Here is a 72,089-nt window from a genome sequence, read left to right as displayed (position 1 = left end):
ATATGTTTTAATATACTGTTTTACTATTCTGCTCACTGGGCTCTAGTAGCTCACCCCTTTCCCTTAACCCCCAGACTTGCAGGTTCGGGATAGACCAAAATGTCAGCAAGAGTAAAGGTTCTTTGGATGTAATAGTTAGATGTGGACATGAGAAAATAATGAAAGACGATGTAATGTAAAGTATTGTATTTAAATGTTATGAGGTTTAGTATTGTGCTTGGCCCTAATGTTATGCTAATCCCCTTTTGTACATGATCGTTATAAAATTTTTAATGTTAAGAAATGTTAGACCAAGCTTGATGTATGATATGATGTCCCATTAGAGCATTTGATGAGGGCTCTTGTGTGGGGTTTATGTTATGGTTATGATGCATGCAGGTCAAGCTTGGTGAATGGAAAAGTTTAAAATTTTCATGTAAATGTATGATCATGTACGGGTCCCGGCGACCTTAAGTCGATCTAGATCCTAGCGCCGGTAGCGGTTTGATTTCAGGTCGTTATAGCCGCTCTTTTTCCCGTAGCTTCCAGATTTCTCAAGGCCAGATCTCCTACCTTCAGGCTTCTTTCTCTGACCCTTTGATTGTAGTAACGAGCTGCTCTTTGTTGATAAGTGGCTGTATGAACTTGAGCTTCCTCCCTGATTTCCTCTAAGGCATCCAGGTTACTTCTCAGTTCATCATTGTTAATATTTTCGTCATTAAACTGGACCCGATGGGTAGGGACCTGTAGCTCGATTGGGACCACAGCTTCAGTGCTAAACGCGAGTGCAAAAGGCATTTTTTTAGTGGACATTCTGGGGGTAGTTCGGAGTGCCCACATGATGCTATTGAGCTCTTCTGCCCAATTCGCCTTTGCCCCATCCAGCCGCTTCTTCAATCCCTGGAGGATGGCTCTGTTAGTGACCTCTGTTTGACCGTTGGTCTGGGGATGGGCCACCGAGGAGAATTTGTGCCAGATGCCCATATTAGCTGTGAATGCTCTGAAGGCATTGCAGTCAAATTGTCTGCCATTGTCTGAGATGAGTACCCTCGGTATCCCGAACCTGCAGATGATGTTGCCCCATACGAAGTCTATTATCTTACGGGCTGTGATCGTGGGGATTGCCTCTGCTTCTGGCCATTTCGAGAAGTACTCCACAGCCACCACTACAAATTTCTTCTGCCCCGTGGTCTTGGGAAAGGGTCCCAGGATATCTATTCCCCACTGTGAGAACGGCCACGGGCTGGATATGCTGGACTGAGGAGTGGCCGGAACATTGATGGCATTAGCAAACCTCTAGCATACATCGCATCTTCGGATAAACTCTTCTGCTTCCTTTTTAACAGTAGGCCAGTAGTACCCCTGCCTGAATATTTTATTAACCAGCGTTCCTGCTCCTTCGTGAGCTCCACACATTCCCCTGTGTATTTCTTCCATCACCTTTATTGCCTTCTCCGGGCTCACACATCGGAGCCACGGGCTGGATTTCCCCCTTCTGTATAAAGTCCCCCTTACTGCTTGGTAATTAGCGGCACGAGCTGCTATCTTCTTTGCTTCATCCTTGTCTTCAGGAAGCTTTCCCTTCTCCAGGTATTCCAGGTATGGGATCATCCAGCTCTGGCTTTGCTCCACCTGCAATACAGTGGCCGTTTTGTCTAAGGCAGGTGTGCTAATGTGTTGTATGTATACCTCGTCAGGGAGTTGTTCTAACTCCTGTTTAGATAATCGGCTGAGCAGGTCTGCCTCTTCATTCTCTTCTCGAGGTATTCTCTGATACCTAACTGTGATTCCCCGACTTTTGAGCTCGGTTTCTATAGCCTTCGTCTTCACTAGGTAGTTCTGCATGGTAGAGTCTCTGGCCTGATATGCCCATGTTATTTGATTGATCACTAGCTGGAAGTCACTATTCACTTCGAGGTCGGTTGTCCCTACTTCCATTGCTACCAGCATTCCGTTTATTAGGGCTTCATATTCCGCCACATTATTAGAGGCCTTGAATTCCAGGCATAAGGCGTAGCAAACCTTAAATTCTTCAGGTCCCTTCAACATCATTCCAGCGCCACTGCCCCCAGCGCCTGTTGCTCCGTCCACATACAGCTTCCAACTGAATTCTTGAGAGAATTGCCCATCTCTCTCATTTCCCAATGCTTCCAAAGATGACTGACCCGATTCCCTTCGTTCTTCATTGAATGAGCATTCTGCTATGAAATCAGCCAAGGCTTGAGATTTTATGGTGGTCCGAGGTCGGTACTCTAAATAGTAGGGACTAATCTCGATGGACCAGGCAAACATCCGACCTGATGTTTCCGGCCTGTGGCGAATCTTCTTCAGCGGTTGGTCTGTCATCACTACCCCCTGGTGGCTTTCTAGATAGACTCTGAATTTCCTGACTGCCAGCAACAGAGTAGGCTATCTTCTCGATGTTCAGGTATCTGATCTCGGCGTCTTTAAGCACCTTGCTGACGTAAAACACTGGTTTCTGTTCTCCCTCTTCTACTCTTACCAACACTGCACTGACTGCTTGCTCAGAGGCTGCCAAATAAATCAGGAGCTCTTCTCCTTCCAGTGGAATGCTAAGTACATGGGGCGAGCTGAGATAGCTTTTGAGCTCTTTGAAAACTTCTCGGCAATCCTCGGTCCATTCGAAGTTCGGCACTTTCCTCAACTTCTTAAATAATGGCAGGCATCTTTCTGCCGACCTCGACATGAAGCGATTGAGGGCCACCACTCTTCCAGTAAGTCTTTGGACATCCCTCACGCAGGTCGGCTCGGGCATATTCAGGATAGCTTCCACTTTCTCCGGATTGGGCTCAATGCCTTTTCCACTTACTATGTGTAATACCCGGATAGACTCCGATATCGGAATTCCTACCGTCCGGTGGAATCTCGGATGTCGGAAACCTCTAGAAGGGTAAAATCATGTTTTTATAAAATGTGTTAATGTATTTTATGATTTTAAGTAAGAAGGAAATTGAGTTTTGAATAAAAAAGACCAAAGAGGCATTTCTAGGTTCGGCCGCCGAACGTGGGATAGTTTAGGGGGCAAGTTAGGCTTCCGAAAGTGGCTCAGGTTCGGCCGCCGAACCCCATGTTCGGCCGCTGAACTTGCATGAGTTTTGGAGGCACCTTAGGCTGCCAAAGGTGGTCTGGCCAGCCCCTATATAAGGGCTCCATGGCCGAAACGGGCGAGTTTTCTCCCCATTTTCGGCCAACGGTGAGTCCATGCTCTCCCACGGTTGATTTTTGATGTTTTCCTCCAATCTTTAGAGTTTTAACAAGTTTTATCTTGGTTTGAAGATATTTGAGCAAAAAGAGCAAGTTTTGGAGCTTGGAGACCAAAGGAGTGAGATTTCTCCCATCTCCGAGTTAGATCGCCTCTCCTCTCGATCTTCAAGAGGTAAGAGTAGATCTTTAGCTCATTTTATGTTTTAAGCAAGTTTTATAAAGGTTTATGGGGTAGAAATGCATGTTTAGGTTTTTATTGAATTTATGGGTTTATGTTGAGTTTTTGAGCAATGCGAGTTGTATATGCTTGTTTGATGTGCTTTGGTTGGGGTTTAGGTTAGTTTGAGACCCCTATATGCTTGTTGGTTTGAGTTTGCATGTTGTAGAATAGGTAAATGCATGATTGAATGGTTTGGGAGGCAAATGTGCTTGTTGGAGGCTGAGTTCTGCCCTTTGGAAGAACTTAGGTTCGGCAGCCGAAAGGACTTTCGGCTGCCGAACCTGCCTGTGGAGGCAAGCTTTGGCTACCGAACCCTGCCCCTGAAAGTGGACTTTCGGCTCTAGAAGGGAGTTTCGGCCGCCGAAGGTGCCGCCGAACATGCATGAGTTTCGTCTCTGCAAGGAACCTTCGGCCGCCGAAGGTGCATGACTTTCGTCTCTGGAGGGACTTTCGGCCGCCGAACCTGCCGCCGAAAGTGCCCTATTCAGCCTTCCTTTGCATGATTTCTATGATTGCTTTAAGGTGTTTTAGGGGGTTTTTGGGGAGTATTTTAGAGCCATGTTCATGTATGTTTGGTCCCTCATTTGAGTCCACCTGTGTAGGTTCGGACCCGAGGAACCCAGCAGTGAGCTAGCTGCTTCAAAGTTAGCCAGAGGTGAGTAGGATAAACCTTTATGTTTTAAATTAATGAAAGATTTAGCATGACTCATGCATCACGAATGCCATGTGATATTCTAGGTTGTTTACATTAGAATCCACGAATATGTTGCATTGCATTATTTGATGTTGATGTGGATGGATGTTGGATGATCCTTTAGTCCTCGTATGATATGATATGACGATGATACGGTATGGAAGACCAGTGAGGCCCATTCTACGCCCCTGGCACAATGTAAGAGAAAGACCAGTGAGGCCCATTCTACGCCCCTGGCACAGTTGGAATGTTATGTTATGTTATGTTATGTAAGAGAAAGACCAGTGAGGCCCATTCTACGCCTCTGGCACAGTTGTACTAGCATATGTTTTAAATGTTTTATTATTCTGCTCACTAGGCTCTAGTAGCTCACCCCACTCCCTTAATCTCCCAGGGTTGCAGGTACGGGATAGGCCAGGAGGTCAAGAAGAGTAAAGTTATGGTTATGTAATAATTAGATGTGGACATGATGAATTGTAAAGTATTGAATAGTCATGTAATAATGATATTGAGGATTAGAATTGTGCTTGATCCTATATGTATGGTTATCCCCTTTGATACATGATCTATAAAAATGTTTTTTTATGATGTTTATGTTTAACCAAGCTTAATGTATGTTATGATACCCCATTGGAGCATTTGATGAGGACTCCAGTGTGAGGTTCATGTTTATGGTTATGTGCATGCACAGGTTAAGCTTGGTAAAGGAAAGAGAAAGATCAAAATTTTTATGTATATGTTGATCATGTATGGGATTCAATAGGTTTATAGGATGAATGTTAGGCTTGCTACGGGTCCCGGTGGCCTTAAGCCGATTTGGATCCTAGCACCGGTAGCGGTCCGATTTTCGGATCGTTACAGATTGGTATCAGAGCCCTAGGTTCATATGGTCGAACCTATAGTGTGTTGGGCTTATAGAGGTTTTAGAAGGGTAAGCACAATAGGAAAATCATGTCCACTAGAATAGGATGTAGAGTCCTGTCTTAAATAATGATGTGAAATGCCATGATTCTATGCGTGTGCATTGATGATATGCTATGTATGTGATGTATGTGATGCGGGTTCATGTGCTTCCACATGAACCATATGATGCTAATGTTTTATGTGATGGGTGTTGTTTTCCTGTAAGCAAGATGAGAGGAACTCGTCGATCTGCACGATTGACTGGAGTACCATCTCAGGATGAGGGCACGGATGCCCGTCCTCCTGCATTGCCTAAGGCAATGTCCTGCAAGTCTAGCAGAGAGAACATCAAGGGACCCTAGAAGATCTTTTGATGTGAGCAGAAGAGGAACAGTTCAAGGTGGAATGTCAGAAGATGTGGGGAATGATATGGATGTGGATCAGAGGAGGGATGGCAGTCTTGGAGTGAGTATGTCGGAAGAGGGCATGGGAGAGTCTCAAGGAGGCACTCAGGCTTCGGGATTTGTTCATCCACCCCAGTATCCACCCTTTTCACAGAATCTCGGGTATTCGATGGGAGGTACATCGGATTACCCCAGCCTTAACCCTTATCACTCTCATATGCCATACCCACCTTTCTATCCACCATACCCACAGTACCCTATGTACCCACCCCCATCTTTCTACCCAGGTACAGCAAACCCTAACCCAGGGGATGCTGCACCTCCTCCACCACCAGCAAAATCTACTGTCCCAGAAACCCAAGTACCTAAGCCTAGCTCATCTGGAGGGAGCAAGGTCAAGATGACCGATTACATGAAGCTGGGTGCTCCCCAGTATGAAACAGGTGATGACCCATTTGAGTACCTTGGGAGGGTCAAGATGATTACAGATGAGATAGGAGCTGATGATTGTAGAGTCATTCAAATGGCTGGGTTCACATTGAAGTGCAAGAAGGCCCGAGAGTGGTTTAAAAACTATGTGAGCCCGAGATTGGATAGCCTATCATGGGAAGAGTTTGCCAATGAGTTTGCAGGATGGGCTTTCTCTGACAGTTCAAGGGAGCTGAAAATGATCGAGTTTGAGCAGTTAAGGCAGACGGAGGAAATGAGTGTAAATGAGTACACAGACAGGTTCTTGGAGCTGTTGCCGTTTGCTGGGCAGAATCTGGATACAGATCAGAAAAAGTCAAGGAGGTATATCATGAGGCTTCATTCCAGGTATTCCTCCTTGATCCAGTCAGTAGAGAGGGAGAGTTTCCATGCCATAGTGGATATGGCTCGGAGGATGGAGGCTAGTGCAATAATCGAAGGGAAAGTCAAGCAGTCAGTGGCACAGCCTTCTGGTTCCAAGACCCCAGGTGGGGGAAGGGTAGACCCTTCTTCTTTGAGTTCAGGAAGAAAGAGGTGGAGCAGCACCACCAAGAAGCCAAAGAAGAACAAGTTCTGGAATAAGATCAAGTTAGGTCTGGGGTTAGGAAGTGGCTCGAGCTCAAGTGCAGATAATGCAGTATGTATGAAGTGTGGGAAGCCGCACAAAGGAGTATGTTGGTTTGGGACGACAGCCTACTTCAGATGTGAGCAGGAGGGACACATGGCACGGGAGTGTCCAAGAGCAGATTTTGTAGCACAGTCTCAGCAGACAGCTTCTGGTAGTGTGGCTCAACCAGTAGCTCCAACCGAGACTCAGGCCAGTGGCAGAGGCAGAGGGAGAGGGGCAGCCTCTTCTTCAACGGGTTTCAGGGGTGAAGATCCATCAGCTCTAGCACGGATCTTCACGATGACTCAGCAGGAGGCGAACACATGTAATACCGTGGTGTCAGGTAATCTCATCATTGGCTGTTCAGATGTTTATGCCTTAATGGACCCTGGTGCATCTCATTCTTTCATTGCTTCGAGGGGGTTGATGGTCTCTGGGTTAGAGTGTCCTCTATGGGTCAGTGGACCCAAGTGTGACCCGTCAGTGGCAGAGTCAGTCTGCCAGTGTAGTCCAGTTTTTGTTGAGGGAAGATGCCTTTCAGCCGACCTTGTGGTTCTAGATTTGACAGATTTTAACGTCATTCTAGGGATGGATTGGCTATCTACCCATTATGCTACATTGGACTGCAGAGACAAGGTAGTCAGGTTCAAATGTCAGGATGGGTCAGAGGTTGTCTTTAGAGAAGACAGGAGGGGTACACCTAGAGGTTTGATATCAGCCCTACAGGCTCGTAGGCTACTCAGGAGGGGTTGTCAGGATTTTCTAGCTCATGTGAGAGAGCTGGATAGTCATGTGAGAGAGCTGGATAGTCATGTCAGAGAGCCCGTCTCAGTGCCCGTGGTCAGAGAGTTTTTAGATGTTTTCCCAGACGAGCTGTCAGGTTTACCACCTGCTAGGGAGATAGAGTTCGAAATAGAGTTGATGTCTGGAACCACACCGATCTCTATCCCTCCCTACAGGATGGCACCAGCGGAATTGAAGGAGCTTAAGGAACAGTTACAAGAGTTGGTAGATAAGGGATTCATCCGACCGAGTACCTCACCTTGGGGTGCTCCAGTGCTGTTTGTGAAAAAGAAGGATGGATCCCTTAGACTTTGTATCGACTACAGGCAGTTGAACAAAGTCACTACCAAGAATAAGTACCCGTTGCCAAGGATCGACGATCTATTCGACCAGCTAGCAGGAGCAGGTTGTTTCTCCAAGATAGATCTGAGATCCGGGTACCATCAACTAAGGATAAGAGAAGAGGATGGGTCGAAGACAGCATTCAGGACTAGATATGGGCACTATGAGTTCCTTGTGATGCCGTTCGGGTTAACCAATGCCCCTACAGCATTCATGGACCTCATGAACAGAATTTTTAGTCAGTATCTGGATCACTTTGTTATTGTCTTCATAGATGATATCTTAGTGTATTCCAGGAATGCAGAGGAGCATGCCCATCATCTGAGGATAGTTCTGCAGACCTTGAGGGAACACGGCTTGTACGCCAAGTTCTCCAAGTGTGAGTTCTGGTTGAGGAGCATTTCATTCTTGGGGCATGTTGTGTCAAAAAATGGAATAGAAGTGGATCCCAAGAAGGTGGAAGCTATAGCTAACTGGCCTAGACCCACTACAGTGACAGAGATCAAGAGCTTTTTGGGTTTGGCAGGTTACTACAGGAGGTTCGTTCAGGACTTCTCTAAGATTGCAGCTCCCATGACCAGATTGACGAAGAAGAACCAGAGGTTTGTGTGGACTGACTAGTGTGAAGCGAGCTTTGAAGAGCTAAAGAAGAGGTTGACATCGGCACCGATGTTAGCTCTGCCAACTAGTAATCAAGACTTCACAGTGTATTGTGATGCGTCCCGTGTGCGACTGGGCTGTGTGCTGATGCAGAATGAAAGGGTGATTGCTTATGCTTCTAGGCAGCTGAAGAAGCACGAGTTGAATTACCGTACACACGACCTAGAAATGGCAGCTGTAATCTTTGCACTCAAGATGTGGAGACATTACCTTTATGGGGTTAAATGTGAGATCTTCACAGATCATAAGAGCCTGCAGTAAATCTTGAGTCAGAGAGGATTAAATCTGAGGCAGAGAAGATGGGTAGAACTGCTTAGTGACTATGATTGCAAGATCCAGTACCATCCGGGTAAGGCGAATATTGTGGCAGACGCCTTGAGCCGGAAATCAATTGGCAATTTGTCCCATATTTCAGTAGAGAGAAGACCAGTGGTGAGGCAGATCTTCGAGCTCATTAATGAAGGTTTGCAGTTGGAGTTGTCTGGTACAGGTGCTTTGATAGCCCAGATGAGAGTAACACCTCTATTTCTGGAGCAGATGGCTCAGAAACAGCATGAGGACCCAGAGTTGGTGAAGATTGCCAGGACTGTTCAGTCAGGCAAGAATGAAGAGTTCAGATTTGACAGCAAGGGGATTCTCCCTATGGGAATAGATTGTGTGTACCAGATGACGTGGGTCTAAAGGGAGACATTATGAGGGAAGCTCATAATGCCAGGTACAGTGTTCACCCTGGAGCCACCAAGATGTATCAGGATCTGAAGAGAGTTTATTGGTGGCCAGCTATGAAAAGAGAAGTGGCACAGTTCGTGTCAGCCTGCGAAATAGTTTAGAGGGTGAAGCTGGAATATCAGAAGCCGACTGGAATGCTTAACCCACTACCGATTCCAGAGTGGAAATGGGAGAATATAGCTATGGACTTCGTGGTGGGGTTACCGGCAACGTCCAACAGATTGGACTCCATATGGATGATTGTGGACAGACTGACCAAATCTGCTCACTTCATCCCTGTTAGGAGTGGCTATTCTGTGGATAAATTGGCGCAGGTGTTTGTTGATGAAGTTGTCAGGTTGCATGGGGCTCCTGTTTCAATAGTGTCTGATAGAGGACCACAGTTCACCTCCAGGTTTTGGCGGAGTCTGCAGAACGCTATGGGTACCAGGTTGGATTTTAGCACTGCTTTACATTCTCAGACGGACGGACAATCAGAGAGGACCATCCAGACAATAGAGGATATGCTTAGAATGTGTGTGCTAGATTTTGGCAGTTCTTGGAGGCAGCATCTACCTTTGGTGGAGTTTGCCTACAATAACAGCTATCATGCTAGCATAGGGATGGCCCCATATGAAGCTTTGTATGGAAGGAAGTGCAAGTCACCTGTTTGCTGGGAGGAAGTTGGAGAAAGGGCCTTGGCAGGCCCATAGCTAGTGGAGATCACTAGCAGAGTGGTGCCCATAATCAGAGAAAGGATCAAGACTGCTGCAAGCAGGCAAAAGAGTTATGCAGATGTCCACAGAAGGCAAGTAGAGTTTCAGGAGGGGGATTTGGTATTGCTCAAAGTGTCTCCAATGAAAGGGGTGATTCGATTCGGGAAGAAAGGTAAGCTAGCTCCACGGTACATCGGACCCTTTGAAATCTTGCAAAAGATTGGGAATGTATCGTACAAGTTGGACTTACCTGCTTCTATGGAGAGAATCCATCCGATTTTTCATGTTTCCATGTTAAGAAAGTTTGTGTCAGATCCGGACAAGGTTCTTAGTGAGCCTGATGTGGAGATCCAAGAAGATCTCACCTATGTTGAACAGCCAGTACGGATCCTAGACACCCAGATCAGAAAGCTAAGAAACAAGGAAATCCCGATGGTGAAAGTCCTTTGGAATCACCACAACATTGAGAAGTGTACCTGGGAGACACAGGAGTCCATGCTCCAGCAATATCCTCATCTCTTCTAAGGTTAGTGTTGCGTGTTTTTCATGAGTATGTTTACGTTTATATTATGCATGTGTTGTTTGGTGAACATTCGGGGACAAATGTTCTTAAGGGGGAAAGAATGTAATACCCGGCTAGACTCCGGTATCGGAATTCCTACCGTTCGGTAGAATCTCGGATGTCGAAAACCTCTAGAAGGCTAAAATCATATTTTTATAAAATATTTTAATGTATTTTATGATTTTAAGTAAGAAGGAAATTGAGTTTTGAATGAAAAAGACCAAGGAGGCATTTTCAGTTTCGGCCGCCGAACGTGGGATAGTTTAGGGGCGCAAGTTAGGCTTCCGAAAGTGGCTCAGGTTCGGCCGCCGAACCCCATGTTCGGCCGCCGAACTTGTATGAGTTTTGGAGGCACCTTAGGCTGCCGAAGGTGGTCTGGCCAGCCCCTATATAAGGGCTCCATGGCCGAAACGGATGAGTTTTCTCTCCATTTTCGGCCAACGGTGAGTCCATGCTCTCCCACGGTTGATTTTTTATGTTTTCCTCCAATCTTTAGAGTTTTAACAAGTTTTATCTTGGTTTGAAGATATTTGAGCAAAAAGAGCAAGTTTTGGAGCTTAGAGACCAAAGGAGTGAGATTTCTCCCATCTCCGAGTTAGATCGCCTCTCCTCTCGATCTTCAAGAGGTAAGAGTAGATCTTTAGCTCATTTTATGTTTTAAGCAAGTTTTATAAAGGTTTATGGGGTAGAAATGCATGTTTAGGTTTTTATTGAGTTTATGGGTTTATGTTGAGTTTTTGAGCAATGTGAGTTGTATATGCTTGTTTGATGTGCTTTGGTTGGGGTTTAGGTTAGTTTGAGACCCCTATATGCTTGTTGGTTTGAGTTTGCATGATGTAGAATAGGTAAATGCATGATTGAATGGTTTGGGAGGCAAATGTGCTTGTTGGAGGCTGAGTTCTGCCCTTTGGAAGAACTCAGGTTCGGCAGCCGAAAGGACTTTCGGCCGCTGAACCTGCCTGTGGAGGCAAGCCTTTGGCTGCCGAACCCTGCCCCCGAAAGTGGACTTTCGGCTCTGGAAGGGAGTTTCGACCGCCGAAGGTGCCGCCGAACATGCATGAGTTTCGTCTCTGGAAGGAACCTTCGGCCACCGAAGGTGCATGACTTTCGTCTCTGGAGGGACTTTCGGCCGCCGAACCTGCCGCCGAAAGTACCCTGTTCAGCCTTCCTTTGCATGATTTCTATGATTGTTTTAAGGTGTTTTAGGGGTTTTTAGGGAGTATTTTAGAGCCATGTTCATGTATGTTTGGTCCCTCATTTGAGTCCACCTGTGTAGGTTCGAACCCGAGGAACCGAGGACCCCAGTAGTGAGCTAGCTACTTCAAAGTCAGCCAAAGGTGAGTAGGATAAACCTTTATGTTTTAAATTAATGAAAGATTTAGCAAGACTCATGCATCACGAATGTCATGTGATATTCTAGGTTGTTTGCATTAGAATCCACGAATATGTTGCATTGCATTATTTGATGTTGATGTGGATGGATGTTGGATGATCCTTTAGTCCTCGTATGATATGATATGACGATGATACGGTATGGAAGACCAGTGAGGCCCATTCTACGCCCCTGGCACAGTTGAAATGTTATGTTATGTTATGTAAGAGAAAGACCAGTGAGGCCCATTCTACGCCCCTGGCACAGTTGGACTATGTAGAAGACTACTGGTGACAAGTCCATCCTTGATATGATTTGTCTGTGATGTGATGCACTCCATTATAGCATATGTTTTAAATGTTTCATTATTCTGCTCACCGGGTTCTAGTAGCTCACCCCACTCCCTTAATCCCTCAGGGTTGCAGGTACGGGATAGGCCAGGAGGTCAAGAAGAGTAAAGTTATGGTTATGTAATAATTAGATGTGGACATGATGAATTGTAAAGTATTGAATAGTCATGTAATAATGATATTGAGGATTAGAATTGTGCTTGATCCTATGTGTATGGTTATCCCCTTTGATACATGATTTATAAAAATGTTTTTTTTATGATGTTTATGTTTAACCAAGCTTAATATATGTTATGATACCCTATTGGAGCATTTGATGAGGACTTCAGTGTGTGGTTTATGTTTATGGTTATGTGCATACATAGGTTAAACTTGGTAAAGGAAAGAGAAAGATCAAAATTTTTATGTATATGTTGATCATGTATGGGATTCAAAATTTTTATGTTTATGGTTATGTGCATGCACAGGTTAAGCTTGCTACGGGTCCCGGCGGCCTTAAGCCGATCTGGATCCTAGCGCCGGTAGCGGTCCGATTTTCGGGTCGTTACACCATGTATCCCAGGAACTTTCCTCCCCTGATAAAGAAGGCACACTTCGCTGGGTTCAGCCTCATTCTGTACTGTTCCAGCACCTCGAACACCTCCCTCAGATCCACGAAGTGTTGCTGAAAAGTCGGACTCTTCACCACCATATCATCCACATATACTTCGACATTCCTGCCGATCTGATCCTTGAAGATTTTATTCATCAATCTTTGGTATGTTGCCCCGACATTCTTCAGCCCGAAAGGCATGGTGTCACGGTTTCAGATTTTAGCAATCACCAGGAACCGTGTGGCACTTGACTTGAACACCTTCAAGCCAAGTCAGCCTTAAGGGTCACCCAATTATCCTGTGAACATAAATATCCTGATTAGTCAAGGTTATATAAGCGAACTACGAAGCCAACAGGCAGCATTCCATTAAAAGCCTCACAGTAGTCCCAAAAGATAAGAACTGAATATGAGAATTCATGAACAGGCTACTTATTTTATTACAGGGGCAAAATAGTAATTATACATTATCATCGATGCAATCGTTACAATAATTCTCAGCTCCATTGTAGATAGGGAGGACAGTCTACAAGGAGTGAAGGCACAACTTGGATCTTCGTAGGCCTACGGTAGCCAACTAGGCCCACCCCAGCTGGTGGCCAACTAGCCACTCCCCCCTAAAGAGCCTTAGAAACAACTTAAGCTTGTGGCAGGAGGAGACATCAACATGTCTCATATGACACCCCCCTAAAATAAATACATGAAAAGGAATTACAACAAATTGTCTCGGCCATTATCTTCCTACTAATTTCTACTATTTTATCCCAATATTGCTTTCTAGGAATTTCAATGTTGGAAAATTACAGTGTTGGTCCCTGAAAACTCTATGACCCTGACACATGGCTTTATAGCAGTAGGTCCCATCTTCCGGCTGTAGAATCGACCATTTTATTAATATCAGGGAGGGGGTAACAATCTTTGGGACACGCTTGATTGAGATCTATAAAGTCTATACACATCCTATATTTGCTATTGGCTTTTTTGACTAATACAGGATTTGCTAGCCATTGTGGGTACATGACCTCTCTAATAAACCCTGCTTCTTCTAACTTCTACACTTCCTCCCTGGTGGCTTGCTGCTTCTCCCTTCCTACTACCCTCTTTTTCTGTTTTACCGGCCTGGCCTCTGGAAGGACATTAAGCTTGTGTGTCATCACTCTGGGGTCAATCCCGGCCATGTCAGAAGGCTTCTAGGCGAAGCTTGACGCTTGACCTCGGATCAGGGCCATGACTTCCATCTTCTGTTCTTCAATGAGGCCGGCGTTGAGGTTGAAGACCTTATCTGTCTATTCTTTGGATAAAGGAAAAGTCTCCAGCTCTCCGACCGGCTTTGTTCTGACCTCTTTTTTCTCATCTCTGACCTCCAAAACCTCCGAGTCGGGCTTCTCCCCTGCCGAGCTCGGCTCTGATACCGTGGCCAAGTACACTACTCTTGCCTCCTCCTAGCTTCCTCTAACTACCCCCACTCCCGCTTCTGTCGGGAATTTCATAGCCTCAAAGTCGAACAGCGCAGGTCGTCCCAGTATTGTGTTGTAGCTCAGGGGGAGTTTGACTACTAAGAACACAGCATAATGAGTGCGAATCCTTGGCGCTTCTCCTAGAGTGAGGGCCAGCTTTACTTTCCCCTCCACAGGTACTGGGATTCCCCCGATCCCTTTGACTGGGGCTTGGTCCCGAACCAATTGCTCCTCAGGGATTCCCATCTGCTGGAAGACCCGGTATGGCAACAAGTTCACCTTACTCCCGTCATCCACCAAAATCTTCTTAACCCGGTAGTTGTGGATGACGACTTCAATAACGAGGGCGTCGTCATGAGGCATCTGAACACCCTGGGCATCCTCCGGAGAGAAAGTGATAGTTATTGGAGAGTGCTCAACTACCTGCATTATTTCGGCGCTGCTGTTTTCCCCATCTCGGCCTCTCTTCTTTCCCCTTCGGCTCATCCGACCTCCGGTTCCCCCCACAATCATGTTAATGGTTCCACTGGAGCCATCATTCACCGGCCCTGCTCCCGTCCTTCTGGGTGCTTGTGCTGCGGGATTCGGCTGAGGCCTCTGCCCCTCCAGCTTCTTCACAAAGTTCCTGAGGTGTCCCCTCTTTATCAGCTTTTCAATCTCATTGATCAACTGGTAGCAGTTATTGGTGTCATGGCCATGGGTGCGATGATACTGACAATACTTGTCAAGATTTCGCTGATCTGCTTCTGCCCTCATAGGCTTGGGCCATTGTAGGAACTCCTTATCCTGAACTGCCATGAGCACCTCGGCTCTGGATGCGTTGAGCGGGGTCAGGTTCTCCGAAATACGCGGAGGGAATGGCTTTTGTTCTGGAACCCGAAGAGGGAAAGGTCTTTGGTCTCTCCAGTCCCAGGGCTGCTTGTAGGGCTCAGGTTTCTTGCCCTGTTTCTTCTCATGCCTCTCCAATCTCCTTTCTTCGGGGGCTTTTCCTCTGTCTTCCGCCCCCTTGGCAAATCTACTCATCATTAAGGTGTCATCTTGCCTTATATATTTTTTCGCCCTCTTCATCAGCTCTGCCAGTGTGGTTGGGGCTTTCTGCTCAACGAGCCAAAAAATTCGGCAGAGGTCATCCCCTTCTGCATGGCCTCCACCGCTCTCCCCTCATCCAGCTCGGAAATCTGTAGGGCCTCCGTATTAAAACGAGCAACATACTCCCTCAGCGACTCGTCCCTTTTCTGCCTGACTGTCTCTAGATAGCTGGTCTTTCTATCCGCTGGTACTCCGGCTATGAACCGGCTGATGAAGGCGTTGGCCAGATCCCCGAAGCTCCTGATACTCCCAGCCTCCAAGCTATTAAACCACGCCTGTGCCGGCCCCGTAAGCGTCGTTGGGAATACCTTGCACATCAAGGCATCTGATAAAGTCTGCAACTCTATGAAAGTCTTATAATTCAAGACGTGCTCCCTGGGGTTCCTGGTTCCATAGTACGCTGTCATAGGTAGCATCACAAACTTCTTGGGGACAGTCTCCTGCTGCACCCACTTTGAGAAGGGTGAAGAGGTGGGCAAGAGAGTCTGGCTATGGTCTTTCGCTCCTAACTCAGCCAGGAGCTGTTCCCTCAACTTCTGCAGTTTTTTATCTACATTTTCTTCTTATTGTCTGGGCCTCTTCTCCAGACGATACTCCTCTTCCTGCGCCCCACTCTCCGTCTTCCTGGTTGTTCTGGTAGAATAACTGTCTGCCTCGTCATTTTCTATCAGCTCCCTCACCCTTCTTCCATGAACTCTAGCTTCTGGTTCATCTTCTCCTCCTGTTCTTCTCCCTCTTTCTCCGGTTTCTCGGCTGATAGCTTATGGGTGGTTGAAGGTGGGCTGGAGTTCATTGGTTCGGGGTTCTTCTACTACCGGCGTCACATTCATTGGGGTGCTAAGGCCCCTCTGTTGCATCATCTGCCCCAGCCAGTGGGCGGTGTTTTGTAGTTGAAGAGCCATGGCTTGGAGGTCCTGGTTGGATAAGGCAGCTCCGGGTGCATTCCCTGCCAAACTCGGCGAGGGGTTGAAGGGGATTGTTGTTTGGTTGTTTGGGGTTGTGGGGCTAGAGAAAGAGAACTGCTGCCCCTCTTGGACAGAGCTCAGGTCATTAGGAGTGTTTGCGAGGTTATTTTCATTACGGTTAGCCATCGTGGATCTCAGTGGGTTTGTAAGAGTGGAACTCCGGCGATGAAAAGATCTCCTTCATTCCCACAGACGGCGCCAATTGATGATCTGAGATCCAGAAAATAGGGTTTACAAAGCGTTCTGTAAGTTTAGTCTGAGAGGAGGGTGTTCTTCCCCTTTTATTCCTTTCCTCTGCCTGTCAGTGACGTGTAACGGCCTTACTTTCATTAGGCCACCTGTCTCTGCCATACTGATACGGACGTACGAGAGTATCAGATCTCTGTCCCATGCGTAACGGCTATTTAATTCTCCTCTGGCACGCATGCTGGGGGACCCACCAGACGGATGGACTGGCCACATTCCTCCTTCTGGACTGGGCTGAAAGAGGAGATTAAGGCTGAGCTTAGAAAATGTCTAATCGTTGGGCCGGAAAAGGCAGATCGGTCTGATTGAGAAATCTACATAGAGCCCGATCTTGAAACTGAGCGGGTTGAACCTGACTCACGCATGAGACTTTAAAAGCCTTTAGATCATGGGTTGTCATCGTGGGCCTGACCTTGATCCGGGGTAATGAAATCCAGCGGTCATCAAATTCAATTTATAAAATATAAATAGTGATAAGTAATTATAATATTAAGTTTGCAAATTATCATAATATTTGAATTAATTTATAAAATCATTAATGATGAATGGTATATGGATTCATATGTCAAAGATTTACGGAATTTAAAAATACAGAGCTAATCAGTAAATGTCGGAAAACCATATGCGCGTTAAATTTTTCAAATTAATAATCAGGCCAACTGGTGGGTTAGTTTCCGCCGTCATCATCAGTCACCAGCTTTTGATTTAATAATAATATTCTGAAGACCAACAATTTGTAGCTAACTTGTCATTACATGATGGAGCAGGGTGGGGCCAAGGGGTCATGTTCCATTAAAATTATGTAAAGTATTTGATTAGTTTTATATATTGCTGAAAAGATTACTATTAAATTTTTATATATTTAAAAAATTTACTTATTAATTTTTATTTTAAAATTAATCAGTTAAAATATTTTATACGAATTTTTTTATTAAATAAATTTTAAATTCATCTTTAATATTATTTAATTTATTTAATTTTAATCGTTTATTTTATTTCCTCTCTTATTTTCTATTTTTTAAAATTATTCATTTATTACATAATTTAATTTTATATATTATTTTTACTATTAAAAAATAATTATTTAATTTAATTAATTTTTAATTTATTTATATAATTAAAATTATTTTTAATCTATTTAAATTTTAAAAAATAAATTTTAAATTTATATAAATAAAAGTATTTTATGAATAATATTTTATTAATTAATGAATTTCATAAAATATTTAAATCTAAAAAGCATAAATTTAATGAATAATACATTATATAATTTAAATTTAAAAATTTTTAAATATAAATTAATATTATCTTTATGGATAATAAGTTAAATTATTTAAATTTTAAAAAAATGAAATGAAAAAGTTATTTCAATAGTTAATAGGTTCTATAATTTAATTTAAAAAAATAAATTTTTATAATAAATATTATATTAAATTATTATGTTACTTTAATATTATTATGTTTTTTATGATTTTACATGTGGAGTTTTTTTTAGAATAAATATTATTAAAAGTTAATTTTATAATAAAATGAAGGATAAACTATTAATTGATTGATTATTGAATTATATTGAAAAATATATTTATATATGATGATCTGAGATCCAGAGAAATAGGGTTTTTACAATGAACTCTGTAAAACTTTCAAAACTTAAACCTAGAAGAGAGCATTCCTCCTTTTATAGGTTTCTTTTTGTCTGCTAGTGACGTGCTAAAAGAACGAGTACTAGTAGACCATCTGTCCTTGCCACGCTGATACGGACGTATGTTGGAATCAAATCTCTGCCCTATGCGTAACGGCCTCTGATTCTCCCTGGACACGGTTGGACGGGTCCGCAAGATGAACGGATGGGTCCGCAAGATGAACGGATGGGTCTTACTCTGGGTTCCCAGTTGGGCCGGCCAGGCTGGGCCGGGTGAAGGGAACAAAATTGGGCCGAAAAGGGGCTCCCCTACGGAGCTGGAGAATGGGCCATCCCAGTTGAGGCGCGTCAGGAGAGAGAGCTCGGCCTTACCATTTGAATGAACCAGACCTTATTCATACTAAGGGCTCAAAGATATCTGAGTAATGGGCCGATGTCGTGGGCCTCGTCTCTGATTCGGACGAAGGAATCTCGCGGTCATCAATTGCCCCTTTACCCTCTCGGCAGTTATTATCTGACTGGCGAGGGGGTAAATATCGAGGACCATCATGACCACGCCGCCCAAGGACAGTTTCTTCTAAGACGCTTGGACGCCCTTCTGTCTTGTTACCGTTTCGAATTTTGAACTCTTTCTGCCTTCTTGGAGCATTTGCCATCTTTGATTTCTTACGCCATTCGCCCACTTCGTCTCATAGCTTCGGCCATTGTTAAGGTACGCTTCTCTTCTTCACTCCCCATGGATAGCCCCAAAATTCCCGATGTCCTCCGGATCAAGTCTAACGTTACCCCATCTTCCTTAAAAAACTTTTTCTCTCGGAAGTATTTAGATACTCCCCTTTTTCGCATTCAAGCTCCCCTCCCATATGAAAGGATCGTTCTTCCTCATCCTCCTCCCTCTGGTTTAATTGATCATCAGGAGGGTCTTAACTTGGTATTCTTCGCTAAACAGAGGGAGTATGGTTTAACCTTTCCTTTTTCGCCTTTCTTTATCCAGGTTTTCCGACACTTTCGTATAACCCCTCGGATGTTGGTCCCCAATTCCATCTTGTTCATGTCCTCTTTTGAATCTGTGTCTGAGTTGGGGATTTACACCCACGGTGTCTTTGTTTGTGTCCTTTCGATTGGTCAGGGGAATCCAAAATTTTTATTATTTTTCCCCTCGTGGGAAGCTTTCAATTTTTACGGGTCACAAAGACTCAATAAAGGGCTGGATGGAGGGCTTTGCAGTAGTGGAGCTTAAGAGGGAGTCCGGACTTGTTTGGGACTTAGAGCTCTCATGGGAGGATGTTCCACTGGACTGCAATGACCTACCCCAGCTAAGCCTCACCGAGCAGGTCGGGTACATTCGACTGACTTCTGTCGAAATGAAGTATGATGTCGAGAAGTGTATGTTTATTTCTAATCTTCGTGATATCAAAGACGCGGGTATTTGACTCTTCTCACTAGCGCTGCTCTGCTTTAGATTTGTGTGACTGGCTACCTGATTTTGTATTGATTTTTGGATTTTTACAGCTTCCCAGGTGAAGATGGACCAAATTAAGCCCCCTAAGAATTTTTGTCTGTCCCGAGAAAGCATGAACGCTGCGCTGGACATTCTGCGTGCAGGAGGACGCGTTTCCGAGGCTACCGAGGAAGTTGCTCGGGTCATTGCTTCTACCACAATGAGCCGACCTCCCAGGTTGACCTCCAAGGGTACTAGACCTTCCAAGCCCTCCCGAAGCGGCCAAGGGAGCTCGGCTCCTCTTCCTTTTCAAGCCTCCAGGCCTCAACGGAATGACAATACACAAACTGTGAGGGATCCGGAGGTTGCTGCCAAATTGGCTGAGGGTCTCGGACTCGTGAGGACGGATGATCTTCATTCTTCTGCTGAGGTTTCCGTGGAGCTTTTGGAAACTGTCCCCATTGATGAGGTGGGCCCTGAGGACAAAAATGAGGCGAGTTCGAAAGGACAGAATGCCCAAAAAATTTCTTCCGAGGTCGTCTCAACAAAGGAGGCTGTAACTGGGCCTACAGAGGTAGCTCCTCTACAGGGGTCGATGGTTGTTCCTCAAGGCGTGGCCGAAGGGGTCGGGAGAAAGCGTCCTTTGCCTGCCGAAGAATTCGGCCCGACTCCCTCTTTGAAGAAAGCCCGAACCTCCGGGCACCCTGCCCCTCCCTTGCCTCCTTTGGAGAAAATGAAGACTTCCGTGGTGCCTCTGTTATCTGCCCCGGATAATGATATATTAAATGCAGAAGACATCACGCATCAGTCTCCGGCAGGGGTCGTGGTAGAGATTTTGCGAGAGCGGATGTTCGGAGGGACCACAGATGCTTCAAACTCTCGTCTACTGGCCTTGACTGGCCATTTGGCGGGCTTTACACGGGAGCAAGCAACCTTCCGTTCCTTACCACGGGAGGAGCTCGAAGAGAAGATCAGAGAGATGCTCCTGATGGTAAGTTGCCCCTTTTGCTCTCACTTTGATTCTTTTAATTTCTTTATCCTTATGGGCATTTCCTTTTCACATTAGGCACTGGGTCTTTCCATGGAGGCAGATGCTCGTGACCTCTCTCTACGAGAATCTGTCAACCGTAGGATTGAGGAAGCTCGTCGAGATGAGAACCTATCTGCAACCGTTGATGCCCGGGGCAACCTCGCGGCAGCCCGAGAACATACTGCGTCTCTCCAGACGAAACTGTATGCCGCTTATGAAGCCTTAAAGAGGGCCGACGGAAAGGTAGCCGATGCAGAGGAGTATGCCAAGTCCGTGGAGACAGAGTTGTTTAATACCCGAAGACTTCTTGAGGAATCTAATGAGAGGGCAGCTGCAGTTGAGGCTCGTTGCGAGGGGGTTTTGAAGCAGCTGTCTTCTGCAGCGGAGGGCCTTCGCGAGAGGGATGAGGCTATAAGCCAGAAGGAGGAGATTCAGCGCCAGCTAGAGCAGCTGAAGGTAAAATTGAACTCCACCTTGGCTCTGAAGGACGAGGCCTTAGCCTGCATCGTAATTTTAAGGCAAGAGCTGAGTGGGCAAGCTGATAACATCAAGGGTCTAACTTCGGCGGCAGAAGAGTTTAAACTTCAAAATCAGCAACTATGCCAACAAGTCACAGACCTAGAGACGAAGTGTTCAGCCCTGTCTGAAGAGGCCAAATTAGCCGAGGATAAGGTCCGGCTAGAGATTGAAAAGCACTTGAAGGAGTACAAGGAGTCCCCTAAATTGAAGAAAGAGACCCAACAGGCCTGTGAAGCTTACCTCCAAAATTACAAAGATTCTTCTGAGTTAAGAACCGAGATAGCTGAGGCCTGTGAGAAGCGACTTGCAGAGTATAAAGCTTCGGACGAGATGAAAGAGGCCATATGGTATAAGGGTCTCCGCATGTTCGTCTCCGGCTTCAACCGAGGTTTAAGAGAGGCCAGGCATAATCCATCTGTTCCCCTGACCGTACTCCGAGCTAAGGAAGAGGATTCCGATGGTGAGATCGTGGCCTACGGGGAGGACGATATGCCTCTGCCCAAAGGGACTTCTCTTACTAAAGTTGGGCCTTCTGAGGCAGGATCCGAGCTGAACACAGAGGATGTGGAAGTCCTTAACCCTGAGGTAGGCGTCTCCGAGCCTCAGAAGGAAGGTATAGGACTAGGAGGGGGAGGTGCTGGACTTCCAGGGCTGGAGATCGTTCCTTTTGTAAATGCCGGGGGGTCTGAGCGGGAGGAGGTCGGACCTCCCTCGGGTAGCAATGTAGACAGTGTAAGCGCAGATAGTGTCTATAGGGTGAGGGGTAATATAGATACTAATGTAACTGAGGGTGATGCCTCTAAGCATGTGAGTCCTTTGAGGACAATCTTTCATTCCGAAGAGTAGAAATAGACTGTAATTGTTTTTCCCTTTAATGACATTTTAGTTTTCCAAGTGTATGGATGCTTTGAGTTATTTTACTTGTTATTCCTTTATTTATGATTTTCTTCTCCTCCTGGGGCATTCTCCCTGCAGGCCTTTTCCGAGCTGGACTAGCTTTATCCGTGAGCTCGGTTTTCAATGGCGGGTTGAATTTTCCACAGGCCTTTATGGTTTTATTTGTGACTTTCTCATGACAGTAAATCTGATCAAGTACCTCTTAGGGGAATAAGCAGGGCTGACTTTCTGCTCTGAACTCCGTTCTTCTACAGACCGAGGTTGGGACCTTGTTTGGCCGAGTCATGGGGTTTTCCTTCGGCTTCATGAGGCTCTATATCCTTCTATTTGTTTGTTAGACCTTCTGAGCTCGTTTATGAGTTTAATCCACAAGCGAGGACAGCTTGTCGCTACTTGGGAGTTGTTACTGTCTCTCAGGTCTCACTGCCTTTTCGACAGTTGTTTCAGGAGGGGCGAGGGGGTAAACCCTTGAAATCTCTATACTCTTTGGGTCAACATTTCAAGTTTAGAATATGCTGACACGTTCTTGACGATGTGAATGGGCTGGGCCTTGGTGATGCAGGATGCTTAAAGGTTTCTAAGTAATGGTCAGGCGTCATGGGCCAGGGCCCTGTTCGAGGCGAGGGAACCCAGCGGTCATCGTCGATTGTCCCTCTACCTTCCTGTTAATTATTATCTGACTGTGCAGGTTTCCATAATCATTATGACCGCATCTGTTCGCGTTCAGCTTTCCCCATAAATTCTTTTAATCTTATTGTCGCCTCACTTTTCGAATTTTCTTTACTCCTTTCTATCTTCAGCTTTCTCTTGTTCTTTGTGTACGTTGTCACCTCTGTTTTCTCATCTTTTTCCTGCGGGATGTGTTGTCTTTCTCTTTTCGTGAATAGCTTTTAAGAATTCTACTGCCGCTGGCCTAACGCCTAGCATCACCCTACTCAGAATTACAGCTTTACTTTTTGGGATATATACGCTGGTATCCTTCCCTTACCTCCTGGAGTTCTTTAGTAATTCAGATTGGCTTTTCAATTGAGGATCTCTGGTCTCATCTTCCCCATGTCTTTTTTTCGTACTGTTTACCTAAGCAAGGCTTTCATGTCTTCAAGGTGTCCCTTCGGTGTTCCACAAGAGGTTGAAGTTGTATTATGCAGATCGTCAGGCCGGCCCCCTCCCCTTGCTTCCTTCGGAAAGGAGGAGAAGACTTTCGTGGTGCTAACATTCACTTGTTCCATTGCTCTTCAGAATATTTCCCCAATTTTCTGGTGTTGCCTTCACTTGTTCCATTGCCCTTCAGAATACCTTGCTGGTTTTTTGTTGGCGCTTCGGGCAGGTGAACGGGTAATGATGCCGATCTCCCTAGGACTTTAACTCGAAGACTTATGTTTTTCATGAGATCGGCATATAATATCTGAGCTCGTTCGTATGTATCGTGAATCACACCTCAAGACGGAGCTCAGCCAGCTTACGAAGTTGATTTTCCGAACTATAAGATTTTCTCTGAATCGAAAGCTAAGATAGTGGGGTAGGCGATAGTGATGTAAACGTAGATGATGATGTATCTGGGCATGTAAATCCTTTAAGGATAGCCTTTTATCCCGTAGTGTTGGTATTTGTGACATGCTGTAATGCGTTTTTCTTTTAATGAAAATTTTATTTTGCGTTCATACTCGAACTGTCCTTTCTTTATCATAAATGAAGAACTTAGATTGCTTGCTCCGTAACTTTTCCCGAAGGATCTGCTGTATTGCTTTCTCCTTCTTGCCCCTTTAATCGTTCAGAGCTATAGTTCATTCAGTCAACTGAGCTTTTGACTTACTTTTTTTCGAGCTGGACTAGTCGTACTCGTGAGCTCTGTCGTGATGATGGACAAGGTTGATCTTTCTGCCTTTAGCCTTGTTTGGACAGGAACTGAAGCTGAGGTTTTATCTGTTTCGTGCCATTAAATTTTCCTCGGGTTGCCCCCTTTACTGCCTCAATGTTTATTATATGAAGATTGAGGGAGTAAATCTCTATATTTCATTTATACTTGCACAATTTTGGTTTAGGCGATTTTACTCCGCCATTTTATTTGTGAGCTCGGATGTCTGGTCTCTCTCGGGGTGGTTCTTTGTCAGTCGGTGCAACTTAGTCTGTATGCTCCACTGGGAGGGGAGTTCGGCCTTTGTCGTTTTCCCTCTTCTTGGGTTATTTTTGCTAAATGTCTGTTTGTGGCAAACTGGTTCGAGCTCTGTTTTTTGTTGTTCCCTCCACATTGAGCTTCCTTCTGTCCGAGTGTTCCCTATTGCAGTTTTATTCGAGCTGGGGACTCGGTCCTTGGTTCTTTGCTTAGGCTTTTATGCCTATAGCCTCTGATGCTTCTTATGGCCCTGGGTGTTTTCCGGACTCTTTGCAGTTTGGACTTCTCGAGGTCGATACCACATATGATGTTCCTCGGCTGAACTTTTTCACCCTTCCGAGCTCATTTTTTGAGGTCGGCATGATGTTGTGGCGTTCTTGGTGATTGTGCTCCGCGCCTTTTTTTAGGAAGTCGGAGTTTGGTTCTTTTTTGGTACCTTAAGATTCAGCTTTCTCATGAGATTGGAACTGTATTTTATGAGTTGTTCCGGCGCGTGATGTTGGGAATTTTCGCTCCGGGAGGTTATTAAAACCTTCGTCGACCGTTCTCGTTTTTCCGGGAGTTCTAGGGGATCCCAGTTTACTTTGTTTTCCCGGGAGATCTTGGGGATCCCAGCCTTCTTTGTTTTTCCGGGAGATCTTGGGGATCCCGGTATTCTTTGTTTTCCCGGGAGATCTTGGAAATCCCGGTCTTCTTTGTTTTCCTGGGAGATCTTGGGGATCCCGGTCTTCTTTGTTGTCCCGGGAGATCTTGGGAATCCCGGTCTTCTTTGTTGTCCCGGGAGATCTTGGGGATCCCGGTCTTTTAATTTTTCTTTTAAGTTTGAAAGTAGCAATGTGAATTTATAGTGAAGGAAAGAGATTGGATCATAACAGCGTCTATTTTATTGCTTTGTTTTGAAATACAATCTATCGTTTGTACTTAATAACATTTCAAGGAAAATACCTTTTAAGATGCTGAATATTCCAGGCGTGAGGTTCAGGGTTTCCTTGCATATCCTCAATTCGATATACTCCTGGTTTCAATTCGATATACTCCTGGTTTGACCACTTTAGCTATTCTGAATGGGCCTTCCCAGGTCGGTGCTAGCTTTCCTATTGCCGCTCTTTTTCCCGTAGCCTTTAGATTTCTTAGGGCCAAATCTCCTACCTTCAGGCTTCTTTCTCTAACCCTTTGATTATAGTAATGGGCAGCTCTTTGCTGATACGCGGCAGTTCGAACTTGAGCTTCCTCCCTGACTTCCTCAAGAGCATCCAGGTTGCTTCTTAACTTGTTTTTGTTGGTGCTTTCACTGCTGAACTGAACTCGATGTGTAGAAACTTGTAGCTCGACTGGGACTACGGCCTCAGTACCGAATGCGAGTGCAAAAGGCGTTTCCTTAGTGGATGTTCTGGGGGTACTTCGCAATGCCCATAGGATGCTGTTGAGCTCTTCTGCCCAATTTGCTTTTGCCCCATCCAGTCGTTTTTTCAATCCTTGGAGGATGGCTCGGTTGGTAACCTCTGTCTAGCCGTTGGTTTGAGGATGAGCCACCGAGGAAAATTTATGTCATATTACCTTGTTTGTCGTAAACGCTCGGAAAGTGCTGCAATCAAACTGCCTGCCATTATCTGAGATGAGTACCCTTGGTATGCCAAATCTGCAGATAATATGCCCCCATACGAAGTCTATCATCTGTCGAGCTGTGATTGTGGGTACTGCCGCTGCCTCCGGCCATTTTGAAAGTATTCCACAGCCACCACCACGAACTTTTTCTGCCCCGTGGTTTTGGGAAAAGGTCCCAGGATGTCTATTCCCCATTGTGAGAACGGCCATGGATTGGATATGCTGGACTGAGGAACGACCGGGACATTGATGGCATTGGCGAACCTCTGACATACATCGCACCTGCTGACGAACTCTTTTGCTTCTTTTTTTACAGTGGGCCAGTAATATCCTTGCCTGAATATCTTATTGGCCAATGTTCCCGCTCCTTCATGAACTCCGCACGTCCCTCTATGTATTTCCTCCATCACCTTTATTGCCTCTTCCGGACTCACGCACCGGAGCCACGGGCTGGATTTTTCTCTTCGGTATAGGGTCCCCCTTACCGCCTGGTAGTTAGCCGCTCGGGCTACTATCTTTCTTACTTCATCCTTATTTTCGGGGAGCTTTCCTTTCTCTAAATATTTCAGGTACGGGGTCATCCAAGTCTGGGTTCGTTCCGCCTGCAATACCATGTTTGTCTTACTAAAAGCAGGCATATTGACGTGTTGTATGTATACCTCATCAGGGAGCTGCTCTAATTCTTCTTTGGTTAACCGACTAAGCAAGTCTGCTTCTTCATTTTCCTCTCGTAGTATTCTTTGAAATTTGACAATAACTCCTCGATCCGTGAGCTCGGCCTCTATCGTTTTCACCTTTGCTAGGTAATTTTGCATGGTTGGATCCCTGGCTTGATATTGCCCCAGTTACTTGATTGATTACTAGTTGTGAGTCACTATTCACCTCGAGGTCAGTTGCCCCCACTTCTATTGCGACCAGTATTCCATTTATTAGGGCTTCATACTCTACTACATTATTGGAGGCTTTGAATCCCAAACGTAGGGCGTAGCAAACCTTGAATTCCCCGGGCCCCTTGAGCATTACTCCAGCGCCGCTGCCTCCAGCGCCGCTGCCTCCAGCGCCTGAAGCCCCATCTACATATAACTTCCAATTGAACTTCCAATTGAAGTTCTGGGAGAGCTCTTCCTTTCTGTCGTCCCTCAACGCTCCTGAGGATGATTCTCCTTGTTTCTTATTGAATGTGCATTCCGCTATGAAATCAGCTAGGGCCTGAGACTTTATAGCTGTCCGAGGTCGATACTCTAGGCACTAAGGACCGATCTCCACGGACCAAGCTAACATCCGACCTGAAGTCTCCGGTCTATGCAAGATCTTCTTCAGGGGTTGATCTGTCATGACAACTCCTTGGTGGCTTTCTAGGTAAACCCTAAACTTCCGGACTGCCAGCAGTAGAGCATACGCTATCTTTTCAATATTCAGATATCTGACCTCGGCATCTTTGAGCACCTTGCTGACATAGAAAACAGGCTTATGTTCTCCTTCTTCCACCCTTACCAGTACGGCGCTAACTGCCTGTTCGGAGGCTGCCAGGTATATCAGAAGTTCTTCACCTTCTATGGGATTACTAAGTACATGAGGCGAGCTGAGATAACTTTTGAGTTCTTTGAAGGCTTCACGAAAATTTTCTGTCCATTCGAAGTTTGGCACTTTCCTTAACTTTCTGAAGAACGGTAGACATTTTTCTGCCGACCGTGACATGAATCGACTGAGTGCCACTACTCTCCCAGTCAGTTTCTGGACGTCCCTTACACAGGTTGGTTCTGCCATATTCAGTATAGCTTCTACTTTTTCCGGGTTGGGCTCGATGTCTTTCCCACTTACCATGTATCTCAGGAATTTTCCTCCTCTGATGAAGAAAGCGCACTTTGCGGGATTCAACTTCATTCTGTACTGATCTAATACCCCAAATACCTCCTTCAAATCTGCCATATGCTGTTGGAAAGTTAGGCTTTTTACCACCATATCATCCACATACACTTCGACGTTTCTGCCAATTTGATTCTTGAAGATTTTATTCATCAGTCTTTGGTAGGTTGCCCCAGCGTTTTTCAGCCCGAAAGGCATAGCTCTGTAACAGTAAGTCCCATCTTCGGTTATGAATGAGGTCTTTTCTTCATCCGACCTGCACATTAGGATTTGATGATAACCAGACATTGCATCCAAAGACGACATGTAATCAAAACCGGCCGTAGAGTCGACCATTTTATTAATATCAGGGAGGGGATAATAATCTTTAGGGCAGGCCTTATTCAGATCAGTAAAGTCTATACACATCCTATATTTGCCATTGGCTTTTTTGACTAATACAGGATTGGCTAACCACTGTGGGTACATAACTTCTCTAATAAAGCCTGCCTCCTCTAACTTCTGTACTTCCTCCTTGTTGGCCTGTTGCTTCTCCCTTCCTACTACCCTCTTTTTCTGCTTCACCGGTCTGGCATCAGGGAGGACATTCAATCTATGGGTCATTACCCCGGGGTCAATTCCAGGCATGTCCGAAGGCTTCTAAGCGAAGCTTGATGCATGACCTCGAATCAAGGACATCACCTCGGCTTTCTGCTCCTTGGTGAGGCTGGCGTTGAGACTGAAGGCTTTGTCGGTTTCCGCTTCTGACAAGGAGAAAGTCTCCAGCTCCCCCACCGGCTTTGTCCTGACCTCTGTTTTCTCATCTCGGACCTCCAGGACTTCTGAATCCATCCTTTCCTCTGCTGAGCTCGGCTCCGCTACGGTAGCCAGGTACACTGCCCTTGCTTCCTCTTGACTTCCCCGAACTGTTCCCACCCCTGCTTCTGTGGGGAATTTCATTGCTAAGTATCTGATACTGGTGACAGCCTCAAAATCAAACAACACAGGTCTTCCCAGGATCGCGTTGTAGCTCAGGGGGAGTTTAGCTACCAGAAACACTGCATAATGGGTGCGAGTCCTTAGGGCTTCTCCCAGAGTAAGGGCTAGCTTTACCTTTCCTTCCACCGTCACTGGCGTTCCTCCTATCCCTTTAATCAGGGCCTAGTCTCGGATTAATTGCTCTTCAGGAATACCCATCTGCTGGTAGACTCGGTAAGGCAGCAGATTCACTTTGCTTCCATCGTCCACTAGGACCTTCTTTACCTTATAGTTGTGGATGATGGCCTCGACGACGAGGGCATCATCATAGGGCATCTGAATGTCCTGAGCGTCTTCCGAGGAGAAAGAGATTGTTGTTGAAGAGTGTTCAACGACTTGCATGACCTCGGCGCTACTGTTTCCTTCTTCTCTGCTCCTCTTTTTCCCCTTCGGCTCATCCGACCCCCCGTGCCTCCTACAATCATATGGATGGTTCCGCTGGACCCATCATTTGCGGGGTTGGCTCTCGTTCTTCGCGGCGTTTGGACTGTCGGAGTCGGCGGAGGCCTCTGTCCTTCCAGCTTCTTCACGAAGTTCTTGAGGTGACCCCTCTTTATTAACCTCTCAATCTCGGCAATTAACTGAAAACAGTTATTGGTATCGTGGCCGTGCGTGCGATGGTACTGACAGTACTTGTCAGGATTTCGTTGGTCTGCCTCAGCTCTTAGGGGCCTGGGCCACTGTAAGAACTCCTTATCTTGTACGGCTATGAGTACCTCGGCCCTTGAGGCGTTGAGTGGGGTCGGCTTCTCCGGGACCCAGGAGGGCCGTGATCTTTGTACTGGGTCCTGAGAAGGGAGGGGTCTTTGATCTCTGCGCTCCCAAGGCTGTTTATAGGGCTCAGGCCTTCTACCGTGCTTTCTCTCATGTTTCTCCAGCCTCTTTTCCTCCGGTGCTTTTCCTTTATCTGTCAGTCCCCTAGCAAACCTGCTTGTTACCAAGGCATCGTCCTGCCTTATGTATTTTTCGGCCCGCTTCATCAACTCAGCCAGTGAGGTCGGAGGTTTCCTGCTTAACGAGCCGAAGAACTCGGCGGAGGTTGTCCCCTTCTGCATGGCCTCTACTGCCCTTCCTTCGTCGAGTTCGGGGATCTGGAGGGCTTCTGTATTGAAACGAGCGACATATTCCCTAAGCGACTCTTCCCTCCTTTGCCTGATTATTTCCAAGTAGCTCGTTTTCCTATCGGCGGGAACACCAGCAATGAAGCGGCTGATGAAACGAGTGGCCAAGTCTCCGAAACTGTTGATGCTCTCAGCCTCCAGGTTATTAAACCATGCTCTTGCTGGGCCTGATAACGTCGTTGGGAATACCTTGCACATTAAAGCATCCGATAAAGTCTGTAGCTCCATGAAGGTCTTGTAGTTAAGGACATGTTCTCGGGGGTTCCCAGTTTCATCGTAGGCAGCCATAGGTGGCATCATAAACTTCTTAGGTACGGTCTCCTGTTGCACCCATTTCGAGAAAGGAGAAGAGGCAGGCAGGAGAGTTTGGTTATGTTCCTTCATTCTCAGCTCGACCAGAAGCTGCTCTTTCAGCCTTTGCAGCTTTTGGTCTACGCTATCATCCTCTTGCCTGGGTCTCTTTTCTAGGCAATATTCCTCCCCCTCTGCTTCACCTCCTGTTTCCCTAGTGGTTCCGGCAGAATAGCTGTCGGCTTCGTCATTTTCTATCATCTCCCTCACCCTTCTCCCATGAACTCGAGCCTCCGGTTCTTCGTCTCCCCCGATTCTTCTCTCTCTTTCTCCAATGTCACGGCTGTCGGTTTGAAGGTGGTTATGGGTTGGTCGAGGCTCATTTGAACGGGGTTCTTCTACCACCGGATGTGCGTTCACTGGGGTGCCAAGGCCCCTTTGCTGCATTATCTGCCCCAACCAGTGGGTGGTGCTTTGTAGCTGGAATGCGATAGTTTGGAGGTCCTGGTTGGACAAGGCCACGGCGGGCGCGTTCCCTGTCAAGCTTTGCGAAGGGTTGAAAGAGATGGGTGGTTGGTTATTGGTAGTTGTAGGACTAGAAAAAGAGAACTGTTGTCCTTCTTGGGCAGAGTTCAGGTCGTTGTGGGTGCTATTGTTTTCAGTGGGGTTAGCCATTGTGGATCTCAGTGGATTTTGCAAGAATGGAAACTCCGGTGATGAAAAGATCAACCTCATTTCCCACAGACGGCGCCAATTGATGATCTGAAATCCAGAGAAATAGGATTTTTACAATGGACTCTGTAAAACTTTCAAAACTTAAACCTAGAAGAGAGCATTCCTCCTTTTATAGGTTTTTTTTGTCTGCTAGTGACGTGCCAAAAGAACGAGTACCAATAGACCATCTGTCCCTGCCACGCTGATACGGACGTATGTGGGAATCAAATCTCTGCCCCATGCGTAACGGCCTCTGATTCTCCCTGGACACGGTTAGACGGGTCTGCAAGATGAACGGATGGGTTTTACTCTGGATTCCCGGTTGGGCCGGCCAGGCTGGGCCGGGTGAAGGGAACAAAATTGGGCCGAAGAGGGACTCCCCTACGGAGCTGGAGAATGGGTCATCCCAGTTGAGGCGCGTCAGGAGAGAGAGCCCGGCCTTACCATTTGAATGAACCAGACCTTATTCATACTAAGGGCTCAAAGATATCTGAGTAATGGACCGATGTCGTGGGCCTCGTCTCTGATTCGGACCAAGGAATCTCGCGATCATCAATAAATATTAAAAATAAGCCATTATTAATATATTTTAATTAATAAAAAATAAATAAATAATAATTTAATTATAATATTTTATTAACTTCTTATAAATTTTTTTAAATATATATTTATTTTAGATATTTTATTTCATTGACTATTCATTAAAACTGAACTCCTGCCCACCACCCTCTACCACAGCATTTCAATAACAGTTAAAATATTTTAATTAAATATTAAAATATTAAAAATAAAATATAAAAAATAAAAAATTTATTAAAAATTAAAATTAATCAAACCAAATTAAATAATACCAATTCAATTTCAATTCAATTTAATTTTCATAAATATTAAAATTTCAATTTTTATAAATATTAAAATTTTAATTTTCAGTTTATTCGGTTTGATTCGAATCAAACTGAACCGACCAAAGGCTCACACATAATCACATCCATTAGTTGGAAAACCAGTTACAAGAAGTTGGCGTATTATTGGATGGCCATGGATAATTAATTTTAGTCGTTCGAATTAGGACAGCAAAATTCATCTCAGAAGCACTCAGTAAACTGTGGCTTAATATGAGCAATACCCAATTGCCTAAACAAATAATTAATTTAATTTCATAAGTCCCAAATACTCTTTAAATGGTTCAAATCGACTAAAGCAGCAACCAACTCTGTTCCAGGACACTTGCTACCTCTATATGTAGAGCCTCATTCCCAGTATGCAGTGATTAAACCATAAACTCCCAAGTTGTTGTACTTCATAGCTCATCAGCTATACTGATGATATACAATACATATCAGAAAAGGGAATGCACCTTGTTAAATATATTGATCCGGAGGTGCCTCTTCAGGGATCTGCTAGCATAAGAAAGTGATTGTTATCATAGAATTACTAAGGTCCAGAGATCATTGCTAAAAACCAAAAAATTATGAATACTTCCAGTATCTATCAAAATATGAAGCTTCCTCTATGAGTCAATGAGAGAATATTAGGGTTTCCCTGTCTGCGTGTGTTGTTGAAAAATGTTGGTCACAGAGTAACAAAGTAAAATATGGAAAAAAAAAATAGACATAAATTAGAAGTAAATGTTTGTTTGATATATTTTACAGATTTTAAAGTTTTTATTAATTTCTTTTAGAAATTGATGAGTTTACATGTCCCTCCAAGGTTATATTTGATATATTATTACAATTTAAAGGTCTTATTTGATCTCTATTAATTGTTAAAGGGCTTGTTTGACCTAAAAGAAAAAGTTCAAAAAGCTTATGTGACTATTGGCTTGTACTTCAAGGGTCAAAATAGGCTTTTCGCTACTCTAATTTGATGCAAATCTTAGCATTATTAGAATTGCATGTGCAAACGTTTTAGCAATTATGATTTGGTTCACTTCATGAACCCAACCGTAGCTAAGAACCTGGGGTGAATTCATCTACATTGAGCCCATTCTATTTGATTTCCAGCATCAGTTTTCAAAAGAATGGAACTTTGATCACATTACAAGGAAAAGGGGAACTGGGATTGCAACCCAATCTGCTGCACCGCATGGATTCCCAGCAGTTGGTATAAGCATGGGGACGCTTTTCTAACTCCAGTCTTTTGCATTCAAGCAACTAACATGCAGGATGTTACTGCTCAGGTTCATAAAGGAGCAAGTACGGCAATTAAAAATTCATAGGGCTATTAATGACCAAATGCACTCTGTTGAAGAAGTGAGGAATGAAAACTCTTGCCCCCTTTTAGGCCCCATGTCAGGGTCATAGAGTTTTCAGGGACCAAAACTGTAATTTTCCAACATTGGAATTCCTAGAAAGCAATATTAGGATAAAATAGTAGAAATTAGTAGGAAGATAATGGCCGAGACAGTTTGTTGTAATTCCTTTCCATGTATTTGTTTTAGGGGGGTGTCATATGAGACATGTTGATGTCTCCTCCTGCCATAGGCCAAGTTGTTCTTAAGGCTCTTTAGGGGGGAGTGACTAGTTGGCCACCAGCTGGGGCTGGGCCCAGTTGGCTACCGTAGGCCTACGGAGATCCAAGCTGTACCTTCACTCCTTGTAGACCGTCCCCCCTGTCTACAAGGGAGGTGAGAATTATTGTAACGATTGCATCAATGATAATGTATAATTACTATTTTGCCCCTATAATAAAATAAGTAGCCTGTTCATGAATTCTCATGTTCAATTCTTATCTTTTGTGCCTACTGTGAGGCTTCTAATGGAATGCTGCCTGTTGGCTTCGCTATTCGCTTAAATAACCTTTACTAATCAGGGTACTCATGTTCACAGGGTATCGGGTGATTCTTAAGGCTGACTTGGCTTGAAGGTGTTCAAGTCAAGTGCCGCACGGTTCCAGGCGATGGCTGAAATCTGAAACCGTGACAATTGGTATCAGAGCAAGAAAGATCTGCGAGCAATATAAAGCAATGACAAAATTTAGCACACACACGAAGGCCCTTGAGAGAAGGGTGAGAACGGTGCTACCTGGTTGGATGTCTATGCCACCCAAGAGGGGAAGGCATTGGAGATTGATTCTGGCTAGACTGGCCATATTAACTAGAGGTGCTGCACGCTCCACTGGGGACACCATTGGGAGAGAGGTAGTGACCTAGTACTACACACTCCATTGGAAATGTCTTCTAGAGAAAGGGTAGTGACTAGGTGCTACATACTCCCTTTTGTGACCCTTGGAGAGGGAGTAATGACCTCAGGGTATAGTGATAAGGGGGAGGATGAGCCAATAGAGCTTGAGGCCATCTGAGAATCCTGAAACCATTCCACTCAAAATGGAGGCAAGAGGCCTCCTGAGACGGAATTGAGGCAAGAGGCCTCCCGAGATAGAATTGAGGCAAGAGGCCTCCTGAGACAAAATTGAGGCAAGAGGCCTCCTGAGACAAAATTAGAGGCAAGAGGCCTTCTAAGACAAAATTGAGGCAGTGACCTCTCATGTATTTTGTTTTACTTGCAGGTATGGTGCGATAATATTAAATATGACATAGAAAAGACTATGACCAATACTTCAGAAGTGATCCAGAGGAACAATTATCAATGGCGTGAATCATGAGCTATTGCCTATGAAGTAGGCATGGGTGGAATCCCAAAACTTCAGTCCTTGTTGTGGAATGGAGGTAAATAATTTTCTCTTCAATATGAACTTTTGCATTAATATTATTGGGATTGGTGACTGTGCAGACATATAAAGAACAACGTTTGTGGGATCAAGCTATAAAGCTAAATCTATTCTAAAAATGAAAGGGTAAAGTCCCATGAATAGAGAGTGTTCACTCTATACATGAAAAGGGGGATATGAAATGATAAGCCCCAGTTTTACTACAAGAATGTAACATTTGCTATTCAAGAGAGTTGGTAAACTCCAACAAGGTGTTCATAAGGAAAGTACATAAAGTAACTTTTCAGCATCTATGGATGGCACAAGAGGACGTGGCACTTGATTTTAATAGAGTAAGCAGAGTGTGACAGCAATTCATGAGATATGACTGAGCTTAAAACCTTCCTGAAGAAGGTCAGAACCTGGAGGATTATGGTGTAGAGTAAAGGGCAACCAATATTGAGTTGGTTCTATTACCAAGGAATTGAAGGAATATTCAACTCTGATATCTGATTGATAGTTGCCTAAGAGGATGGGCCAAAGCAATAAGTGGGGGAGCGGTCTGAAAGGTGGTAAACAAGAGCACATGGAAGTGGCATAACTAAGCAGTATGAAGTGCTCTCTATGAAGAAAGCCATATGATTTTACAAGTTGCTAGTGTGGAAATGTGTCGAAGGTCTTGAGGGACATGGTGAGTAAAGGGGGAGGGAACATTAGGTATAAATCATAGAGTTGTCAACTCTAGGTTGTTTGTACTTTCTTATTCCTCCCCGCCTAAGGTAGTATTGTTCGCGTGAAGGGATCAAGCATGATGGAAATATTCTGTGAGTGTTGTGTTAAATAAGGGACATAGAATGGAGGAGAAGATCTTCAAAGTCTTCTTGAGGATTCTAAGAGAAGAAATGAGAATCGAAGCTAGTATAAAACAACGTATTGTTGCTCAGTGTCAAGTATAGCGGAGTTGATGCTACAACGCGTGCACAGATACAAGATTCCTACACTGTTTACACAATTGTGAGAATCACGAATAAAACTGAAGTGGATGATATGAGGAAATAAAGACTAAGCAGACAACTTGAGTGCAGGGATTAAGTTGAGCATGTCCTTTGACAAACTCGCTTAATCGAGGACATCAAAAAGCAAGATGAACTTCATAAATTTTTTTTAGTGAACCTAGGACGTTATTTGATGTGGCGTCTCCCAGAATGACACAAATTATCTCTATTTTTCAACCAAAAATTAGTCCTTGATAAAGGAGGGGTAGTCGAGAGTAGTGAAGAGGAAACTAGTGGCTATCCAAGCATGAAATGGAGCAAGGGTAAACTCAACGAAAAGTAGCATTCAATGAAGTATTGTCTAGCCGTGCATAAGTGGAAAAAAAAAATATATAATAATAATAATAAATGGAGTAAGTTGTGAGAAAGGAGTACTGTGGTTATCAACTGTTATGATATTCTTTTATAAATTACTTGGTCCTGGTGCGTAACCAGGGAGCAAGCTATTGCTCCTACAACTCTTGCTATGTGGTGCGGCGTTGTTAGTGCAGAAGAAAAGTTCTTGGGAAACTCATATGAAATACTGGTATGGATAAGATGGTGATAGATCAAAGGTGGTAGTTGCCTTATCTCTCAAAAACAGATCCTTTACAAGAATATAAAAAGAGCACCAGATAAGTTTTGCGAGGATGAAAATGAGTCGAAAAAAAAAAATAATAGATGGGAGTCCAGAGGGGATGAAAAGAAAACAACAAGTACCAGAGTATGGGATAATGTCTGAGAAGTGCCAACCAACTATGATTGTTGAAGCACATATTCATTCTCTTTGAGGTAAGTAAACATTTTGATAGGACAACCCATAGGAATGTATGGTTACGTTGGGCAAGAGTGGCATCAAGTACCGTTGGGAGCAACAAGGTTGGGAAAGCAAATAATTCACTCATCCTACGACAAAAGGAAGAAGGAGGATAAGCAAAAACTGACGGAAGTGAGGACCGTTGAACTGGTCAAAGGAGTGTGGTGCTCAAGGTAATGATGAGAAGATGGAGATCCTTAATGATCATTCAGTACAAGATAAAGGAATTTAACGAGAAGGAACCCTCTCACATCAGATGAGTATAATGTTTTTGTGTTTCCTGATATTGTTCCTTACCTTACTTTATATAGTTATTCACTTATTCTGAAATATTTTGTGGATTATTGAGTCAGGTTCCTCATGATGTGGGACTTGACAAGTTGGTGCTAACAAATATTGGGAACATATAGGATGTAACTTCCTTAAAAGGGATTGGATAATAAGGTGTAATTAAAAAGGACAAATATAGTCCTACCTCTGTTGTTGAGCAGGTAAGAGACCTCATGATGAAATAAAAGTTATCACAAGTGCATCAATGTGGGGGTGGATCGAGATGGGTCGAGAAGCACAGGTTGCTCGAGGCAAGTTGGTGAGGCGAATCGGTATTGTGAGCTATGATGAAAGCAGTATAAGAAAGGGAGTATCTTCTAGTAATTTCTTAGTGTCAAGTCATGATGATGGTATTAATTGGTTCATGTATAGTCAATCTTAATAGTTGTTTTGAGTAGATTTTTGTGGCTTATAGGGTTCAACAAGAAAATGCCCCTTTTCAGTGGTCGTGGATATTTTGTGTGTGCAATGGAAGACGTTTTGTAGGCATTTGCGTAGACTACATTCTTAGGGAGAGGAAAAGGAGATAAAGTGTACATAATACCAGAGCTTATGAATGGGAGGAACATAAGACGTACAAAAGGAGAAAGAGAGTGTTGAGCGAACTCTTTTGACAATAGGGACACCAGTTCCTTAGGAGGATTCGCCGAGCTTCACTACAGGTGGAATAACGTTGTGTTATGTCAAGCGGATGGGTAAAGACAGTTCAAGTTTTAGTGGACAAGTGCTGTGGTCACACCTATTAATTTATAATGGATTGTATTCTATATCACTTGCTATACTAGTTCGTATTTGATTCTGACATGGTTAGTACTAACCTTTCTTATGAGATTATTACAGGTTAATCATGATGTCATATGGCATGAGTGTATGCAGGTTGATAGATTTGTTGCACCATAGGATCGTGCTTTGAGGCAAAGAATAAGGTCGACAATTAAAGACAAGTAATGGCGAGACAAGTTAAGGAGAAAAGCACCAGTGATCAGTGACTTCAAACAATAAGTTCGTGCAGAGGAGGAGAACCAGTGATCAATGACTTCAGACAATAAGTTCGTGCAGAGGAGGAGAGCAATAATTTCTAGCCCCATTTGCAGTAGTCTAAGGAATCAAGGGCAGAACATTTACCATCAGAAGATAAAGCTTTTGTAGTCTCATCATCATTAAGAAGTAGTAGTCCACAGAGATCAATTGGGAGGAGATACTAAGGATTAAGGCTGTCCAACAATTTAATTGAGCAGGACTGGGATCAAATCACACAGCAAGCCGAAGAATGTCGGACTCAAAGATTGAAGAACCCCAACAACCTCAGTCGACGAGGACGTCGACCGTTTAAGTGGGGGAGTGTCAGGGTCATAGAGTTTTCAGGGACCAAAACTGTAATTTTCCAACATTGGAATTCCTAGAAAGCAATATTAGGATAAAATAGTAGAAATTAGTAGGAAGATAATGGCCGAGACAGTTTGTTGTAATTCCTTTCCATGTATTTGTTTTAGGGGGGGTGTCATATGAGACATGTTGATGTCTCCTCCTGCCATAGGCCAAGTTGTTCTTAAGGCTCTTTAGGGGGGAGTGACTAGTTGGCCACCAGCTGGGGCTGGGGCTGGGCCCAGTTGGCTACCGTAGGCCTACGGAGATCCAAGCTGTACCTTCACTCCTTGTAGACCGTCCCCCCTGTCTACAAGGGAGGTGAGAATTATTGTAACGATTGCATCAATGATAATGTATAATTACTATTTTGCCCCTATAATAAAATAAGTAGCCTGTTCATGAATTCTCATGTTCAATTCTTATCTTTTGTGCCTACTGTGAGGCTTCTAATGGAATGCTGCCTGTTGGCTTCGCTATTCGCTTAAATAACCTTTACTAATCAGGGTACTCATGTTCACAGGGTATCGGGTGATTCTTAAGGCTGACTTGGCTTGAAGGTGTTCAAGTCAAGTGCCGCACGGTTCCAGGCGATGGCTGAAATCTGAAACCGTGACACCCCACAATCACTCAATTCCTTGAGTATGTACGAGTTAGCCTATCAACAGAAGGCCTTAGAGGTATCCACATTTTCAAAAAGACAAAACTGAGAAACCGGTGGCTAATATGTCGGGATATGGGGTTAGTCCTTGTGCATCTCCAGTCTGTCTTGTTAAAAAGAAAGATGTTGGAGGTTTTGCATTGTTAAATGACCTGACCATAAGGAAAAGTTCCCCAACCCCATTATCGATGATCTTTTGAATGTGCTTCATGGACCACAATATTTTCCAAGATTGATTTGAGAGCTAATACCTCAAAATTAGGATGGATCTACTAGAAATGCATAAGATTGCTTTTAGAACTCATCAAGCACACTATGAATTTCTTAGCTATGGCTTCAAGCAAAACTCATATTTCTTTTTGGTCGTAACATTGCTATTAATACCTGTTATAGATTATAGAAAATAAATATGTTAAATGACCTGACCATAAGGAAAAGTTCCCCAACCCCATTATCGATGATCTTTTGAATGTGCTTCATGGACCACAATATTTTCCAAGATTGATTTGAGAGCTAATACCTCAAAATTAGGATGGATCTACTAGAAATGCATAAGATTGCTTTTAGAACTCATCAAGCACACTATGAATTTCTTAGCTATGGCTTCAAGCAAAACTCATATTTCTTTTTGGTCGTAACATTGCTATTAATACCTGTTATAGATTATAGAAAATAAATATGTTAATATAGAAAGTAAATATTGATAGATGTGTCAATTGCTTAATTTTAAGAATTGCATGATTATAAATTTAATTTTCCTTCCTGTTTAGATACAGTGTCTCATGTATAAAGAGGTTATAATATCTGTTGTAATATATAACAAATATTACCATTCTAGGGCTCTGTTCATTTGGGTTACCCATATAAGATAGTATTTGGAACTCACCGCTCCTTCCTGTTTAGATACAGTGTCTCATGTATAAAGAGGTTATAATATCTGTTGTAATATACAACAAATATTACCATTCTAGGGCTCTGTTCATTTGGGTTACCCATATAAGATAGTATTTGGAACTCACCGCCCCCTTAGGAAGGACGCCGAAGCGCCGCGAAGCTTCCTTGGAGAACCGACGGACGTTCGGCCGGCTAGTGGGCCTCACGCTCCGCGACAACAACCCGTCGTTGTTCCACGCGTCACTGCTCCGGTCACCATCGCCGGAGTAGCCACACCATCCCCTCGTCAAATCTGTGGTTCCATTTGCTGTTCGGGTGTTGGGTGGAGATATTTTCGGTGCTATTCATATTCAGATATTGTTCACTTCTGATTCTGTGTTTATTGCTTTGGATTGCTTGTCCTTATGGCTGAAGTTAAAACCACCGTAACTAATATGATTCCTGTGATGACTAAAATCACGAAACACAAATTGAATGGATCTAATTTTTTGGATTGGAGTAAAACTATCCGTATTTATTTACGAAGTATTAGAATGGACGATCATCTTACCAAGGATCCTCCAACTTATGAAACTCGTAGAGACTGGATGAGGGATGATGCTCGATTATTTTTGTAGATTCGAAATTCTATTCATAGAGTATTTGGAATTTCTATATTCTGGCAAAGAGAATATTTTCCGTATTTATGTTGTGTGTAAGGCGTTTTACCGAACTGAGAAAAATGATAGAACTTTGACATCCTATTTTATGGATTTTAAGAGTTTACGAAGAACTTAATGAATTGATACCTTTTAGTACATATGTGAAAACTCAACAAGCTCAACGAGAGCAAATGACTGTTATGAGCTTTCCTGCAGGTCTCGCTATAGAGTTTGAGACAGCTAAATTTTTTATTCTTTCTGATTCTGAAATATCATCGTTGCATAATGTGTTCACTAGGGTGTTCCGTACAAAGTCTCCAATTCCTTCACACCCCACTGTGCGCTTGTTAGCCGCAATGACAGTAGCAGACAGAATAACAGAGGTGGGCAAAAGGGAGGTTTTTAATGATGGTAAAGGATCTCAGTGTTATGGAGAAACTGGTCCTACTTCTGACTCAGGAGGAATTATTTGTTATTACTGTCGTGAACCTGTACATACTAAGAAGACATGTCAGAAACTACAGAATAAGAATCAATGCACAAGTGGCGCATATGGCAGTTGAGACCTCTTTAGATCAGGGAGTTTTGATATCTGCAGATGAGTATGCACAATTTACTCAATAACAGTCATCTCTAAAATCATCCAACTCCTCTATCACTGCAATTGTTGAGTTAGATAACTCTACTACATGTCTTGTGTCTTCATCATCCTCCAAATGGATTATTGATTCTGGTGCTACAGATCATATGTCAAGCCTCTTCATATCTCAATAAATGAAGACTATGTCAAATAAGCAAATGACTTGCCAAATTAAGCGGCAAATGATGAGGATGACTGGTGTATTGATGTTTGGTATTAAAGATGGTCCTCATAATCAACTCCAATCAAGGTAACAGAGTTTGGTGCACTATCCTTTACATTGAGTAAGGTAGAATGCCATCTCCTCTAATTTGAGCCAAATGATTGTGTGAGGGACGACTAATACGGCGAGGGGATTTACCATAAAGGAACTAGCAAGTATCTTTGGTGTGTCCCCCTTTGTTGCAGTAGGTATAATGCTTTGAACTTTTTCCTTTCCCCTTCCCATAGCATTCTGATTATGAGACTGAAATGCCATTACAGAAGATTCAAAAGAGAAAATACTTTATTATTCCTCTCAAATCAATTGGGATATATATATATATTACTTGCAAGAGTACATACTAAATTAGAAAATAAATTAATTCCCTAATTATCGTCTAATCATATCTCAATCATATCACATAATCATATCCCTAATTATCACTACAAATCTAGGCTATTTACAAAAAAAATCTCATCACTCTCCCTCAAGCTGGAACGTACATGTCATATGCCCCAAGCTTGTTACAAATATACTCAATTCGTGAACCTCGAAGAGATTTTATGAAAATATCAGCTAGTTGATCATTCGAGGTGACAAAGCTAGTAGAAATGCATGCTAAGTCAATCTTTTGCCTAATAAATTAGTAATCCACCTCTATATGCTTCGTCCTCTCATGGAAAATTGGATTTGATGTAATATGAAGGGAAGCTTGATTATCACATATCAGCTTCCTTTGACTAGTATCCCTATATTTCAATTCTTGAAGGACAGCTTGATTATCGCATATCAGCTTCCTTTGGCCAGTATCCCTATATTTCAATTCTTGAAGGAATTACTTCAACCAAATAAGTTCGCATGTTACTAAAGTCATAACTCAATATTCTGCTTCTGCACTTGATCTTGCCACAACACCCTGTTTTTTACTGTTCCAAGATATAATATTCCCTCCAATCATAATATAATATCATGAAGTAGATCGTCTATCTAAAGGAGGACCTATCCAATCTGCATCAGAGTAGCCAACAATTTGTGAGTGACCCCTATCCTCATAGAGTAGTCCCTGTCCTGGAGCTCCTTTTATATATCTAAGAATGCGAATGACTGCATCCCAATGACTACTGTATGGGGTTTGAAGAAATTGACTAACCACACTTACAGCAAAGGAGATATCTAGTCGAGTGACAGTAAGATCATTGAGCTTGCCAACTAATCTTTTGTATCTAGCAGGACCTTTAAGTGGCTCCTCCTGTTCAGGAACCAGTTTGACATTTGGATCCATAGAAGTGTCCACATGTCTACAGTCTAACATGTTTGTTTCTTCCAATATGTCCAAAACATATTTTCGTTGAGAAATTGCAAATAACTGTTTTAGATTGTGCCACCTCAATCATCAAGAAATACTTTAATTTTCCCAGGTCTTTAGTTTGAAAATGACTGAACAAATGTTGCTTGAGCTGAGAGATTTCATCATGATCATTTCCTGTAATGACAATATCATCAAAATAGACTACCAAGTAGATGCATCTATCACCATTATGACGAAAAAATACGGAATGATCAGAATTACTTCGAGACATTCCAACCTGTTGTACTACAGTGCTGAATCGTCCAAACCATGCTCTTGGAGACTGTTTTAGACCATACAAGGGGCGTCGAAGACGACATACTAAACCTGACTCCCCTTATCAACAAACCCTGGAGGTTGCTCCACATAGACTTCTTCGGCGAGCTCATCATGAAGAAAGACATTTTTAATGTCCAATTGATGAAGGGCCCAGTGATTAATTGTAGCCAGTGACATGAGGCGAACAAAAGCTATTTTGGCAACTGGAGAGAAAGTATCACGGTAATCAAGCCCAAAAATCTGTGTAAATTTTAGCTATAAAGCGAGCAATTTTGCTATCAGGTCCCACCTTAACTGTGTAAATCTATCGACAACCAATAATAGACTTGCCAGGTGGTTAAGAGACCAATTCCCAAGTTCCATTATTATGAAGAGCAGTCATCTCCTCAACCATTACATTACACCAACCACGATGATCCAATGCTTCTCTAACTGTCTTGGGTATAGAAACAACAAACATGGTAGAAACAAAAGTATAATAGGAAGGCGACAAACAATGGTAACTCACGAAATTATAAATAGGATGAGGATTTCGAGAGGAGCGAATACCTTTTCGGAGAGCAAGAGGAGGAATAGTTGTTGCTACTGAAGGCATAACCCAAATAGGTGATGATGGAACTAAAGGTGAGTCATTAGAAGTACCTGTATCAGGGAGAGAAGTATCATTGTGAGTAGCAGATGGATAAGGTCGACGTGTGTAGACCTGAAGAGGTGGTGTAGGAGTGGGAGATGGACTGACGTGAGGCCAAGGAGAGATAAGAGTTGCAGGAATAGGCAAAATTCTAGGAACAAAGGTGTTGTGCGTTGGACTAAAAGAAAAGTAAGGGGAGGTTTGAAAAAATGTGACATCAATATCTGTTAGTAGTAGAATCATAGTATTTGTAACCTTTTTGAAGCCAAGAATAGACAGGAAAGACACATTTAATTGGTTTGGGTTGGAGTTTGTTTTTACCAGCAGTATGATCATGAACAAAACATATACATCCAAAAACTCGCAGAGACAACTAGTTGGAGGACTGGTTAGGAAAGAAAACCGAATGAGAACTCTAATGCTGCAAAACAGAGGAAGGCATACGGTTGATCAAGTAGCAGGTAGTAAGGACCGCCTCATCCCAAAAAGCGCAGTGAAACATTATGGTGTATAAGGTGCAGGCGGTTTCAATCAAATGCCGATTTTTTTGCTCGGCAACACCATTTTGTTGAGGAGTATAGGCACAAGAAGTTTGGTGAATAATACCCCAAGTAGACAAGAAATGAGAAAAAGGGGAAGAAAGATATTCTCGTGCATTATCACTATGCAAAACCTTAATGCGAACACCAAATTGATTATGTATTTCAGCACAAAATTTTTGAAAAATGGAGAATAACTCAGAGCGATTCTTCATTTAAAAAAGCCAAGTGCAACGAGAATAATCATCAAAAGTAACAAAATACTGAAATCCCAAAGTTGTACTGACACAACTTGGACCCCAAATATCTGAATGAACAATGTCAAATATCAAAGTGGCCATGTTATTGACTCGCTTGGGAAATGAAGTCAGAGTTTGTTTCTCAAGTTGACATGACTCACATGCTAAAGAAGACAAAGAAGGAAGACTAAGGACGATTTTCTACAATTTGAGAAGACTAGGATGTCCCAAGCAGTTATGAATAAGTTCAGCGAAAGTGGTAGAAACAAAAGCAACTCGAGAGGTGGAGAGGTGGAATAATCCTTGTGACTCAGATCCTATTCCAATCATTCTCCCAATACTCCAGTCTTGCACTAAAACAGAATCAGCAGTAAAAGTTGCTGAACAATTAAGACTTTTAGTCAATTTGCTAATAGTCAATTTGCTAATGGAGATTAAATTATATAGACATTCAATTTGCTCATGGACATAACATTGGAGGCAGTGGTGATGCTGAACCTGAAGATTCTTTTATACTATCTAGTTCCAGTGATGATGATGGTGGTAGTGGTCAGGGTGGAAGAGGTGAAGGTCGTGGAGCTACTAGTTCATTACAATCACATGATGATCCCTCTTCATATCAGAGGCATAGTCCATCTCCATCTCCAGCTCCAGCTCCAGCTCCAACTTTGCAACATACATATCACAGATCCCGTGGTTCTGGTGGTAGCAGTGATAAGGGAAAAGGTGTTGCACATGGAGAGTGTTCTATGGATGCAAATAATTATGGATATGGGACTTATGGTGCAAGTGAATCTTCAATGGAAGCAACCTCTACTAGTGATTATGGATATAGAGGAAATTTTCAATGGGATTACTCAAATCCATATCCATATCAGCCTCCTCCATCGTATTCTGATTTATCTTTGTCAGAGCAATCATTCTCCCACACTCAAACCCAGTCCAATCCTAGTGATCAATTTGGTATGGATTCATTCTTCAGCTTTGATCCATCACAATACTATCAATATCATCAAGATCAAAGCTCTCAATCACAAGATGAAGGTGGTGGATCTACTCAAGAACCTGCTAGACGCTCATTCTGGTGGTAATTGAGGTAAGTTACTACATATAATGTTTAAAATTTATGTATTTTATGTTTATTCAATATATTTGTACTTGTTTATAAGTTGTATAACTTAATTTTCGTTATATCTTTCAATATATTTTAATTTCATAGACTTTACAAATTTTCTAAAAAATTTGCGCCGCGACAGGCCGTTACCGTTACGTTATAACCGTTACATGCCTGTTTCCGTTACCCGCGACCGCGATTTGAAACCATGGTCTTTACACTAGTGCTCAAAATGGTGTTACTGAAAGAAAAAATAGACATCTGTTGAAAATAGCCCGATCTCTCCTTTTTACCATGAACCTTCCAAAAACTTATTGGAGAGATGCAGTCTTAATCGCAACTTATCTCATTAATAGAATGCCTCTCAAAACTCTTGCCTTTAAAAGCCTTTTAGAGATGCTACAAGGAAAAAATGCTTATATTGTTCCACCAAAAGTGTTTGGATGCACATGTTTTGTTCATATTAGGACAGGTAAGAAGCTCGATCTGAGAGTTCTTAAATGTGTATTTGTTGAGTACACTGTGTTACCACCCTCCATCTAAAAAATATTTTGTCAGTATGGATGTTGCGTGCAGAGATACTGAGCCTTACTTCAGTACTACCCCATCATTTTTGTAGGGGGAGAAGAACGAGAGAGATGATTAATGAGATAAGTTACAGCTAAAACTGCATCTCAAGAAGAGATAATTGGGCATTTGGATAAACCAAATTTAAAGAGATACTCAAAAAGATATACAACAGAAGCAGAAAAAACCATTGTGCAGACTACTCAATGTTATAGATCTTCCTCTTATCCATCTGGTGAGCATCCCTAAACCCTGAGCCCATTGATGATATAAATAAATTAATTGCTCAAAGAAAAAGAATTAGGTCTTATACAAAGTACTCTATTTCTAACTTTCTCTCTTACGGTTCTTTGTCTGAGCCTTTACTTTATCTATTTCCTCTATGTCTATCCCATAGGATTGAAAGGAAGTCCTCAAAAATTCTAATTAGAAGGGAGCAATGATCGAAGAAATGAAAGTCTTGACTAAAAATGATACCTAAAAGTTGATGTCTCTTCCACCTAGAAAAAAAACTAGTTGGCTTGTGAAACACAAAGTAGGATCAATTGAAAGATTTAAGGCTAGACTAATTGCCAAGAGATACACTCAAACCTATGCGGAGATGTGAAAAATGCATGCCTTCATGAAGACTTGAAGGAGAAAGTGTATATAGAAATCCCTCCTGGACTTACTGATGAAAAAACACAAAAAAAGGTGTACAAGCTAAAAAAGGCTTTGTATGCATTGAAGTGGTCACTCAAAGTTTATTTTGATCAGCACAGTTGTGATTTCCTTTGACTATCAACAGAGCAATACTGATTATACCCTATTTATTAGACATAAATAGACATCACAAAGGTAGATTACTCTTCTCATAATCTATATTGATGACATAGTAATGATAGAGGCGACTCTGAAGAGATGACTCGGCTGAAAAAACTTTTGCCTCAAGAGTTCGAAATTAAAGATCTAGAAAAACTTCAATATTTCCTAGGAATCGAAGTTGCCAAGTCAAAAAAGGAAATCTTTATTTCTCAGAGAAAATACATTTTGAAACTTTTAAAAGAAACTGATATGTTAAGCTGCAAACCAATAAAAACTCCCATTGAGAACAATCACAAGCTACAAGCCAGATATAGTATATGCAGTTAGCTTAGTTAGTCAGTTTATGCATGATCCTCAAATGCGATATTTAAAGTCTGCTCCTGAAAAAGGTCTCATATTCTCCAAACACAGTTATCTCCGCATACACGCATCTTTAGATGCAGATTGTGTTGAATCCCTTGATGATAGAAGGTCGACTAGTGGTTACTACGCACTTGTGGAAGAAAAGCTTATCACTTGGAAAAGCAAAAAGTAAAGTGTTGTTGCTTGATCAAGTACTAAGGCGGAATATAGAGCGATGACACACGATGTTTGTGAACTCCTCTTGTACAGTGACAACAAAATTGCCATCAGTATAACTCACAGTCCGGTCCAATATAACCGAATGAAAAAAATAGTGATTGATCGACACTTCATTAAAAAGAAGTTAATAAATGATTTCTTGATATTAGATCATATGACTTCCGATAAACAGCTAGCTCGTTGATGTATTTACCAAATGGCTCAGCAACAAAACTTATCACACCTTGATTTGCAAGTTAGGCATGTGTGATATTTATACAGCAACTTGAAGAGTGTTGACCAACATAGCATGTTCCTAATTAAGAGAATTCAGATCTTTAGGATCCTAATTAGACTTGATTGTAGAACTTGATTATAAGAATTTAGGTCAATTCAATTGAAATAGAATTAAAAATTCATTACAAACTTCTTCGGTGCAAAAAAATTGAATCCCTTGTTAAGAGTGAAAACAAATGCAAGTGATGTTTTACGAAAAAGCATTTACCTCTCCAGGGATCCAGTTTTCTTTTAACCAAATACTTGCATCCCTTGAAACAATTCCTTTTTGCATGCCATTTCTGTCAGATTGGAAGAAAAAGACCAAAATTAATCAAAAGATTATACTACTATACATAAGATTACTTTTTACTCATTTTTCAAACTATCTAAAGGACTATTTGGCACATCTGTTGGTGTTATCAAATTGATCATCACAAAAAGATCATAAAATGTCAAGACAAATGAGAATCATGACAATTATAAGAACAAATTGAGAGGGGATGGTAAGATTTGCTCCGTGTGAAGCTATTAGGAAAAATTAGGCATTTTGCTGACCATATCTTTGAAAAACAGCAGCCGCAAGTTAAGAGAGTATTTATCTTAACTTATGACCTAGTCAAACTAATTTGAAAAAAAAAAATAGATAACCTGTTTTTTGCAACTCTTTTTGGGCTTTTAAGCCAAAAAAAAAATGTAAGGGTAACCAACTTTTCATTTTGGTATTATAAGCAGTACGTTTAGAAGCTAGTTCGACCAAGTCCCTTATTACATTTCCTAATTTAATTGCACCACATGCTTTATCTAATGTCATTTTTAATAATGTTAATAATAAACATACTTATATAAGCTACTTATTACCAAACATCTCAACTACCTACCTTTCATCAACTTATAAATTAAATATTTTGGAACTACAAACCCATATTATCGTACACTTATAATTTCCTGACTCAACATAAGACAGCAATTTGCGCCAACTGGATTATAGAAAGCTTCCCTGTATACTTACACTGACTGAATATGATTAGTTACTGGCCCACCAGCATTAGAAGCTGACTTAGGTGCATCAGAAATGATAGTAGGCAGAGCGCTAGACGAATTAGCCATTTCTGTTGAAACTGCTTAAGGAGAAAATGGATTACTTTGATTGCCAATCACATTTGCAGGTAAGAGATTTATAGATGCCTGATAGGAAGTTAACTGCTGATTGAACCTATACTTATGATTATAGACACCATATATACATGCACAGAAGTAATGCAAATAACAAAACCTTCAAAATTATACCAGCATTTGCAGGTGCAAAACTGTTTGTCCCAAATGCACGCGAGGTTTGGCTTGAATGAGAGATAATATCTGGTTGCCCAAAAGCATTACTTGATGATGCAGAGGGTCTGACAAAAATTCCACAAGTTATCAAAAGCATAAGACAAGCACAGAAACAACACTTACGGATTTAATGATGAATTTAATGATTTGTGGAAACTATCGCTTTCCAGAATATAATCAAACAAAAATTCGAATGCTAGAAATATCCTTGCCTTGCTCCAAATCCAAATGCATTGGAAGTCTGGCTAGAATTTGGAAGGAGATTTGGTTGCCCAAAGGCATTATTTAATGTTGTAGAAGGCCTGAGAAAAAGAGATGAAGGAAAACTTGCTAAACAGGATTAGAAGTCTCACACTTTTAAAGCCTAGGGGCCAGCCTTAGAAAAGCCAAAAAGAAATAACAGAACAAGAAATTAAATGATGTGAAAGAACGAAACTTGAATGATAGTAAAGATGCATGCCTTGTTGTGGACCCTATATTAAGTGATGCACCCAGTTGACTGAAACTGGACACTGCAGGGGGCACATTCTTTTCACCAGTAGTTGAGATTGCATTTGAAGTGAGTCCAGGGAATGGACTTGGGCTAGGAGCAGACTTTGGAGGTGCTATATAAGGATTACGAAGCAAGTTCTCAAACTCGGTCAACTTGGAATTAAGTGAATTTCTCTCTCTCTCAACCTGGCATAAGGGTGCTTCAAAAATTGAACAAAAGCAGCAATATCTCCACTTGCAATCATGTATATAAACACAATAACACAGAGTAAAGAGATAGAAACACGGAAATGTTCTACTTCTACTTAGGGCACATCCAGAAAAACCATACCAATTCCCAGATTCTTTCACACAATGTTGCAAGGAAGCTTTCATGAAAAACAAATTTTGTACCATAAAAATCCATTCATCTACTTTCTCTAGCCTTTAGAATTACTACCGAAACCTACCAGTAACTCAAGCACTTGTACAACTCATTTTCACATAAATTTGAATTTTGTTCCATACTTCCAATAAATGTCAAATTTTATTAAACTGATATACTCATAATATCAAGTCAACCAAGCATTAGAGAGTATTATATCTATATGTTAGAATGCTGGTTTTCTGTCTAACTGCTAACTGTCATAGCATAAATTATGGGATTGATTGATGGGTTGTAGAAATTGACTGCAACACATAATTGATTTATTTCCAATGCATAAATAAACCTCATTGCTTGAGAGAGTAATCAAGCAATTTTATTCTTCAATTCTCTTCTTTCCTATTTCTACATGGTATCAGACCCTGGTTGGCCTAGTAAAGCTGTTTTACTGCTTGTCCTTCAGTTTCTCGGTAGAAAGAGTTTCTGCTCTCTGTCCATAGGTGTCCAGAGATAAATGTAGTAAACCACCTTCGTCTTTAGAAGCGCCTCCCACCATTCGATGGTGCCACGCGCTGCCATGTGCATTAAGAAGATTCTGCAAATATGGTCATTTCCTTCCATTGAAACATTTGTTTTCTGGTAAGACAATTGTTGAACTATTCAGCAAGGAAATCATTAAATTACATGGAATTCCCAAAACCATTGTCAATGATTGTGACCCTCTTGAGCATTCTTTGTTATAATTATTTCAGTCTATTTAAGTTTAGTTCTTCATACCACCAACAGACCGATAGCCAAAGGGAAGTCCTTAATCAATTTCTGGAGCACGAGTAACATGTGAGAGGGAGGCTTTAAATAACGGTACGGCTTAGGATGATCCATGCCTTTCGTTGTCTGTATTTTGAGATAGTTCCTAGCTTTTGCTTTTGGGAGAGAGTAGCATTTCTATTATCTCCTTGATTAAAACCTTTTGTATTTATTGGCTGTTTATAAGAATTCTTCACTCCAAGGTTTGTCATGAAGTGTTATGCTTGCCAAAAATCCAAGAGACAATCCCAAAATACTGGTTTGTACCTACCTTTGCCTACTCCTGAAAATATTTGGCAATATTTGTTTATGGATTTCATGTTAGCTTACTAAGAAAACAAAGAGGAGTAGATTGTGTGTTTGTAGTTGTTGAAAGATTGTCCAGAATGGCACACTTCATTCCTTGTAGGAAACTTTCGATCTAGTTCATATTGCCAAATTGTTCTAAGTAGTATGCTTGCATGGGTACCAAAATCCATCAATTTGGAGGAATTAGTGGAAATTATTTGACTCTTCTTGAATTTCAGAAGCACTACCTACCCACTAAGTGATGGCCAAACCGATGTGGTTAATCACACACTGGGAAACTTGATTAGAAGCATTTGTAGGGATAAGCCAAAGCAATGGGATGTTGCTTTACCACAAGCTGAATTTACCTCCAATAATATCATCCATTTTGCTATGGGAAGATCACCATTTTCAGTAGTCTATACTGAAATGCCTCAAAATGCACTTGATTTGGTGAACTTGCCAAAAGTGAAAGGAAAGAATGTGAAGCCGAAGTGTCGAACACATGGTTGAACAAATAGTTGAGGTGCATCAAGAAATAAAATCAAAGCTTTAAAAGGCTAACAAAAGTATAAGATGATGTTGATAAGCGTAAAAGAAAACAAGTATTTGAAGTTAGAGACAAGGTAAGGATGTGGCCAAGGCATGAGAGGTTTCCTATGGTCACTTATAATAAGCTATGATGATCTGAGATCCAGAGAAATAGGGTTGCATCAGAATCCTTAAAGGCTATTCACCAGAAAGGAAAGAAAGCATACCGGGAAGATAAAAGCAGGAAAGTGAAGATAACAGTGTGCACAAAGAGCAGAGGAAAGCTAAAAATAGAAAAAAAGACAGAGAAGAGTTAAAGCTACAAGTCACGATAAGATGAAAGGGCAAGCTGAATACAAACAGGCGCGGTCATAATGATTCTAGGGATTTTCCCCCTCGACAGTTGGGGTAATAACTGCCGAGAAGGTAAAGGGGCAATTGATGACCTCTGGGCTCACCTCACCCCAGTCTAGGGCCAGGCCCATGAAAATAGCCCATTACTTAGAAATCCTCAAGCCACTCACGCAAACTGGGTCCAGTCCGCTCAGCCTCACAACCGGGCTTCATCTGGCTTTCTCCTCCAGGCCGACCTCGTCTTCACTGCACCTCGGGCCGATCCCATTTGGGCCCAGCTTTGTTCCTATCCTCCGGCCCAGCCCGGAACCCGAAGAAGGATTCATCCATCCGCCTCGTAGACCCGCCTACACGCGCACAGAGAGAATCAGAGGCCGTTACGCATGGGGCAGAGATCTGATTCCCTCGTACGTCCGTATCAGCGTAGCAGGGACAGGTGGTCTAATGATACTCTTCTGTTGGCACGTCACTAGCAGACAAAAGGAAACATATAAAAGGAGAAATACTCCTCTCTATGTTTAGGCTTTTTCTAGTTTTACAGAGCCCATTGTAAAAACCCTATTTCTCTGGATCTCAAATCATCAAGCTAAAACCAAAAAAGTATGCCCTTATGCAATTGTTCACAAGATCAATAACTATGGCTATATTGTTGATTTGTGGAAAAGTCTGAAAATCTAAAGAATCTTCAATGTGGCTGATTTATATCCTTTTTATTCCATGGATGAGCCTTTGTATTCTACTAATGACTTCAACTAAGATTGAGTTTTTCTCAAATGGAGGAGACTGATGTGCAGGAATTAAGTGACCAATTCATGGAGAATTGGGACCAGTAGCATGCCAAGCAAACAATGAAGGAAAGTGGAACCAAAAGTGCCCAAAAACAGGCTGCACCTAGAGGCATGCTCAACTCAGAAAGGCAGCAGTTGCTCTACTATTTTGACTAGGATTTCTTCTTTTTTATTCCTATGTTATTTGTTCATATTTTAGTTTTTCTATAATTCTATATTAGTTTTAAGAGCCTTTTATTTTATTTAGGAAGCTAACTTGTAAATCCTATATTAGTTAGGATTAATTTATTCTTATTTTATTAGAAGTTATCTTCCTAAATTACAGACTTTTATTCCTATCCTAATTAGGGAAACTAAAACTCCATAAATACCATAATATCTTGTGTTACAACAATTTTTTTCACTTCAACAAACATTAGAGTAGAGAATTTCTCTCAAACCTATTCTTTCTTGCAAGGGTGTGTGAGTGTTAGTTAGCTATGCTGCATCAGTTTAAGCTTTGGCAAGTTCAAATATAAGAAAAATAAATAATATCGAAATTAATTTTCCATAAATTAAATAGTAATTAGCTTAGAACCTAATCTTTTGAAACAATTCTTCATTTCTAATTATTTAATTTTTCATAACTAAATAGTTCATTCTTTAATATCTACATAATTCATAGAACTCAGTAACTTCCCCACAAGCAATAAATTTGAGAACAAATTGCAAGCAGAAATATAAAGCAAAACATTGACAGCAACACAAATATAATAGAAGCGTCAAAATTTAAGAATAGAAGTTGAATGACAAATCAGTTGTCTACATTTTCTTACAATTGACTGCAAGCTCATTCCACGCTTAGAATCGTCATATGCAGCAGCCCGCAATTCTTCATAACTAACATCCCCAACAATGTCACAAGGACCACTACACAAAAAAATAAATCAATCAATCAATCCAGTGCACTTACAAAATAATTTTAAAAATTGGTCAACAGCGCAACCCCCCATAAAGAAACAGAAACGTATCTATCTATCTATCTATCCATATATATATACACACACACATATATATGTATATACCACTGCACAAAAAAATAAATAAATGAACCAATCCAGTGCACTAACAAAATAATTTTAAAAAATGGTCAACAGTGCAATCCCCCCCAAAAGAGACAGAAGGATAGTCATATAAATATGTGTGTGTGTGTGTGTGTGTGTGTGTGTGTGTGTGTGTGTGTGTGTGTGCGCGCGTGTGTGTGTATACATGTAATGCAGGATTTACCTCCTGGATCTATATATATATATGTATACACATGTATGTATGTGCGTGTAATGCAGGATTTACATCCTGGATATCTCAAAGTGCCTGAGTGATGTAGTTGTCAAAAGTATATACATGCCAGAGATATGCAGTGAAGAACATACTTTTTCGAGTGACCATAGCATGTAAGCTTCCAGAGTGGTTTCTCATTCTCAAAATCTTCAACAATCAGACGTTTGCAAGAGTCAGGATCCGTGCAACTTCACATATATGACAACCCAATTCATCAAAATAATAGTAAACTACTTAGAAAAAATAAAGAAACCATTAGCATCTGTATTCCATAGAGCAACATTCAGAAGAAATCAAACTAGTAAAGAACAAGTACTCACTTATGATTCACTGCCTGAGGTTGATTATCTGGCTGTCGAGGCAGTGTACCACCATTTGGTATGGGTGAGAAACGAGTCCATTTATTTTCAAAAGGCTAGTCCATAAGCAAGTAACGGACATTAAAATATCATGGCAAGTGTTTTATTTAATCAACAGATACAACGAAAATGCTGCCAGCGGGCTAACAACTTAGTGGTCAGGTACCTACCATATGGTAAAAAAAAAGGAGGAATTGGGCATTTAATTTAATGAACTCTTCTATTGAGAGAAACACATCCACAGCAAATGAAATGAGGAAGAGAAAACAACCTTGAATTGTTGCTGCTTATTTGCAAAATCATTCGGGGACTTAGATTGAACCCCAAATCCAAATGGATTAGAAAACCGATTCTGCTGCTGGTGCTGCAGCTGCTGTGAGCCCAATCCAAAGGCATTATTATTAGGTTTTTGCTGCTGTTGTGGAGCGACGTGAAGAAATTTGCACCTTTCACCGTATTGGCAACTGCAAAAGGTAAAATCCAAGCAACCAAAAGCACCCAATTACAGAAAACAAAAGCAAGGAAAATTAAGCTTGTACAAAATCCATAGATTGAGATTAAAACTATAAAGTTTGCACTTTCTCACTGTTTCTCATATCCTTTTCTTCCCAAATCTCTTAAAATCTTTTTGAAAAAAAACAAAACGGAGGCAGCTATTGAATTACAGCAAGATGAAGTGAACTATAAGAAGAAGAAAATGACCTTCCACGCTGAAAGTTTCTGCAGAGTTCCTTTTTGAGAGGCATCTTCAGCACTGACAATCTCCCTTCTACTCTTTCTATATGGTCAACACTGTTTCAATCGCCGTTTTCAGCATATATATATATGGGAATTATGGCCAATCCCTGAAAAACACAACAAAACATACAAGTTAGTCACTATTATAAATTTAAATAATAATTTAATCTTTTTTTATTAGTTACTACTCAAATTTTACTTCAATTCATGAATTGATTCCTATCATTTACTGCTCCCTTAAATTTTCTTTCAGAAAAATAGTAGAAAACATAAACAATATGTTTCATAAAATAAACAATTATTTAACTATAAAATTTGTATATAAATACTATTTTATAGAATAAAAAATTACTTAAAAATACAAAACTATGAAAAAATTATTATTAGGTTCCTGAAGTTTTAGAAAATTAATTAATTCATCTCTATAATTCTTAAACTCAATTAAAATGTCACTTACTATTTTTAATTGATATGATTTAGTCCTTTTGCTAGTATTTCCGTTAGTTAAAGGAATAAATAATTTATAATAATAAAATGTTAAGGACCTTATAATAGTTTGTTTAAAATATTTGGGATCAAATTTAAAAGCACATTTGTGATGTTTATTGAATCTAATGGAAATTTAAAAATTACTTATTTAGATCTAGATTATAATATAAGAAATTTAAAAAGTATAAGGTATTATTTATATTCTTTTACTATTTTATAGAATTTTTTTTTTTGTTGAAAGATTGAGAATCATGATACTAAGCATGCAAAACGAGTTGAATACAAAGCCTCTTTGAGCCAACAGATTTTAAGGGAAAGAGATGTCTTGAATGGCTCAGGAAGCTAAGCTATGGGCTGAAGAGGTTGATTATAGACTGTCTTACCAAGACAGAAGGCGACAGAATTAAAAGACCTTGCAAGCTCTCTAATATCCTTAATGATTCTTTGGATCTTAATGGTAGAAGGGCCACCATAGACAGCATGTATAACTACTTGAGAGCCTCATTCTAGGATGCTTGACTGAAGGCCTTGGTGTTGGCTAAACATTATAATATATGGGAATCAAATATAGAATTGTAAACTTTGCAAAACCAATTGAAAACATTACCAACTTAATCACGGGGTATGATGCCCACTACCCCTCTATTGCGAGCTAAATCAGTAGTCGCATCAAAATTTAGAGAATAGCCCAAGGGAGGAAACATGACCAACCAATCAGAGCCAAAGGATGTACCTTTGGAACTTATGATCAAATGAGTATTCATAAAGAAGGATTAAAAATCTTCTTGCAAAGAAACTTGATAGCAACCAGCAGCAGTTGGTCTACAAGAGATACACTCACGGATTGAAGAAGAAAATGCTGGTTGACTAAGTCTATTGGTCAATTATTAGCTACTGATTTTATGGAATCTTTTTATTTTATTTGTGATTCTATTTTTGTTGTTTGAGAATATTTTCATATTTGTTGCTTCAGTATTTTTAGGAGTTACAGTTAAAACTCAGTTGTATATATACTCCTTCTTTTCAATAAAATGGAAAAATTAATTCTCTAGTATACTGGATGAATATGAGCATCCGGAGGAAGATCTAACTTGTATGCCGACGTCCCAATGCGCTTGAGAACAGGGAATGGGCCATGATATTTTGGAAGCAACTTCTGATTTTTCCTAGCAGCAAGAGACTTTTGGCGATAAGGCTGAAGTTTTAGCAAAACCTTGTCTCCAACTTTGAACTGAACATCCCGATGACGAGCATCGTAGTAAGCTTTCATTTTCTGTTGAGCACTGAACAAGTTTTTATGCAAAGAAGAAAGTAATGCATCACGAGATTGGAGAGCAATATCTAGTTCATCCAAATGAGTACTTCCCGGTGAATACGAAAGCAATCGCGGTGGCGGCCTGCCACACACAACCTCAAATGGAGTAGCCTTCAATGAAGAATGGAAGCTTGTATTATAGCAATACTCAGCCCAAGCTAACCATTCCATCCATTTGGTAGGACGATCACTTGTGAAACATCGAAGATACATTTCGATAGTACGGTTAACCACCTCAGTTTGACCATCTGATTGAGGGTGATAAGCCGAACTAAAGGAAAGTTTAGTGCCACATAAGGTGAATAACTCAGTCCAGAAGTTACTTGTAAAAGTCACATCACGATCACTTACGATACTTTCTGGTAGCCCATGCAACTTAAAAATACAATCAAAGAAGAGTCGGGCAACACTTACTGCTATGTAAGGGTGAGAGAGAGGCAAAAAATGAGCTTGTTTAGAGAATCTGTCCACGACCACCAATGAAAGCTTACTACGATGCTCGTCGTCGGGATGTTCAGTTCAAAGTTGGAGACAAGGTTTTGCTAAAACTTCAGCCTTATCGCCAAAAGTCTCTTGCTGCTAGGAAAAATCAGAAGTTGCTTCCAAAATATCATGGCCCATTCCCTGTTCTCAAGCGCATTGGGACGTCGGCATACAAGTTAGATCTTCCTCCTGATGCTCATATTCATCCAGTATTTCATGTTTCCTTGCTCAAACCATTTCATGAAAACATGTCTGGTAACCTGGCTGGTCAAGTGCTTGAGGACAAGCACGTCAAAATGGGAGGGCGTAATGATAGCAACCAGCAGCAGTTGGTCTACAAGAGATGCACTCACGGATTGAAGAAGAAAATGCTGGTGGACTAAGTCTGTTGGTCAATTATTAGCTACTGATTTTATGGAATCTTTTTATTTTATTTGTGATTCTATTTTTGTTGCTTGAGAATATTTTCATATTTGTTGCTTCAGTATTTTTAGGAGTTACAGTTAAAACTCAGTTGTATATATACTCCTTCTTTTCAATAAAATGGAAAAATTAATTCTCTAGTTTTTTAGTACTTTACACTCAAGAGATTTCAGATCCTCTCTAAGTCTGCAAACATAGGCAGAAGAAAGAACCACCCTTCTTCTTCTTCCAAACCTGACCCACTTTTCCAAAGACCCCTAACTAGATCACAAACAAGGGCCTGTATCAAAACTGCTATGAGATGATCTCTGAAAAGGTTTACTGATGATTTCTAAACACAAGAGCAATACGGCTTTCCAAATCTAACATAATGCAAACACCACAAGCTAAGGTTGCATTGTACCTTCTTGATGATGTGAAACATGCTTCAGAATTTTGTCCAGCAATCTTTGGCGTCATCATTGGTTAAGGAAATCACTGGTTAAGAAAGATGAATGCAGAATGAACACAGGCATAAAAGGAGGGTGCAAACAGATGGCAATTACCCTACTGAAAGTAAAGAAAAGATGTTTGGCGTTTCTAGCTCTCCACTGAAGCAACAAGAAGGGTTGGTACAAGACATGCGCTGATGCAAGGAAAAATTAATTTGAAGAATGTTCCTCAGCATGCTCCATCCTCCAAATAGACTTCCATAGGGCTTCCAAGTTCATCGGGGATGAGGGACCTGGACCCGCCATGGACAAATCCTTATAGGTACTATGCATCTATCGATCAATTTGGTAACCTAACAAAATATCTGCCATGTTAATCAAAATTCAAGGGTAGCCTATCCTCTAGCCTAAATATTACAATACCTGTTTAAATTTTGGTGTTGAAATCCCGATGGAATCTATGATGAAATTTGTGATCTCAAGGCTAGGGACTATAAAAAGGATTAATGGTCTTTTTCAAAAATATTTTGCTTTATTTAAAAAAATATCTAAATATAAAAATGACATTTGATGGTCTAAGGGGCAATGTTTAAATATAAAAATGATATTCATTCGCCTAAGTGAGCACCTTAGTCGTTGAATGTCCCTTTTACAACAAGGGGTATTTATGCCACCTTGGATGAAATGAGAAGCATACTCTCTTATTTCTGCATCTATGGTGAGCCATTTCCTCATTTCTTTCTCTTTGTTTTTGTTAACTCAATCCACTTTAAGATTAAAAACGGTTTCCTCCTGTTTTTGAAGATTCAAGCTCTTGTTTCAAGTGTTCATTGGTTTCGTGAAATTTCCTTCCCCCCCTTCAATTTGTCTTTTGGTGAATCATTCAAAAGGTAAGTCTCTAGTCTTTGAACCCTTAAATCTTGATGCATGAGAATCTTAAATATACTACTGAGAGTGTCATGTCCTACCTTTTTCAATGTTTCTATTGTGTGCTTTCTGTGATTTTTTAGGAGTTTCTTGGTGTGGACCAGGTGGTTATAGAATTGTTTTTAGTAATATTAAAAATTGTATTTGGTTTCTCATTTAAATTTGTCAATTGTAGAATTGGACTTGGGGAATCAAGAAGGCTACCAGAGTGAGGCAACTGTAGAGTTCCTAGCAAAGAATGCATTGAGTATACAAGAGATAATTAGAACTAAACTACCTTTTCATTTAAATTATAAATGAACTCAACAATCAACATACTCATGCATCATGAAATTGCCATGATATATAAGGTTGTATGCATCTAAAATCACAAATATGTTGCATTGTATTTATCAATAGTATTGAATAGTAGATATTGGATAACCCATCAGCCCCCTTCTACGATATGTACATAATGTGATGGATGGAATAAGATTTGGATGGCCCATCTATACCCCCTCAATGTTAAAAGAAAGTTTAGATCGAGACCATTCTACGCCCATAACATCACGGAATTATGTATATTTAAGAGGAAGCCTTGAGAAGCTCTAGTGATGATCATGCATATTAGATATCCGAAGGGCTACCGGTGACAAGTCTACTATGTTTTGAAATGTTTTATATTGTGCAGCACTCATTATGCATTTAACTAATCTTTTTAAAATTAAAATTATGTATATCTACACACTAAGTGTTGACCACCATAGAAGACTAAAATAGAAGGTTCCTAACTAATTAGGCTTGAATATAAGAATTTTATTTTTATTGTAAATATTCTTAAATTAGGTTGATTCTTTATGTATAAATACTCAAATTTCATAAAAATCAATTTAATTGAAATAGAATTAAAAATTCCTTCCAAAATTCTTCATGATATCAGAGTCTTGCATCCGTAATTGGCATAGATTTTAAATCATTCACAAAAAGTTAGGATTAATTAATAGGTCAAGCTTCTAGGCAACTATATCAAGAGAGTTGTTCGACACCATCCGTCTTCATCTCGAAGGAAAGTCATCCAATTTCCGGTCGATCCCCAACGATGCAACCTTGCTCCGAGCACGTGCATGATTTCACGCAACGACGCGCCGGTGTGTGAGCCTTTCTTCAATGTCCTTGTTCGATGGCAATCCTTTTCAGCCTTCTTTCTGGCACGTCACGCCTCTGATCGGCCCAGTTCTGTCACCTTGTTCTCCTTTTTTTTTTTCGAGCTGTTTTAATGGTAACTTTGTCTCCCATTTGTGGTGTTCCTTGCTCTTTGTATTGCTGGCCCCATTTTCCTTTAAAATGGCAAATAAGAAAGGCACTGATGGAGGTGATGCAAGTATCTTTGATACTGCTCCATGGATTATTGATTCTAAAGCAAATAGTTATATGACGGACTTCTCCAAAGACTTCCTTAATTACCTTCCGTGTCTACAAAAGGATATGGTTAGAATAGTTGATGGCTCTCTCACTCCTGTCCCTAGAGCCGGATGGATTGTTTGTACTTTCAATGCTTCTCAGGTTTTATTAATAATCAAAGCAAGGAGAAGCATAAAAGATAAAGCCATTTCATAATCTTACACTAGATCAGCCCAAGAAACAAAAACCAAGCTTAATTACGAAGTTAAGTGAAAGAACATGGAAAAAGAACCTGGAAATTACACAAAGAAAATAGAAAAGCCATCAACTTAAATCACATAACTACTAAGGTTTAACCAAATCGGACCTCAGACCAGAACCAGAAAACATCAGATCAGATTAATCTAGAATAATTGCAGCATTACTAGAAGAATCGTACCATATACGAACAGCTTGATATTAACCAACTCAGTACTTGAAAATATTCTTAATAACTAAAATCTAATTCCACTAAATAAAAGAAATAAGTCAATTTTTGGCCTGCGCCCCAGCTACCTCGCATTAATCTAAGTAATATCAAATTGAAGTGAAACAATCAAGCAACACATTGAAGCTTTCGAAAGATGTAGAGCAGCTATAATTGCCACTGACATAAGAGCTGTTGGTGAACCCATTTGGGCCAGCCATTTTGGAGAACCTATCATGGATGATTTATTTCGTAGGTTTGAAGATGTTGGTACCAATTCCTAAATCACTAACTCTAATCAAATAAATTGAAATCTGAAAAAAAATAAAAAATAAAACCTGGAGGTGTTGGTACAGCCGGACGAAGGTCTGATGAGGAGTACGAGATAAGGCTGCACAACGGACGGACGGACAGCCAGAGGAGGTTGGTATAGGAGCAGTGAGAGCGACAGACAGGGAGAGGTGTCCAGCGAGAAAGAGGAGAGGAATAGGGAGCGTGCGAGCGAGAGAAGAAGAATTCAGGTGGGAGATTTTTAGGTTAAAATATTATTATAATAACTATGCCCATTGGAACAGAAAAAAAAAAAAAAATACAAATGTAAGCTTTGTATGTTAGATGATTAAAGTGAAAGATTATTGTTAGAAGGCTTATTAGATACAAAATAAATAAATATTTATATTAATTCATATGTATATCATAGTTTTAAATTTAGGATAATAAAGTTAAATATTTTAATTTATTATAATTATAATAAAAAATTAAATTTAAATTGAAAATTAATAATAATTTATAATAAAGTATTTAAAGTTTTATAGTAATAAAATATATAAAATTTTAATTTTAAATTTTAAATTGAAAATAAATTTATTTTATATTTATTATATATAATATTAAATATATTATATTGAATAAATATTTTTTTATAAATAATTTCTCATTATATAAAATATCACATATTAATATGATATATTAAATTATTTCATTAAATATTTATACTAAATGTTATTAATATAATACAATATTCATTTAAAGCATGCAATAAGTTGTTACTATTTGATAGAGCATATTTAATCCACTTTATCATTATGTTCTTAATGTTTATTTACATCATTTTTATTTAATTTTGTGATTTTAATCATGTTTTGTAGATATTAGGTGTAAAAAGACAATCCGGAGAAAAAACTCTTAAAACTGCCAAAAAGTGTCAAATATGGAAAGTGTCAAATAAGGAAAGTTTTCAAATAAGAAAAGTGCAGAAGCAAAAGCAAATAAGGAAAGCTCAGTTAGAAGATTATTTGAAATATAAATCGCAGATCTTTCTTTCCTTATTCAAATATGTGCACACATTGCAGCAGTCATATCTTCCTATTTAGGCAGCAAGATTTCATGAAGACGTACTTGCCTCTTCTGCATTCAGCATTCAAAATTCAAACGAAGGCTCCACCTAAAAAGGAAAGACTGGACAGATTCACTTTTCCTTCTGCATTCAATGACTGCGCGCCACCTTCCCTCTACAGTCCATACCGCGCGCTACCTTCCATCTGAAGAGCAAGTGTACGCCTCTTTCCTTCTAAATAATTTTGGAATGCGAATCTTTCCTTTTCAAACACAACTTGGGCAGCAAGTACCTCTAGGGCAACAAGGTCAGCATCTAAAACCTATTTAAAGACTCCTTAAAGGCCAGCCGATCCTCTCTCGACATTTTTGCAACACCTTCTGCGCCAACTGCTCATCCAGCTCCAACTGCTCTTCATCTTCTTCTTCTACCTTTCTTCTTTTCTTTTATTTTTGGTTTTGGTTCAGCCATGAGTGGTTGAAACCTTTTAATCTAGTTGAAGATTGGTTGAAACTAAGGTTGTTTTATGGATTGTGAGATCTGAACACACATTGTTTGTCTTTTGGTTATTCAATATTCATACAGTTCATGCTTGAAATCTATTATTGCTTTGTTATTTTGATTAAATTTGCCACTTGATTCTTGATTGCAAGGTAATTAATTGTTAGTTTGGATAAATTTAAGTCTGTAATTGCTTGAATTGTTCAAATATAAGAACACTTGGTGTAACAACTAAGGAATTGTATGATCTAGCAACATCTCATGTGTTTGAGTAGTTAGGATTGGATCTCTCTCTTTCTTCATGCAATTAACAATTGTTTGATGCCTAAGGCCCAAGGACGTTCCTTGGCAATTTATTAATTAGTAATTAATTAGAGGACGTTCCCTAATTGGTTTAATCATAAGGAGAGACATAGTGGTGAGAAACGTTTTCCATCTCCATAACTAATCTATTGAATCAATCAAAAGAACGTAAGTTTCAATTATCAATCCGAACAACCGAAGTGGATCCATCTCTTCAACTAGACCTTTCTCATATTGATTTCTCTTTTATTTTCATATTCTGCTCATTTAATTGCTTTCAGTAGTTTGTTAATCAATCAATCTTAAAACCCCCCATTTTACTTTTACTGCACTTTATTTTTGTTCTGCTTTCAGTTACTTGCTTTTAGCTTCTCATTCAGTTAATTCTCTTGGTCTTGTTAAGAAAAATAGATAAGTTCTCAATTCTCTATGGATTCGATCCTTTGCCACTATCTGCAGTATTATTATTATTGATAACCGGAAAGGTTATTTTTGACCGGTTTCGACAACTGCGAGTCACTATTGTATGGAGTTGTGTGGGAAGACCTTAATAAATCGTAACACTCGATTATGCGATTCTCACTCATAGAAAAAGAGATCCGGTCATTATGCGATTCAGTACTCAAAATGACAAAAGGCTCACCCTTTTATGAACTGGTCAAACCTTTCATGACATATATGTTACTGTTAAAGAATAGAATCGAGTAGATCCTCATTACGCCTATAATTGCGAAATCTCTTTATCCACTAGCATGTATCAGTTAAATTTTTAGGAGATTCACCAATTATTTTCATTTTCTTACGGTATAAAAGTAAAGTATACACGAAGTTTAAAATACGCATTCTCACACACTTTTTTTAAGTCCAAACAATCTACTTATACTCTCCCTTTCTGATAATTTATTAACTTGGGTATCGAAGTATCTATCCATAGGCGCCAACCACCTCACTTTTTTTCTTTTGCAAAGTGACCAATCATCTTCAGTTCATTTTCTGCCACATTATTTGGTTCCATTGCCGAGATTCTATTGAGCTCTTCTTGTCTATTTGGGATAAATCTGACTTAACTTTCTATTTATCTTTTCACTCAAAGTACTTTTCATTTCTGTCACTTTACTCTTAAAATGGCTAAAAAACTCATGATGTAACATCCTCAAACTCATAGCTAGAGTAGTGTCACCATTAGGTATGGGTTAGGTTAATTCACTACTAGAGCAAGTGGCATTAGGGGAGGTGTTAGCTTACCCCGAGCTACTTAGGGGAGGTGTTAGCTTACCCCGAGCTACTTAGGGGAGGTGCTAGCATAACTCTAAACTGCTAATAACTGAATCATAGAAAACTCAAATAAAAAAAACAAACATATCCAGAAATAAAGTAGACAAATGAGTCACTTTCGGGAGGTGTTTAGGGTTTTTCGATGTACTTGCTTGAGATACTTGTTTAAATTTGTCATGCTTACTTAAGTAAAAAGGACTTCTAAAGGCTAAAAGCATAATTTAGTAGGCCAATCTATGATTATTAAAAGTTTAAAAACTAAATTGAAACATGGTAAAGAGTTTAGTAGGTTAAAGTGTGAATATGGAAAGTTTAAAAACAAAATTCATATTAATCCTTCATGTTTTCCACCTCTTCACCTAAACCCTCCATGTCTCACCTAACTATGCATGAAAAAAATGACAAAGCAAAGTGAAAAAGTGGGTTGTCTTCTCCACCCACCTTGTTGCCGTAGCTCACACAATTGAAAAACCAAGATTTTGTTTTGTCTTGCTTCCATCAAATCCAAGCCAAAATCTCACCAAATCAACTTCTTTCTTTAATCAAAATTCACCCTAAGATCAATAGCTAAAGAAAGAGCCAAATATTGAAAGAATTGAAGAAGAAAAGTCTAGGGTTCCATATGCACCAAGCTTGAAAGTCAAAGGTGAGCTTAGAAATGTGTAGGAAATAATATCTTCTCATTTCTTCATGCATGAATTTGAATTATAAAATTTTAATTTACAATTTATTCAATCCTTCTCTAAGATATAAATTGACCTAGGTGACGGAACATCAAAGAGAAAGGAGATAGCTAGAGAATAGAAGAGAAAAAGAAAGAGAAATTCAAGAAATGTTTGATATTTGTATGATTTTCTGTTTTCCTTTGATTTTCTCATTGATAAGTGAAGTTAGAGATTGATTTTACTTGCTGTAAATTTTATTGCTTTGATAGTATAAATATGTTATATAAAAGTTAAAATGGTGTTTGAAAGGTTTAAAGTAAAGAAACCTAACATGAGAGTTAAAAGTGCAAACCTGGCAGGATTGGTTTTAACAGGGCAGCATGTGTTACTAACTTCATAACTTATTATGTAGTTATTGAAATTAGACCTAAAATATACCAAATAAAAGCTGAGACAAAGAGATTAAACTTTCTTGAATTGATAAAATTCTGAACCTATAGCTAAGATAATGTAAATTGCTATTAAATCTAAACTGGACACAGTAATAGTGCATCCGGAACAGAGTGTATTGATTATACCATAACTAATTATGTACTCAATGAAATTTATTAAGACCAGTGCCAAATGAATCTTAAGAAGTATACCTAAAACTTTATAGAGGAAACTTAAGCTTGAATTTGTATGAAAATATATGAATCTAATATGTTTTGTGATACTATAAACAAGTACCAATATTGGACTGATTAAGATCTTATTGAGCAGCTTATAAAGAAAAATTCATAACTTAAGCTAGGGTGATCAGATTTGCATGAATTATATCTTGTTGGAAAGATAAGAAATAAATGTACATTTGTTATGAAGAAACTAAAGTCAAATTATTTGAAATTCAAATGACAGATCTTTCTTTCCTTGTTTAAAGATGTGCAGACACTTCAGCAGTCAGATCTTCCTATTTAGGCAGCAAGATTTCAAGAAGATGCACTTGCCTCTCTTGCATTCAGTATTCAAGATTTGAAATTCAAATGAAGGCTCCACCTAAAAAGGAAAGATTGGACAATATATCTTTCCCTCTGCACAACCCCATCCGCGCGCCACCTTCCTTCTGAAGAGCCATCCGCGCGCCTCCTTCCTTCTGAAGACCTTGCAACGCGATTCTTTCCTTTTCAGACACAACTTGGGTAGCAAGCACCTCTTGGGCAACAAGTAAGGACCTAGGGCAACACTTTCAACTATAAAAAGACACATAAGGAGCCTCCCCATGCTTTTTCTACTCTTCTTTGGACACACCTACGGGATTGTAAGTGGCACCATCTCTTCTTCTTCCTTTCTTTATTTTTGGTTTTGTTTCAGTCATGAGTGGCTGAAACCTTTTATTCTAGTTGAAGATTAGGTGAAATTTTGGTTGTTTTATGGATTGTGAGATCTGAACATACATTGTTTGTTTTTTGGTTATTCAATATTCATACAATTTCATGCTTGATTCCATTATTGCTTTGTTATTTTGATCAATGTGGCCACTTGATTCTTGATTGCAAGGTAATATATTGTTAGTTTGGATAATTTTAAGTCCGTAATTGCTTGGATTATTCAAACATAAGAACACTTGGTGTAAAAACTAAGGAAATTGTATGATCTAGCAACATCTCATGCGTTTGGGTAGCTAGGATTGGATCTCTCTATTTCTTAATGCAATTGACAGTTGTTTGTTGCCTGAGGTCTAAGGACGTTCCTTGACAACTTGTTGATTAGTAATTAATTAGAGGACGTTCCCTAATTGGTTTATGATTAAGGAGAGACATGGTGGTGAGAAGCGTCTTCCATCTCCATAACTAATCTATTGAATCAATCAAAAGAACATAAGTTTCAATGATCAATCCCAACAACTGAAGTGGATCCAACTCTTCAACTAGAGTTTTCTCATATTTGATTTCCCTTTTATTTTATTATTCGCTTATTTAATTGCTTTCAGTAGTTGTTAAATTGAATCAATCTCAAAACCCCCCCATTTTACTTTCAGTTTATTTGCTTTCAGTTTATCTCATTTCAGTTTACTTCTCTTTCAGTTTATTTTTGTTTCAGTTAATTCTCTTGGTCTTGATAAGGAAAATAGGTAAGTTCTCAATTCCCTGTGGATTCGATCCTTTCACCACTATCTATAGTAGTAATATTGTTAATAACTGGAAAGGTTATTTTTGACCGGTTTCGACAACCGCTAGTCAAAAATTGGCCCTGTTGCCGGAGAGTTTATTTAAGTTGTTTGTTTTTCTTTCAGGACTAAATCAGGAAAAAAGCACCACCGAATCTACCTCTGAAGAAGCCACCATCGCAAATCTCTTCTGAAACATCTCCATCACACATCTCACCTTCTCTTCGCCATTCGGATTGCCTATCCTTTCATCAAATCAAGTCACCATCGCAAATCTGAATCATGGATGAGGTAAGTACATTTGTTCTCTATTCTCAACTCACATCTGTTATGAAAGATTTTGCCATAGGAATAGCTCGACAGGTTCAAGCATCCCAGCCACCTAGGCCATGTGGGATTTGTGCATATGTGGGACATCCAACCGATCAATGTCCTACACTTTATGAGTATAACCAACCAGTGCATGCATTTGGAGGATTCTATGAACAGCCAAGACATGATCCCTACTTTAACACATATAATTCAGGTTGGGGAGACCATCCAAACTATGGCTATACTGGAGCTAACAATTACCAAAATTATCAAGGATATCAAGCCCAACCAGCACCTCTAAGTACCAACCAGCACCTTGAGAAGATGATGGAGACATTAGCGAGTTCTATGCAAAGCATCCAACAGCAGATAGAACAAATGACCACCTCATTAAATGCAAACATGTTAAGAAAAGAGGAAGAGTTTCAAGATGATGAGACAGATGATGAAAGTTCGCAAGTACAAGAACAAGTTGCTGAAGAGAAACAACCAGAATACTATTTGTCCAAACAAACTGGTCAAACAGAACCTGTTGATAGTTTAGATATCGTTGATTATTTGAGAAAAGATGTTTTTTATATGAATCAAGATGATATTCTGAATAATGATCTATATAGGGAAGAGAGCCAAAAAAAGCCAGAACTGAAAGAAACTGATTGTTGCATCCAACAGATGGACTGCAGCCATGCGCAGAATGAAGAAAGCTCAATCGTACCTCTTCAGATGAGTTCGCAGAAGAGCCTTACACAAACAGAGGAAATCCAAACCGAATCTCTTCAGCTTCCATCGCAGGACAATCCCACCATTCTCCCATTTTAGACAGGCCTTGTGCAGGATAGTCCTGCAACACTTCCCATCGCACCTATTCAGCTTCCATCGCATGAAACTCCTTTCGGCCTTCTACTGCAGACCAATCATGCGCAGAAGGAGGCAACTGAAGCCATGGATCCAACGCAAACAGCCCATGCTCACAAGGAACAAATGATATTCCAAGCACCTAAACCAAAGGACCATGCAAATCAATGCCTTCCAAACCTCCGGATAAGGTAGAGTTTGTTTTGCCTGAATTCAGTACTAAATTGCAGCTAGCTATGGAGAAATATGAATTGAAGTTGGAAGTGCTAAAAAATGCAAACATAAGGGCTAGAGGCACACATCATCTGAAGGAGGAGAAGCTAATCGTGTTACTTCATGAGTACATGAAAAAAATAGGATGGGTAATGACCAAATCAAAAGGAGTGCTACACTTTTCACTCAATTCAGTTGGGACCCTTTTCCCTTCCTCAATTACTTGAAGCCTTGATCAAGTGGATCGCACCATGCACACCACACCCAGGGGAGTACTCAGTTTTCTTTTGCATTTTAATTTTTCCAATACATTGAGGACAATGTATGATTTAGGTGTGGGGGTGCATACTTCTGAATCTTTATTTTTGTTTATTTTTGCTTTGATTTTCAGTTTGAATTTTTGTTTTCATTTTCAGTGTAATTTTTTTTTAAATTTTTCCTTTTTGCTTTCAATAACACACACAACCACAGTCTTCTTCTTTTTTATTGCTCTACTCAAACTAATAGACTATGTTGAATGAACTTTCTTTCCATGATCCTATTGATATGATGACTCTTTAAACTTAAATTGAATCAATTGTAGTGAGTTGTATTCATATTTGAGAAGTGCCTTTTGAATTGAATCTTTGAGCTTGCCATGGTGAAAAATATATTGATGACACTCATTAGAGAGAATGAATTGAAAGTTGTGTGAATGAACTTAACATGACTTATTTTAGCAATTGGTGTTGATTTGCCCAATGCATTGATTAAAGGAATTCGGCAATAGCAAAGACTTCATGAGCATAAATTGAAAACTGTTCCAATGGTTGAAAGACTATGAACAGAGCTAGTAGCCACTTGGAAAGGTGACCAACTGAGTAACTGGGGGTGGGTATCACCAATATGTACCTTCACATCAAAAGGTTGGTGACTTTTTCAAGCAAGATTAAAGTGCAAAAAAAAAAAAAGCTGAAGTACTTCAAGGTAAGGGCAAGTCACTCTGAAAGCTAGAAAAAGTCTTAACTGAACAAGAACATGTGCATGTGTAATCTCTCTTGAGGAAAATAAATCCTAGCCATGGTAAGTAAAGGGAGTCAAAGAAAGAAGGTAAGTAACCTTGATGCATATATTTTTCACTGCAATGATTCAAAATAGGTATCTAGAGTAAGAGCTTAAGTGGAAATAAGGATCAAGTAGCAAAGAAAGCCTGTTTGACTATGTTTATTTGCTTGAGGACAAGCAAAAGGTTAGGTGTGGGGGTATTTGATAGAGCATATTTTAGACCATTTTATCATGATATTATTGATGTTTATTTACATCTTTTTTGCCTAATTTTATGATTTTGATCTTATTTTGCAGATATTAGGTGTAAAGAGACAATTTGGTGAAAATGCTCTTAAAACTGCCAAAAAGTGCCAAATATGGAAAGTGCCAAATAAGGAAAGTTTTCAAATAAGGAAAGTTTTCAGAAAAGGAAAGTTTTCAAATAAGGAAAGTGCAGAAGCAAAAACAAATAAGGAAAGCACATTCAGAAGATTATTTGAAATTCAAATTACAGATCTTTCTTTCCTTATTTAAATATGTGCAGACACTTCAGCAGTCAGATCTTCCTATTTAGGCAGCAAGATTTCAAGAAGACGCACTTGCCTCTCTTGCATTCAGTATTCAAGATTTGAAATTCAAACGAAGGCTCCGGCTAAAAAGGAAAGATTGGACAACATATCTTTCCCTCTGCATAACCCCATCCGTGCGCCACCTTCCTTCTGAAGAGCCATCCGCGCGCCTCCTTCCTTCTGAAGACCTTGCAACGCGATTCTTTTCTTTTCAGACACAACTTGGGCAGCAAGAACCTCTTGGGCAGCAAGTAAGGACCTAGGGCAACACTTTCAACTATAAAAAGACACATAAGGAGCCTCCCCATGCTTTTTCTACTCTCCCTTGGACACACCTACGGGATTGCAAGTGGCACCATCTCTTCTTCTTTCTTTCTTTATTTTTAGTTTTGTTTCAGCCATGAGTGGCTGAAACCTTTTATTCTAGTTAAAAATTAGGTGAAACTTTGGTTGTTTTATGGATTGTGAGATCTGAACATACATTGTTTGTCTTTTGGTTATTCAATATTCATACAATTTCATGCTTGATTCCATTATTGCTTTGTTATTTTGATCAATGTGGCCACTTGATTCTTGATTGCAAGGTAATATATTGTTAGTTTGGATAATTTTAAGTTCGTAATTGCTTGGATTGTTCAAACATAAGAACACTTGGTGTAAAAACTAAGGAAATTGTATGATCTAGCAACATCTCATGCGTTTGGGTAGCTAGGATTGGATCTCTCTATTTCTTAATGCAATTGACAGTTATTTGTTGCCTGAGGCCCAAGGACGTTCCTTGGCAACTTGTTGATTAGTAATTAATTAGAGGATGTTCCCTAATTGGTTTATGATTAAGGAGAGACATTGTGGTGAGAAGCGTCTTCCATCTCCATAACTAATCTATTGAATCAATCAAAAGAACATAAGTTTCAATAATCAATCCCAACAACTGAAGTGGATCCAACTCTTCAACTAGAGCTTTCTCATATTTGATTTCCCTTTTATTTTATTATTCGCTTATTTAATTGCTTTCAGTAGTTGTTAAATTGAATCAATCTCAAAACCCCTCCCCCCATTTTACTTTCAGTTTATTTGCTTTCAGTTTATCTTGTTTTAGTTTACTTCTCTTTCAGTTTATTTTTGTTTCAGTTAATTCTCTTGGTCTTGATAAGGAAAATAGGTAAGTTCTCAATTCCCTGTGGATTCGATCCTTTTACCACTATCTACAGTAGTAATATTGTTGCTAACCGACAAGGTTATTTTTGACCGGCTTCGACAACCGCGAGTCAGCCCCTTTACCTCCTCAACAGTTATTCCATGAGTGATGAGGGGGTAAATCTCTAGGCCTTTATTATGACCGTGCGGCCCGAGGGTGATTTTTGTAAAAAACGTCCTTTCCTTGCCTTTAATCTTTTCAAATTCGAAATCCCAATTTTCTCCAGACTCTTCTTCTCGCTTTGCTCTCTGTGCTTCATCCTTTTCATCTCCTGTAAAAATCTCTCTGAGGTACATCTCTTGCTCTCTAATGGCTGCCCCTAGAATTCCCGATATCGCAAATCTAAGGTCCTGCATCACCCTTTCTTCCTTTACTAATTTATTTTCTTGAGAGTATTTGGATACCTCCATTTATCGTATTAGGGCTCCCTTCCGTAATGAGAGGATCATTCTCCCCATTCCTCCTCCACCGGGTTTGATTGACCTTCAGTAAGATCGTAGCTTGGTCTTTTTCATTAAGCAACGTGATTTTGGTTTGACTTTCCCTTTTTCTCCCTTCTTCATCGAGGTTTTCAGCTATTTTGGAGTTACCCCTCACATGCTCTCACTCAACTCCATCCTTTTCATGTGCTCCTTCGAGTCTGTCAGCCTGTGTTGGGGCTTTACTCCCTCTGCTGCCCTATTTTCCACCTTCTTCCGTCTAGTCAGGGCCAGTCAGGGATTTTATTATTTTGCTCCCCGAGGAGGATTATCTATCTTCTTAGGGTATAAGGATTCCATAAAGGGTTGGGTTGAAGGTTTTATGGTAGTGGAGCTGAAGGAAGGCTCCGGGATTACCTGGGAGGTAGACCTCTCCTAGAGAGATGTGCCCCCAGGCTGTAATGACCTTCTTCAGCTGTCCCTTTCTGAACAAATTTACCTTCTCAAACTGACCTATGTTTCTCGGAAGTATGATGCTGAGAAGTGCATGTTCGTGTCTAGTCTTCAGGACTGCCGGGAAGCTGGTATTCGTCTGTTGGTGTTTCATTTTTCTCTTGCTTCTACCTCTTCTTGTATTGGTCCCTAATTGTTAGTTGTTTTTGTTTCTCGCAGCTTCTTCTTCGCCAATGGATCAAATCAAGCTTGCATCAAAAGACCTTCTAGGGTCCCTTGACACTCTCTCCCTGCTAGATCTACAAGACATTGCCCTTGGCAATGCAGGGGGACGGGCATCCATGCC

At 40.6% G+C, this 72,089-nt stretch overlaps 1 protein-coding gene across 4 annotated transcripts; it reads right to left on the bottom strand.

Annotated features, from left to right (window-relative positions):
• Window positions 1–31,605: 31,605 nt before the first annotated feature.
• On the bottom strand, window positions 31,606–61,005 carry LOC110609358 (zinc finger CCCH domain-containing protein 16). 4 transcript variants are annotated; one of them, XM_021748885.2, is made up of 12 exons: window positions 60,811–61,004; window positions 54,523–54,665; window positions 54,092–54,284; window positions 53,782–53,876; window positions 53,554–53,649; window positions 52,960–53,053; window positions 48,981–49,198; window positions 48,733–48,822; window positions 48,479–48,585; window positions 48,201–48,309; window positions 47,418–47,490; window positions 31,606–31,995 (listed from the first exon to the last, which is right to left on the bottom strand). In XM_021748885.2, the coding sequence occupies exons 2-12, from the start codon at window positions 54,564–54,566 to the stop codon at window positions 31,960–31,962; spliced, it is 1,155 nt and encodes a 384-aa protein (XP_021604577.1). In that variant the 5' UTR covers window positions 54,567–54,665; window positions 60,811–61,004; the 3' UTR covers window positions 31,606–31,959. The 4 variants fall into 4 exon arrangements, with proteins under 4 accessions (XP_021604577.1, XP_021604578.1, XP_021604576.1 ...); XM_021748886.2 differs by lacking the exon at window positions 60,811–61,004 and adding an exon at window positions 47,157–47,228 and having other exon boundaries at window positions 31,876–31,995; window positions 54,523–54,581; XM_021748884.2 differs by lacking the exon at window positions 31,606–31,995 and adding an exon at window positions 47,151–47,228 and having other exon boundaries at window positions 60,811–61,005.
• Window positions 61,006–72,089: the final 11,084 nt, after the last annotated feature.

This window comes from Manihot esculenta, chromosome 2 (genome assembly GCF_001659605.2).
Source record: "Manihot esculenta cultivar AM560-2 chromosome 2, M.esculenta_v8, whole genome shotgun sequence".
Taxonomy (NCBI): Eukaryota; Viridiplantae; Streptophyta; class Magnoliopsida; order Malpighiales; family Euphorbiaceae; genus Manihot; species Manihot esculenta.
Note: the sequence above shows the minus strand (reverse complement) of the source record. Positions and strands in the feature narration are given on the sequence as shown.

Excerpts from the sequence above, each read along its gene's own strand:
- LOC110609358 (XM_021748884.2), bottom strand. The coding sequence starts at position 54,566 with ATGCCTCTCAAAAAGGAACTCTGCAGAAACTTTCAGCGTGGAAG. Across the intron at positions 53,054-53,553 it reads TGCTATGGTCACTCGAAAAA|TGGTCCTTGTGACATTGTTG; the intron begins GTATGTTCTTCA and ends TTTTTTGTGTAG. Across the intron at positions 49,199-52,959 it reads GAATGAGCTTGCAGTCAATT|GTTGAGAGAGAGAGAAATTC; the intron begins GTAAGAAAATGT and ends CCCTTATGCCAG.